At 44.5% G+C, this 60,948-nt stretch overlaps 3 protein-coding genes and 1 long non-coding RNA gene across 7 annotated transcripts; 2 read left to right on the forward strand and 2 right to left on the reverse strand.

The window, feature by feature from the left end:
- Window positions 1-1,542: 1,542 nt before the first annotated feature.
- DLX2 (distal-less homeobox 2) lies at window positions 1,543-3,765 on the forward strand. Of its 3 annotated transcripts, none has more exons than XM_030952394.1 (3): window positions 1,543-2,001; window positions 2,200-2,387; window positions 2,661-3,765. In XM_030952394.1, the coding sequence occupies exons 1-3, from the start codon at window positions 1,677-1,679 to the stop codon at window positions 2,973-2,975; spliced, it is 828 nt and encodes a 275-aa protein (XP_030808254.1). In that variant the 5' UTR covers window positions 1,543-1,676; the 3' UTR covers window positions 2,976-3,765. The 3 variants fall into 3 exon arrangements, with proteins under 3 accessions (XP_030808254.1, XP_030808255.1, XP_030808253.1); XM_030952395.1 differs by having other exon boundaries at window positions 2,203-2,387; XM_030952393.1 differs by having other exon boundaries at window positions 1,543-2,387.
- Window positions 3,766-7,027: 3,262 nt separating this feature from the next.
- Window positions 7,028-10,077, forward strand: LOC115905983. Its single transcript, XR_004060894.1, has 3 exons — window positions 7,028-7,085; window positions 7,453-7,529; window positions 8,148-10,077. It is a non-coding gene; the product is annotated as an uncharacterized LOC115905983 (long non-coding RNA).
- Window positions 10,057-13,381, reverse strand: DLX1 (distal-less homeobox 1). 2 transcript variants are annotated; one of them, XM_030952768.1, is made up of 4 exons: window positions 12,815-13,381; window positions 12,108-12,307; window positions 11,610-11,763; window positions 10,057-11,265 (listed from the first exon to the last, which is right to left on the reverse strand). In XM_030952768.1, the coding sequence occupies exons 1-4, from the start codon at window positions 13,125-13,127 to the stop codon at window positions 11,195-11,197; spliced, it is 738 nt and encodes a 245-aa protein (XP_030808628.1). In that variant the 5' UTR covers window positions 13,128-13,381; the 3' UTR covers window positions 10,057-11,194. The 2 variants fall into 2 exon arrangements, with proteins under 2 accessions (XP_030808628.1, XP_030808626.1); XM_030952766.1 differs by having other exon boundaries at window positions 10,057-11,763; window positions 12,815-13,378.
- A 3,521-nt stretch (window positions 13,382-16,902) lies between these two features.
- METAP1D (methionyl aminopeptidase type 1D, mitochondrial) lies at window positions 16,903-59,720 on the reverse strand. The gene is made up of 10 exons (XM_030952515.1): window positions 59,679-59,720; window positions 38,237-38,403; window positions 35,569-35,718; window positions 32,080-32,228; window positions 31,363-31,405; window positions 27,467-27,630; window positions 18,938-19,035; window positions 18,296-18,343; window positions 17,331-17,409; window positions 16,903-17,195 (listed from the first exon to the last, which is right to left on the reverse strand). The coding sequence occupies exons 1-10, from the start codon at window positions 59,716-59,718 to the stop codon at window positions 17,117-17,119; spliced, it is 1,017 nt and encodes a 338-aa protein (XP_030808375.1). The 5' UTR covers window positions 59,719-59,720; the 3' UTR covers window positions 16,903-17,116.
- Between the last annotated feature and the right edge of the window lie 1,228 nt (window positions 59,721-60,948).

Genomic DNA, 60,948 nt, shown 5'->3' on the forward strand with positions numbered 1-60,948 from the left:
GCCGCCAGGTCCCGACGTTACCACGGATAACGGGATAACGTTATCACGCCGGGTTCTGGGCACGTCGGTTCCCGCGAAGGCCGCGCCCGGGGCTCACCGTCGCCTCAGCCCCATCTCCCGCAGCCCCACTCACGGGCCCACCTGCCGCTGGCAGACGACCAGGGCCAGCCCCACGCACCTGCGTTGGCCGCAGCGCCGCCACCCTGCAGGCACAGATTCCATGATCAGACTCCAGCCACAGTCCTCCTCAAAGCGGCCGAGGCCGGGGCGAGGCCGGCCCGGGGCGGGAGCGGGATGCCCGGCACCGGCGCCGTGAGGGAGCGGCCCCCGCCGAGCGGAGCGGGGCGGGACGAGCGCGAGGAGGGGGCCTGAGGGGGCACGCGCGGGCTCGCGAGGCGGGGGGGCTCAGGGCGCGCGGGGATAGCCAGGCACGCCACGTACCCCGGCCCTTGCGAACAACACAACGGCGGCCGGCCACTATATTTTTTTTTATTATTACTTTTTTACCAGCTTTTTGTGGTAACATTTGCAGCCACTCGCACCAGTGCCGGCTCCCTCTCTGCCCGCGCTGAACACACGTGAGACTCCCGCAAGGACGCGGCCGCACCGCGCGTGGCACCCCCGCCAGCAGCGCGGGGTCCTTCTCCCAGCGAAAGGAACGCGCTCCCTGGCATGCGGCCGGGCTCCGCGGTGGTACAGTCGAGCGAGGAAAATAACATATAAGAGTCAAAATCAGTTCCGAAGCGCTACTCAGCGCACCTGAGACACCATTCCGGCTGCTGCCCCGCGGCGCTGCCCCCGGCAGAGGGCGGCCAAGGGCAGCGCCGCCGTGCCCGAGTGGCAACCGGCCCGACGGCCTTGGTGCGACCGCCAGCGGACAGGGCAGGGAGACAGGCGGCTGCTCGCGGGTGCCTGGCTCCTCCGGCTGCAACAGGCGCCGTTAGGGGCTGCCGCATGGAAGGACGTCCCGTGGGTGCCGTCAGCAACTGCTGTACAAAACACGTGTGCTAGGCGGAATGTCTCCCCTCCGTGTCTAATGTTACGGAGATTTCACTGGAAAGCTCTGCCACTCTGGCACAGAGAGCGGGTTACTGATCTCCCGCGATGTGCACACTCTCCCGGGGGCACAGTAACTGAGAAGGACCCCAAACGCGGCCGCCCAGCTCCACCCGCGTGGGGATGCCGCTTAGGGCGGACCGATGCGCGGATCTTTCCCTGGGGTTGCCGGCCGGACAACACACCAGAGAAGCGGCCGGGCTGAGCCGCGGCCCCGAGCCCTCGCTGGTGCTGATCGGACCGCCGCATCCAACCAAAGGCGCAGCAGCCTGAGGCATATGACGGGGAAAGTCCCGGTCTCCGGTGACCCCGCGGCCGCTCGTCCCCACGCCCGGCGCCGCTCCCGTCCCGCACTCCGCGAGCCCGCGGGGCGCCGGCGCGGGCGGGCTCCGCATTGGCTGTTGCTAGGTGACGTGCGCCGCGCCACGTGACCTGTGTTAAATGCCGTCCCGGCGGCGCGCGGCGCGCACAGTCCGTCCCGCTGGCGGCGGCGGGAGCGCGGCTGCACCGCCCCGGAGGAGCGCGGCGAGGCTCGCCATGGTGGCGCGGCTCTGACCGCCTGCCCCCGGTGGGGACGGCCGCAGGGCGGCGACCCGTGCCCCGGCGGGCGGGGGCGCGGGATGACGGGGGTGCTGGAGAGTCTGATGCCGGACATGCACACCAGCCAGATCTCCGCCAGCAGCTACCACCAGCACGGCGGCCTGCACAAGCCGCAGGAGTCCCCCACGCTGCCCGTCTCCACGGCCACCGACAGCAGCTACTACACCAACCAGCAGCACGGGGCAGCGGGCGGGCCGCCCTACGGCCCCGTGAGCTCCTACCCCTACGCGGGCGGCGGCACCGCCCCCTACTCTGCCAAGGCCGCCTACGACGTGGGTTACGGGGGCGCCTACGGCTCCTACGGGCCCTACGGCAGCAGGGCCTCCCCAGCCATCAATGACTCTGGTACGTCCGAGCCCCGCGTGGGGGACGGCTCGGTGAGCCTGGCGAGGAGGCGATCGGGCCTCTGGACACGGGGTGGGCCGGGAGAGCGCTCGTTCCCGGCGGGTCGCCCCGACGGGGAGGGCGGTGATGCCGAGCTGCGAGCAGGGCCCGAGGTGGCGGGGGCGCCTCGCCTCACTGCGGTTGCCGTTTCTGCCGCAGCAGAGAAGGAAGACTGCGAGCCGGAGATCAGGATCGTGAACGGGAAACCGAAGAAAGTGCGGAAGCCTCGGACCATCTACTCCAGCTTCCAGCTGGCGGCTCTGCAGCGGCGCTTCCAGAAAACCCAGTACCTCGCCCTGCCCGAGAGAGCGGAGCTGGCGGCCTCCCTCGGCCTCACCCAGACGCAGGTAAGGCTCTTCCGCCGCGGGGTCCCGGGCACGTCCCACCCCGCCGGGGCCTGTCGCCCTCGGCTGAGTCGGGTGCGAGCGTGGGAGGAAGGCCGGCCCATGGCGCCTCGACGGCCCGGGGTGGGGGTGCAGGCGCAGCGGCAGCGCCGCTGAGGTAGCGCCGGGAGTGCTCGGGGCTGCGAAAACTGCTCGTCCCTGCCCCGTCGCGGGCTGTCTGGGCGCCGGGAAGGCGCTGTAGAGGCAGCGGCCGCCTGACGCCCCTTTTCCCCGCAGGTCAAGATCTGGTTTCAGAACCGCCGCTCCAAGTTCAAGAAGATGTGGAAGAGCGGAGAGATCCCAGCGGAGCCGCCTCCCCGCCGCAGTTCTTCGCCACCGTCTCCCTCCTCGCCCCCCGCCTGGGACTTCGCTCCGCACCCACGTACCGCGGGCGGCGCCGGCACCGCCAGCCCCAGCCCCGCCGCCGCCTTCCTCGGTAGTTACTCGTGGTACCCGCCGGCCCCCGGCGGCCCGGCGCACCTGCCGGCGGCCGCTCCCCTCCCGCAGCCGGCGCAGCCCCCGCATCACCACGGCAGCGGCAACATCTTCTAGGTGCTGTAGTAGAGACTTGAGCCCGAGGGCCGCACCCGGCAGCCGCGGGGCACCGACGTGCAGCACTGGTGTTTTGGTGAAGCCTGGCTCCGGCCTCGGCCATCCCGGCGGAGAGGAACTGCTCCGCGCCCCGTCCCGCCCCATTGCCGCCGCCGGCGGGGCCCGTGTGCAGTCGGCCCCACGGGGTCCTCCCTCCCTCCCGCCGTGAAAACAACCATGCTGCGAAACAAGTACTCACCTCCCTCCCTCCTCTCCCTCTATCTTCATCCTCTTCCCCGGCATTTTCATCAAACCATCGGTGCAGAACTCTGGTTAACTTTACTTTTTATTTTTTTAAAGTTGACAGGTGCCTTTGCGGATAACCTCACTTTGATGCTGGGGATTAAAAAAATAAAACGATTAAAAAAAAAAGATAAATAATTTTTATATGTAGATTTAAAACAGAAGCCTCCCATGTTTAAGGTATCCGTTTTAGCCGTGAACGAAACGGGGGCGGGGGCCGGTCGCAGGCGGCAGTGCCGGTACGGCTCCCGCCCGTGCGCTGCCTCCGGGCTGGTTTCGTGCCCCGACGGGGCTTCCGCGCCTCGGGCGCCAGCCGCAGCGAGCTCTCCTCTCCACCCCCCCTCCGCTCTTCTCCCACTGGCAACCTAGCCACTGACATGCCCCTGATCTCTTTGGTGTCTAGCGTCGTGAAAAAAAAAAGTATTTTTGGTTATTTATTATGGAAAACTTATACACTCATTAATGTTTCTTTTACAATAAGCAGAGAGTATTTAAATAAATTATTGTTTCCATGGTGCCCACGCTGAGTTTTTGGGGGATGGGGAAATTTGAGGGTGTCGATTCGGACCCGGGCGTTCGCGGGGAGGGCCGCGTCCCCTCCACTCCCTCCCCATTGTAACAGTTGCTGCAAGCCCGCAACTTCCCTCCTCCTTCCCCTCTTTCCCGTCTACAATAAAATCTCGCCCCTGACAGTCTTCTTGGCGAGGCCATGAATCACTCAGCGCTGCCTGCAGCAGCCCAGAGCCGCCCCCCTTCCCCCTCTTCCGCCTGCTGGCGCCAGCGACATTTCACCCGGGACAGACTGCTGCCGTCTCACAGCTTCCCGTGGCTGTCCGGAGGGGTTTGGGGCAGGGCCGTGCTTGGGATTCGTCGTAGTTCTGGAGCTGCTCCTCGGGCGCAGCCCCGACCCAGAGGCATTTCGCCTTGCCCTTCGGGCAATGGCAACCAGGCCGGTAACCTGCATGGGATCTTTGCTTGGGCCAGAGCTGGTGGCTGCCCCAAGCCCCTCTGGGGTACTTCGAGGGCTGGAGGCGCCGACTGGTCTCTCTGTGAGATGTGCCCCTTGAGGACTGGACCCCTCAAGATGTTCCCCTTTGGGATGCAGCCCTTCAGCTTCATCCCGCCTAGCTGAAATCCTCTGGGATGTACGTCGTAAGGGCAGCACTCCTCCAGGCTGACCCTCTTTCCAGGCTACACCCCGTCCAAGTTGCAACTTCATGGGATGTATCCCTCGAGGGCTGGACCTCTCCAGGATGTAACCCTCTGGAATATTCCCTTGCACCCCTCTGAGCTGAACCTCACTTTGATGACCTTTGTTGCACCCTTTGGGGCCGCCCCACTCGGGATGCCCCCTCCCGACTGTGCCCCCCCAAGCTGTAACCCTGAGGGCATACCCCCGCGGGCTGCACCCCTGGAGGCACTGTTGCTGGAGACGCAAAAGTGGGTTAAAGAAGGGATTTCTGGCCTTCATCACCACGAGGACCCCGCCATTCTTGGAGAGGGCACGGAGAGAGAGAGCCGTGATGAAGATCCCATTGCAGACAAGAAGGCTCAGGCCAGCTTGCCCGGGGTCGGGAATGCCCAGCCTGGCCGAGGCTCTTCCTTGGCATGAGGAGCTCGGGCGGGGCCGGGGAAGGCGGAGGGGGGGCGGCCTCACAAGGAGACACGTCGGGAGGAGGGGGGAAAGAAGGGGGAAAAGAGGGAGGGGGAAAGAAGGGGGGAAAGCGGGAGGGCAGATTGCTTCTGAGAGCTTGGGGAAAGCTTCGGGGCGAGGGGAGGCGGGGGTCGAAGGAGGAGTGAAGAAAAACGAAGAATGACAGGGAGATGTTGGAAGACGAGAGTCGGGTGCAAAGAAAGCGAGACGAGGGAGTGGGAGAGACAAAGGGGAAAGCGGCAGCTGCCCTTCAGTGCTGGCGCTGACCCGGCGGCAAGGATGGGGACGAGAGCCCAGAGCCGTCCCAAGAAACAGCGAGGCCGACTCATCCCGTATCTCTCCCCTCCTTCACCCTTCTGCCGGCCGCGGGCCACTGGTGGCAGTGACCTCGGTCGCCCGCTCGGACCGGGGAGAAGAAACTTCCCCGCTGGCGGACGGCGAAGCGCTGGGGCGGCGAGCACGGAGCGGGGCGGCAGCGTGGCGAGCAGCACCGCGGAGCCCCACGCCCCCGTGGTCCAGCAGGAGCTGTGATCCCGGCAGCGCGGTGTTCCCGCGGGCTACGACGGGGGGGCGGAAGGGGGGGAAAAGTGGGATACACCCCTTTGGCAGGTGACAAGTTTTGCTAAAACAGTCGTTCGGGATGCACGAGGAAGCCGTGGGCGCGGGCCACGGTCGGGACGGAGACGATTCCGGTTCCCTACCCGTCCCTCTGCCCCACCGCTTTCACAGGCGCTTCTCGCAGTTAAATAAAGTTCCTTCCAAACATCTGCGCCCCGGTCTCTCCTGGCCCAGTGTCTCCAGTCCGATGTAGCATTGCGGCGCGGGTTGTTCGATTCCGTGGTGTCTGGCAGGATGCCGACAGCTTAGTAGGGTCCCTGGGACAGGGACCTGCCCAACGGGGGAACGCTACCAGCGGTCGGGGAGCAGAGCACACACCCAGTACGGGAGCTTCCTCGCTTTCTTTCTGTTATTTAGTAATTTTTTATTTATTTATTTATTACTATTTATTTGCTGTCAGCTGGTACAGTCCTCTCTGGGCTGTCCACACCTGGTGTATGCGGTGGGGTTTTTCGTCCTTCAGCATCCCCGTATCTCCCAGAGCCCTCCCAGGGTCCGTATCTCCCCCGCTGTTCGCATCCCAGATGCGGCTCACACTGTGCGGGGGTCGGCGACGGCAGCGGATGCAGAGGCGCGGTGCGGCCGCTCCCGCGCGCCCCGCAGATGCGCACGTATAGGGATATGCGTGCGTTTGTAACCTGTTTTCTCCTGCTCTTTTCCTGTTCGATGGGACGGGGCAGGCACCGCTGAGAACCGCGATCCCTCTCACAAGTTGCGCGGGAATCGGCCTCCCGGAGCCGGCCAAAGCCGCGGGGAGCAGGATAACCGGGGGGCGAGAGATGCCCCAGCCCCCGCAACCCTCCGGGAAGGGCCGCTGAGCGGGGGAGGGAGCCTGGTGGGGGGGCTGGGACGATTCCACCCCACATCCCAGCGCCGAGATTCTCCCTTCCGCCCCCCCGTCGGGCCTGGTCCCGGCTCCGTGCCGGGGGAGCGGCTGAGCAGGGCCGGTCCCCGGGGGGCGACCGGGGTAAGTGACGGTTCCGCGACCAGCCTGGTCCGGGAGGGCGGCACGGCAGCCGCCGGGCCGAGGGGGCACCCTCTGCCCCCCGGAGCACGGGCGGGGCCGGCCGGGCTTGTACCGTGGGGAGGCAATTTACTCATTTGCCCGGTGAAAAGAGAAAGCACGAGAAATTCAATTAAAGCGGCTCTGGCAAAAGGAGTTATTTGAGGCATGAATGTCTCCCCTAAAGCTGCAGCAATCATGTGGCATTAGACACTTCCGGAATCCTATAGCCAACTTGAAAAATCCCAGACCCCTTTTTTCCCTAATTTTTGCTCTGATCTGTAATTTTATCCACATTTGCACTAGTTTGAGCATTCTGGCTCTCCCATCTGAAAGCCTGCAATTACTATATAATTCTTCGCAATTTCACATGTCCTAATATGGACTGTAATTTTTGCGCAAGACAATTTCCTGCTATTTCAAGCATCAACATTGTCAAAGTTGTATGTACATAATAAATGGGAATATCAATGCATAGTTTTTAGCATAACATCTTGACTCCTCGATAATTATATCCGTTCGGAGCCTACGCAGAATTAGCCTGAATTGCATGGTAACTGCTGCTGCTTTAAAATTTTTAAAAATTACTCATAATTTTCCCAAAGATTACCAAGATCTCGAGTGCACAATGTCATCAGCGTAATGAAGAGTAAACATTTATGCTAATAATCTGCAATTTTTTTCATCAGCTATAAAGACAGAGGCTATATAGCAGAAAATTTCAGTCATATTCTGCAAGAGCAGAGCTGCAAAAAGGCTGCTGCGCTCAGAGGCATGTACATCTCTGGGGGATCTCAATCCACATTTGCACTCTCAGGATATTATTATTGTGCTCGGCTTCTTTTTTTTTTTTTCTTTCTTTCTCCCTCCCCGATCCTCTCCCTCTCTCTCACACTCTCTCGTTCTTCTAACTTTCGTAGCAAAATGCCGCGTTCGGTCCTTTGGTTTGTTGTAAAGCAAAGACTTGTGCCCAGAGCCTCAGGGACTGAGGCGGAAGGTAAGGGTGGCGACACAGGCTCCTTTCTCGCGGGGGTAGGTGAGTGTACGGGGCGCGGGCCGGGAGAGGGGGGGAATACCGCCGGCGGCTCCGCCGACCCGGTGTCCCCGCAAACTGCCCGCCGGCGGCACCGGGGCGAGGAAGGGAGCGGGCGGCGGGCCGGGCGACGGGGATGCCGCGCACAGCCAAGCCGAGCCGCGCCGTGCCGGGGCATCCCGCGGGCCGAGCCGCGCCGCAGCGCGGAGCCCAGCGCGGGCAGAGCGGCGCGGGGCACTCGCCGCCCGGGGCTGCCGCGCTGCCGGGGGCTGCCGGCGCTGGCGGGAGCTCGTTCTCGGCCGTGGTTTCGTGGTGCGCGTTTGTCGGTTCCTTGCGAAGGGGAGCGTTACTGCCCGGTCCTGAGCCGGGAGGCGGGGGGGAAAGGCGCCGGTGCGGAGGGGGACATGGCACTTTTTCACTGGCATGAGAGTGGTGGTGGTGGCAGGAGCAGGGTTAGGAGGGCGGCCGCGGGGAGAGCGGAGCGGGCGGCGGCGGGGATTTCTTATCCCCCTCTGTCAAACGAAGGGAGCAAATTCCGAATGCAAACGGGCTTGGGCTCTGATATTTGATTTTTTTTTCTAGTTTCAGGGGCCGCTCTGTGCTCTGCAATTAGATTGACACATGTACAACATCCCCAGCTATTCAAGGGGGTTCGCAGGGACACTCCAAGGGGATTTTTTTCCCCCTTTTTCTTTTTGGGTGGAAGATATTAAAGAGGTATCTGTTGTTTGGCAATTTTGCTAAGTCTGTCTTCATTACTTCAACATTGTGCATTTGCTAATTTGGAAGCCCCTTCCTATTGACAGCTCTGCTCCATACACCTGCAAGCAATTTGCAGAGCTCCAATATAGGAGAATTGCAGAGATGGCAGCTCGCACCTATTTTATTTTTTTTTTCTTCGCTTTTCTCAATGCACAGCAAATTTGGCTTTCAGTGCGTTATCTCTTTTGTTAATGCAAAAAGATTCCCTGGGCGAAAAAATTGCTCATAATTACCAGAGAGATGGGGAAACTGCATTAGAATAAATAAACCTGAAATTACTGTAATTATGTTGTGTTTGATGGGCTCGGCTTGTAATCAAGAAGAGAATACAGTGAAATGATGCTGACCCTCTTGGGTTTGCAGCTGTACGCGCACTTTGGGGTCTTTTTTTGCAGAAAAGAGTCATTTTGATCATCATTAAGCTGTGTGTAACCTATTTCAGAAGTGTTTGAAAATGAGGGGCACTTTTTTTTTTTCCCCCAACAAGGAAAAATATATCCCAAAATTACATTTTGCCATTTACGGGCACATCCATAAGGTTGTATTTGCCGGGTGACAATTGGTAAAGGTATAATATTCGAAATCATAGCTTAATCATTGTAATGAGGTATTGTTTCAATATAAGCACCTTTGGATTATTCATAGTTTAATTAATATCCTCATTATGAAAATCTTCGAATCAGATATTTGATGAACTACTTGTCAGCAACAAGGCAGAATTAATTAGGCCTGTATTGAGATTAACATTTTCAAATGTACAATTATAATAGCCTCTAACTCAAAACCGCCTCGCTGAGAGAAAACTGATAATTTCTCTATTTGAACTGTTAGCAAGACATTATTGAATTAGGAGAAGCTAATATATCTTTAAAGCCCCCGAGCTGCTTGACCACCCCTCTTTGGCCCGGTCAGAGGCGTTTGGTCACCGGCAGAGCCGCCGCGGGAGCTGTGTGGGTCCTGGGGCGCTGCGGGGCCGCGGAGCCCTCCGGCTCGCTGGGCACTTCGGGCCGCTCGGGACCAGACTCGGGCCGTGGCACTGCGGGAAACGCGGAGCGTTTGCCGTGTGGGATCCCGCACCCCGCGGGCCGCCGCGCCGCGTGTGCGCTAGGGCGGATGCTGCACCGCCGTGCACCGGCTGAGCACCGGGGAGTGGGTGCGTACCTCGGGCCGAGTGAGCGCGGCCCCCCCGGGGCTGCACAGCCGATCCCCCGCGCAGGAACGCGCACGGGCAGTTGGCCGAGCCCAGCCGCCGCCGGCTCCCACCGCTCTGCAGCGCTTTACCCACCCCAGCAATAGCCACGGGTTGTGCCGGCGCCGCGCCAGCCCGGGGAGCGGGCACGGCTCAGTCCGGGGCTGGATGACCGCGGCGGTACCGGCACAGTTTCGGCTCCCGCGGGATGCGTGGGTACGCAACCGGCTCGGCTGTTGGGACGAGGGCCGGGGCTCTCCCGGCTTGACCACATCCCCCTCCTGTCCCAGCAGCTGTGCCCAGTTCTCCCCGGCTCCGAGTGGCCCCTCCGCCGAGAGCCCCCCGATTAAACATCGGAGTTAGGCTGCCGCCGCCTAACTGGGCCCGGCTGGGCGCACGGGGACAGGCTGCCCTGTGCGGGCCGCGGCGCTCCTCCGTCTCGCCTCCCGGTCATGGCCACCGCCGTCCCGCCGCGGAGCGCGTAGCCCGGCCCGGACCCCGCTGCCGGCCGCGCTACGGAACAGGGAGCATGCGTGTCTCTTTTTCCAAACCATAATTTTACTGTCTCAAAGAAACTTTATAACTTATGTACAAAGATTTGTGTGGGTTTTTTCCATTCCCCCCAGATACAAAGCAATAAGTTAACATTCTCAATATAAAACTAAACTTTGACATATAGAACACTAAACACAGCCGAGCTCAGTTTATCACATTTTCCGAATTTCACAAGTAAAATGTCAAGATCTCAGTACACAAAGCATCATGTTTTACAGCCACACGAAACAGAACAGAAATAATAATTATAATTATAATTATAATAATAATTAAAAAAGGCTAAATTTGTGCAACATGTTTACAGAACAATAATAATAATAATTAAGAATAAAATATGTACAGCGAGTAGCTCCTGCACGTCGATTTGTGCATTTCAACTTCGGGCCGGCTTTGCGCGGGGAGGCCGCGCCGGGACTGCGCGGGTGTGCCCGCCCGCCCGCCCTCTCGGTGGGTCCCCCCCGCCGCCCTCCGGGCTGTCGTTCCGTCCTCTGCGCCTTGCTTCACCTCAGCAAAGCGCCGGCAGCTGCTGCAATTCCACTTCAGAGTACCAAACAATGTGCATTTATTTCCTTTGTTAAATACTCGAGAAATGCAAATCATTCGGACCAAAACTTTCCACAGCAGCGAAGTATAAAAGTTACTGTAAAAGTTAAAATCTCATCCTTCCCTCGCGGTGATTTATTCGGGGAGAAGGGGGGGGAACGGGACGACGGACCGTCTGTGGTTTTGTTTAAACTGTGCGTCCAAGCAGTACACTCAGCAAGCTGAGTTTGTTTCTAGCACTCTCATAGTGGTAATTTAAATCAATAAATAAACCCCCTGTCTTCCCCTTTTAACAACAACAGAAAATATACAGATGGATAGTGAAAGGTACAGAAAATGTCGCGGGAAAGAAGCTCTGGTAAATTGTACAGCTTCCTTCCTCCTTGCAATTTAAGAAACGGTCAGATCGGAGTAGTAAATAAATGACCTACATTTCAACAGACACAGACAGACAGACAGGACAGAGAAGAGGGCTTCCCCGCCCCCCAGACATTTTTTTCTGATTGTCCCACAAAGCCGCGGCCGGCGCTCGCTCTGCTCCCAGGCTGTTGTGCGGTGCTCAGGGCCGCTCCGTCAGCTGTCAGCGGTGGGAACCGGCCCGCATCACATCTGTGCTCTCCTGCACCGAGCTACCGTGAAGCGTCCTAATGGCTGGATGGGCAAGAGACCTCCTGTTTGTTTGTTTGCTTGGGTTTCTTTTTTTTTTTTTTAATTCTCTCTCTCTTCCCCCTCTTTTTTTCCTTTCTTTTTATTTGACTTAGTTTCTTTTTGTTTGTTTGGTTGGTTGGTTTGGTTTGGTTTGGTTTTTTGTTAGTTTTTTTTTTTTTTTCCTGTAATAATTTTAATAATTTTCGGGACCAATAGTGCTTGCATTAGGGGAAAACGTATATATAATCACATCAGTTGCGGCTGCTGCATAGCTTCTTGGTGGGCCGAAGGGTACCACGACGTGTAGCTGGGGATGTAGGTGCCCGGGGTCCCCGACGAGGCCTTACCGGAGGCGGAGGTGGTATTCCACACTGGAGGCACGGGTGGCGAGCTGCCCGAGAGCGCCCTGCCGTTGCTCAAGGCGCTGCTCTCCAGGGCGGCCCCTCCTTGCTTCATCAGCTTCTTGAATTTGGAGCGTTTGTTCTGAAACCAAATCTTCACCTGCAAAGGGGAACGGAGCAGGGTTCAGCATCCTTCGGTCCAGTCCAGCATCCCTCCATCCCTCCCAGGGCACGACGGACCCCCGCACCCGGCGGCCCCCCAGCTTCTCTCCCTCATTCCCCCCGTGACTGCTGTGTTATTTTGTGACGCCAAGGCACCCAGCAGGAGCCCCTGGGCCCTCTCCAGCGGGCTCTGCGGGGGCTTCCACAGCACCGGGAGCACCCCGCGGCGGGACGGGTGTCGCCCCGGGCCCCGCTACCCACGGCTGTGACCCGTGCGCCTTACGCAGACGGTGGGGACACGGAGGGGACACGGGAGAGGGGCCGACTCAGTCGGAGCTGTACCTGGGTCTGGGTGAGTCCCAGAGATGCTGCGAGCTCGGCTCTTTCGGGGAGAGCCAGGTACTGAGTCTGCTGGAACCTCCTGTTCAAAGCCTGTAGCTGCAAACTGGAGTAAATAGTCCTGGGTTTGCGGATTTTTTTCCCTTTCCCATTAAAGCGAACTTCCCCTCCTTCTACCACAGTGCTTTTCTCCGATTCGGCCCCTACAAACAACAAACGACGCAGAATAAATAAAATAATAGCAGCAATAGCAATAATAGCAGTAACAGTAATAGCAGCAGCAGCAGCAGTAACAATAACAACAGCAACATCGACAATAACAATAATGAGAAGGAAGAAAAGTGAAGCTCGAGTAACGCTAACAAAGGCTCCGGGCGATTATGGCAGCCCAGGCTTCTTCCCAGTGAAAGTTTGCTATTTTTACAGGCTGCAGTTTAGGTTTAATTACCCTTAATTGCATACATTGTTTATAGCGCTACGCAATAAATAATTACGAAGACTAATACGTGCACATCTGGGTTGGTTTCTTTTCCAGCCAAGCATTGTGTGCTCTGTGTATTGGTCCCCTGTGATTCTCAGCCTCTCTTGACTAATATTTTGTAATTTAATTTAATTTTTTCCCCCGATAGATTTTTTTTAATACAACACCCTCCCTCCCGCCTTGCCTTCCCTCCTCCCTCCCCCCCCTCCCCAAAGCCGAGTGCACCTACCTGTCTCCTCTAACCGGGTCTGAGTCAGGCTGGAGCTGTTGGGGTAGGACTGCACTGAACTGATGTAGGGGTTGGTCGAGTGGCTGCTGACCGAGTTCACATAGGGGTAGCCCAGCGGTCGGGAGAAGGACGAAGCTGTGCTGTACGAGCTGTCAGGCTGAGAGTGGCCCGCGGAGTGTAAACAGTGCATGGAATAGTGTCCGTGGGACATGGGAGAAGGAGACATTTGCTGGCTGGGCGGCCCAAACTCCATAAAGACAGCCTTCCCTGAGACGGGGCTATTTAGACTCTCTGGCATGGTAGTCATGGTCATTTCTTGTCGCTTGGTCTGTGTGTGTGTTCTCTCTTCAGCTTGCCTTTTTGGGGTCTGTTGTGTTTCTCAGGACAGGAAAGAACCCAATTTAAGCGAAACAGGGTTTTTCACTTTCCATTCATAAGAAAATGGAGTTTGTCTCTTTGAAAAGTCTAAGCATGATGCTGTAGATCTACACAAACTCGCCTAAAAGCTTTGACTCAGCCAAGTCTATGAATATTCATGAGATGGCGGAGCTGATTGGTCCGCCGTCTTGCATAATCGCTTTGGATTGGTCCGAGGCGCTCGGGGCTCGCCCGGACCCCGGTGAGCGCGGAGAGCCGGGCTGGCAGCGCCGCGCTTGTCCGAGCGCCGGCGGCGGCCGCACGCCCGCCCCGCTCCCGGCCGGCCCCGGCACGGAGCCGCCCGGGAACCCTCTCCCATCGCAGGCCGCCCGCTCCCGCCGCCGGCGGCCGAGGGCGCCGATCCGGACTTCGGCGGAAGGCACCGCAACCCCCTCCCGCCCTCCGCCCTTGTCCGCCCCGTGCCGGGAAGGCGGCGCGGAGGGGGCAGCAGCCGTGCTCCGCCGGGCTCGGCGGGCCGCGGGGGTTCTTGCAGCTGCCCGCCCCGCTCCGGCAGCCGCGGCGGGACCCGCGGACAAAGCGAGCGGCCCCCGCCCGCCAGGCCCCGCTGGCGCGCAGGGGCTCTCGGCCCCGGCCCGCAGGTCCCAGCGCCGTCCGCACCTCCGGATCGCGCCGCCCGGCTCTTGCCGCTACTGCTGTAAAGGGAAAAAAGCGATCCAACCAAACAAAGTCCCCCTGAAAGGGCCCAACGGCGCATTTGAGCTTAAAATGAAAACTTCCGCGTGCGTGAGCGGTAAATGAGGTGGGACTTAGGAGATCCTCCCCAGAAAGCCCACGATGAATCCCAAATTACTTTGCTAGATAATTAGAAAGTGTTGATAATTATTTCTTTCATAATTCTGCGGTGTGACTGTAACAGGAAAATGATCTTGTGAAAGTTCACACGTGCAGATGTATTAGTTACTGATTCATTTGATTAAATGCTAGTCTCAAGTGCTCTGATCCACAGCTGAAGGCGGCCCCATTAGCATAACACTGATGTTTAATTTTCATACGCATAATTAGCCATATATTTAACACTAATAGCAACATGCAGCCTTCCAGCATTAAACAGCCTGGGATTTGATCTGGCCTGGGCTGAACTTTCCGGGTTACACCTAGGCTGTCTAGGGTGCGCAGTTATCACTGCACTACATCTATGTAATCAAGCACATTTTGGCAAAGGGAGAACACCAATAAAAATGAACATTCAAAACAAATCGCAGCGTTGATGTCGTTAGAGGTACTAGCGCCGGCAGCGGGGCTTGGGCACCCCGCATAATGTTCAGGATCCTTCGGGCAGCGACGGCCCTTGAAGCAGCCGGCCCCTAACTGTGCAAAGCTGGCACAACCGAGCCCCTCTGCTCCCTTTTTTTTTTCCCCTTTCATTAGTGGCTCTGTCGGTTTTAATTGCCCGTTTCCTAACGACGCTTTACCTCCTTCCCCCCCCCCCCCTTTTTTTTTTTCTCAGTGTTTTGGTTTGTTTTTTTTTTTCCTTTGCTCGCAATGCGCGAAGTTCATTCTCACTAACTCTCCGCGGCTTGGCGCAGAAGGGGCAGTGACGGTGTTTCCGCACGCACACGGTGCCCCCGCCAGCCAGCTCTGCCCCCCTGGCCATGGAAGTGACCACCCGAGGCGGGTCAGCGAGCCTGACCGGGCAGGGAACAGGGCGCCCAGGCAGCTCCGGCATCTTCGCCGACCCCAGCCCGACAACTGCAGAGAGGAGAGGCCGCTCCGCGTCCGCCGGGACGGCCGTCTTCCGCTCCGATCGACCGGACACAGGCAGTCCCGGGGTGAACCACAGTCCCTCCAACCCCGCCAAAGCCCCGCGGAGCGGTCGGTGAGGCTCTGCTCGCCCCCGTCCTGCAGAGCAGGGCCCCCGCCCCTCCGCGGTCCCGGTCAGCGCGGCTTCGGCGGGCGCGGAGGGGCCGCGGCCACGGGACGTCCCGAACCCGCGGGAGCGACTGCCACGTCGGGACTCTCATCGTGCTGGCCCGGCAACACCTTCTGCATGATGGGCTTGTGCGAGGCGCTGGCTGTCCGCGAACAGCCGAGACATCTCTTCAGTCTCGTTCGTAATTAGGATTACAAAGGTGCGCTATCGATGCCTCCGCCTGGCCGCCAGCGCTCCGCAGCGGGGTAAAACTCGGCAGTCCCACCAGAGTTACCGGCGGGACTTCAGGGCGCAGTGGTTACCAGGAGCTGCCGGCAGTGCCCCAACGACGGGCTGTGGGGGGTTCCTCGCTCCCGGTTGCCCCGTTCCCGCCTCATCCCACGCCGCGGTAAGAGCAGGACAAGAGGCAAAGGGCAGACGATGGTGAGAAACATGGCACCTGCGGTGCTATCCAGGGGCTCCCGGCGTGGCCAAAATCCACGGGAGGCACCTCTGGTGAGCCTCTGGGATGCGCCGGACACCCTGCTGCCCGCAGTGCCCCTCAGAAGGGGCAGCGCGGCTGGGCGATGGAACATAAGGGAACAAAATACATGCCCCTCCAGGCAATGCCGACTGTCCTTCGCACTGTTTAATCTCTGCGTATTTGTAAACTTGGCTGCATCGTTTGTTTTGCAGGTTTTATGGCCTTCCAAGCTCCTCTCGGGAGGATGAAGCTGAGTGGCTGCCCCGCGGTGTTAGGCGTATTCAGGGAGGGGGGTCCTTGCTTTTTGAAAAGCTGCTGTTAGAAACTATTAGAGCTGAGAGCTCACTGTACTTGAATGAAAGTAAACAGCAGAGTAAAGCTGTAAGAAAGCAGCTTACTTCGGCCCAGGACCACTGAGGGAGCCAGTGCTGAGCCACTCTGGTTGCCTAAATGTGCAACTGGCCAGCCCTCAGCATGCGACCCCATCTGCCTGCAATGAGGGCCAAGTTGTTTGTACCAAACAGCACCACTGTTGCCGTGGGCCTGGGGAACTTCTGGAAGTCCTTTAATTATCTCCAAGGCTACTCCATGTTTCACAGGCCCAGGTCCTGCTCTGGTAGCCTCCAAATACCAATGCCAGACTTGTTTGGTCCCACAGGGCGGTCAGCAACTGGCTAAATTGCAAATCAAGCCCTGCACACCTGGCAGGCCCAGGACAGGACTGCAGAGAGCACAGGGCTGTGACACCGCAGCTCATGAGGTCCATCGGTTCCAAACTCTGGGCAGGAGTCAGGACTCATCTTCCAGACTGCAAATTCCTCTGCCTCCATAAAATGCTTAAACTGTAGAGTGCCTCTCCCTTAACTAACATGGGCACCACAGAGCAGTGATTACCCCAAACTGGCTAATTTTTCAAGCAGGGCAATTATTGATCCCCAGAGTGGTGTGCTTTGCATCTCATTTTTAATCACTTTTTGTGCTGTGTAAAAAGAGGCAAGAAGCAGAGGATTGCTGCTGGGGATGATGCTGGGAAGAGTCTGCTCCCTCTGCCTGACACTCTCAGGAAACTTTTTTCCATCCTAGTAGAAGTCAGAGCATGGGAAACAGCACTGTGTTAATCGCAATGAAGACAAATTGACTCCACACCTCAGCCATAAAGGGAAAATGCTATGTTTTTCTGTCCTCTCAACTGTCTAAAGACTGTATCATCTGATATCTATTTGTGCCACATAGGATTTGGAAGAGAGGGGCACCACTTTCTGCACCTAACCCCAAATAACCCAAACCCTTTGCCACTTGCAGACTGTGCTTGGCTGCTCCAAGGGTCACAAAAATCCTAGACTTTTATTAAATACTCACCAGGTAATACACAGAAATGTCCAGAGCCAACCCCTCAAATTGCTTTTTCTGTCCCCTGGAGTGAATTATGCAACAGCCATTCCCCTCAGAAATTACAGAAACCTCTTCTCTGTCCCAAGTGAAACTTGAAATTCCAGAAGTACAGCAAGTCTCTCCACTCCTTGCTCCATCTTTAGGCTTCTTCCACCAGTTTAGTGAGGATTTCTGCTCCCTCTGAGGTAATCACCAGGGTATGTTCAAATTGTGCCGATCTGAAATTCACATTTAGCAGTTATGAGGGGGAAAACACATTCACCGTGCCTGGAAACTCATCTGTTTGGGTTTTTTGGGTTTTGTCAGTGATGAGTTCCATGTCTTAGGAAATACCAAAAAATAAAATCAGGCACCTTTTATTGTCTACAGAAATCGCAGTCCATTTGTCCTCCAGAATCTTAAATTCAGGGGATCCTTCCATTATTATTGGCTCTGCATCAAGAAAAACAAAATGTATTCTAAAGTTAGTTGCACTCCTGTGTGGATTGTGAAACAATCAAGAACAGGGGGGTATCTCAGCAGGTAGCTCCCCATCCACACAGGTCCCATCTCCCTGGGCTGGCATTCTCTTGACACACTAAAATGTGAACTAAAAAGGAAGACAAAATAGCAAGGTAGGAAGTTGCCCATTCCTCTTTTGTAAAAGCATGGAATTTTAATAAAGCTTTAATTAAGACCGTGTGGATAATAACCAAAGCACCAACCACATTTATAAACAACAGATAGTTTTAAATATTTGAATTTTTAAAACAGGCTTAAAATGTTCATTAAATCAGCAAAACAACAATTTTCTTATTTCCTTCTAATTGCCGTGCCAGTTAGCCACACAGTGAGAACGAAGGCTTTTCCCCCAGCAGTTCTCCACGACTGGAAGTGAGCACGATCAGGCTGCGGAGCGAAGCTCCGGCTGGTTGTTACCGCCGCCGCAGTCCCCAAACCCAACAGCAGCTCGGGAAGGCAGCGAATGACAAAGTGCCACCGGGCTGCTCGGCTTCGGGGACACAATCGCCTCCTTCTCACCCTCCTCAAATTAAGTGTGTTGGCAGAGTCTCTGCCTTGCCAAAAATAGGAGTCAAGTATTAGCAAAATTTATAATTACCATTTCATTATTTAGATCTTGTATTTTGAAAATGATTTAATCCAAATAGTTTCTAATGCATTTTTAAAAATGATATTTTAATCTGTTTCCTAAGAGGTCAATCTCACCGACGTCCCCCTGTCTGCACGGTTATTTCTATATCCCAATAAAGAAATGCTACAGATCTGGGCTGCTCCGTGTGTGCTTTTTAACAGAAAACCATGGCAGAGAGTTACTAACCTATTGTGAACGCCATTCCCTCTTCCATTAACAAATCACTGTCATTGGCTACAAAAGAAAAAAAAACCACCGCGTTTAGGCATCTTGGGTCTTTTTTTTTTTTTTTTAAGAGAACGAAACCAAGCCCTTTGTTTAAACCCCTTTTTAGCTCGCAGGTACCGTGCACCCGAGCCCCGTTATGAGCCAGAGCTCCCGCCGAAAGCGATCCCACCCCGGCCGCAGCGAGACCACCCCGACGGCGGCTCCGTCCAGGCCGGGAGCTTTAACGTTTTAGCAGGAATTTTTCCTTGCCCCGTGACAAACTTCGCCGGCGTGGCTCGGGCGGGATGCGGAGGCGCGGGACAGGGCGGCTGCCGCCCGGAGCGGGCGGGGCAGGCGGTGCGCGGCGCTCCGCGAACCAGCGACTCGTCCTCATAAATACCCACGCGACCCTCAGAAAACGAGGCCGGGGATGCCTCCAGCTTCCCAGAGATTTAATCTGCCCACCGGCAATCCCCCGCCCCGCCGGACCGGCAGCGTGCGTGGGGGTGGGTGGGTGGGTGTGTGTGGGGCTCTGCTCGCTTTACCGCCCGCCCTCTCCCCCTCCCCGGAGCCCTCTCATTGCTCGGGGGAAGACGGGCCCGGCGGGCGGGGGCCGCTTACCGTGGTGCCACACCTCGGGGTGCCCGTGAAAGTACGACCCGATGCCGTGGCCGACGAAGAAGGGGCAGACTTGGAAGCCACCTTGCCATGCCAGGGAGCTGCGGGGGCAAAGAGGACCTGTCAGGGTGCGTGCCTCCACCACCAGCTCCGCTAGACGGCCCCAGCCCCTGCTACCGTGTTGCTACCGACCCTGGGTCACCACTGTTGCGAAAGACAGGCATTGAAGGGAGCATGGCTGAGCCATCGTTAGGTTTCAGAGTTAACATGCCTGCCAACAGAGGCTGGTAGCTCCTGTGCCAGCCCTGCTAAGTAAAACAGCAGTGTGCTGTCTCCCTGCTCAATGGAGGGGTAACCTTTTCCACAAGCACACTGAGAACTCATTTTAAGATGGCACAGCTGAAGTTGGCAAGTTGGGCAGCCGAGGCCTCAGCACTGTACCAAACCACAGCCTCTGCTGAGTTCTCTGGAAGTGCAGAGTCTGTGCTGGGCTGCATACCCAGGGGCCTGCACTGGGTTTCCTGCAGAGGAGGCTCCTGCTGCCAACAGGGAGAGTTAGGAGCCCTACTACTTCACTTCCATAATACTTCAAAGATTTAGTATAAAAACCTATTGAAAGTTCAGCAAATAGATGTATGCTAAATAACAACGTATTTCTAATGAATCTATTGCCACAGAGGCAAAACCAAATCATAACAATTAGAGTATTTCAGTTCTGCCTGAGAGATCTGGCCTGCCTTTCATGGCCTGACTCAGGGAGAAGCATCTCTGAGAACTGCCTGCAGGACCACGGTTGAGCATTGATCCCTACCCATGGTAAGAAAGCAAATTCCTATCCAGTTCCCCAAAACTGGAGGACTTGGAGATACATAGGGTATGCTCTGGCTGCTGGCCCACCCCATGTCTGCAGGCTTCACTTTCAGGGTCACCCTGTACTCAAGCAGTGGTGGACACAGTGATTTAAGGCAGCTCAGCCAAGAGGCCTGTTTCCAAACCAGAAAAATGCAGAGATTCACCAAGATCTGGAGATGGAGTAGAAGTGACAAGAAAGTTACCCTTGTCCCTGCATGTCACCCCCATCCTATTTCTAAAATCAAACAGGAGCAAGACAGGAACACACTTAGCCTGAAGAGATTTCGCCTATAACATTAAAAGCTTCATTTGCTTCTTTGAACGAAGGTAGGCACTGAAGAACTTCAGGTTTGTCTGTATTTATGTCTTAGGAAATGCTCTCTCACAGGTTCACTACTGGTGGAAAGCTGGAAAAGTTAGAAAACTCAACTAAAGGTAAAGCTGTTGCAGAAATTAAAGCCTGTTAATCCCCATGGGGTAGCTTTTATTCAGGTGCAAAGTGGCCTCAGCTTGCTGTACAAAGTAATCACCTTTGCACACCAGGCTCCACAGACTCTGCAGTGCTGGCTCCAGTGCCCATGGGTCATCGTCCCAGAATTTAATGCCACTCAATTGAGGGACATGCTGCTCCACCACAGTTAAATGGCAATGAGAGAGTAGAGTTGGTTAATGCTGCAGTGTTCAGACTTCAGAACATGTTTTAACAGGATTTGTATATTACTTTCTACCCTTTTATTGCTCTGATAAAAAGACTCATCATATTTCTTCATTAGCTCTGGAGAAGAATAGAAATTTCGGGTTTAGGTACCCCCAAACTCCAAAGTACTGGCAAAGAGGATTACTGATAAAGCTAGAAATTGGGGCTTAATTTGTTTGCACTCAAAGTCCAGGCTTTATAAATAATTTATATATACATAAACTTTATAAATTAATTATTTTGAAAAAAAAAAAGAAGGATTATGCAATGGGAAGTCCTACTAGAGATGGAAAATACTTTCTCCCCTGCCTTTCTATCATGTTCCCATATCTGGGTGAGAAACTTGGCGTGCTGGCTGTAATGACGCTGAAGGTCAAGCAAGAAGTACAGGGAATGGTGATGTGTTAGAAAGCTAGATTCCTCAGAAACATACACAAAATCCAAGATCTCCAGTGACCAAGCCCAGAGCAATGCAGATCATGATTCTCATATGAGTGAAGTGATTCTCCAAGGAGAGATGGGAGAAGCCATTCATGCAACATGTGATAAGGATTTCTTTCATCTTCTTCTGCCAGTCTTTTAGCAAAATCATAAACAATCACACTAACTGTTCAGCTTTGCTGGTGTCCTTACATGGCATCCCTGACCACTAACAGAGCATGGACATTTTTTGTATTACTACTGGATTTTTTCTTCCAGAAAAATCCATGTTCTGTAGCAAACCAGAAATGGTTTCTCTCTGTGCATGTATTCTTCTGAGCACCATGGCTACATACTTTGCAGTGAGCAGGGGAAGCTCCAGCCTGAGCATTCAGCTGCTGCCAAGGAGGGTGGCAGTAGCAGCAGGACCTGTGTGTTGGGCACCAAGCACACAAGCACTGGGGCACACAGAAGGCAGTGTTACAATAGTATCCTGTCCTCGTGCAGTCAAAGTAATGATTCATATGCATCTCAGTGGTGAATTCTACCACTTTCTTGCCAAACAGCTTGAAAACAACTCTGTTAGCGTCAGTACTTCAGTGGTTACTGTCTGTGATCAAAGAGGGGATGCCAGAGCTCACAGGGCTTTGACATCTACACTGACAGACACTGTGCCCCTCCTTCTTCCCACTTGTTTACAGACAGAGCCTTGGTATTCTCTGCTTAAAATGTAACACGGTCAACAGATCTGTAGTAACACACAGAAAATAAGCTGCAGGTAGGAAATTCAGCCATTTTCAATCTGGATTTAGTATTTGCATGCACTTCAGGCATTTCTCTCCACAACTACTAGCTTTACTTTGGAGTATTTAATAAATCCTGGTGAAGTCTTACATCCTTGTGGAGTTACAGTAAAACATCCAGCTTTCATAACAAAACAAGGCTGCTAATCCTAGCTACAACTTGCAAAGGTAATCCTGTAAATGTACATGTTGGCTGTAACTTTGAGACAGCTCTGCGAAGAGTGAATTGAACTACTGGTCTTGGTTAGCCTCTCCAGTCTCCAGGATTCCCAGGCTGTGGAATCTGATTAAAAAATCAAGATGCCAGAGAGTGGAGCATTTTTGCACACATTTACCATTTGCTGACAGCAGCTCAACATTTTGTCTCACTGCCCAGCTCAGGACCTGTCAGTGGTGGCCTTTCTTTGCAGCTTTCCCGTGAGACAATCTTAGAAGATTGCAGCCTCAGCTTCATCAGACGCTTCTTGCAGACAGACAGTGTAAGCTTAGACAGCTGGAGGAGCCCTGACTGCAAGTGGGAAAGCAGTGAAGGCAGCAGGCAGAGGTTGGCATGGCTGAGCTGGGCTGCCTGGCATCTGCTGTGGGAAAGGATGTGCCAGTTCCCCTTGGCTGGGGTACATCCCAGCAAATCATCTCCAGAGCAAATGCTTGGGCAGCAGAGGTACACCTCACAAGACGGCATCAAGAGAAAAAAAAAGTTTCTTCAGAATAATCACTGTTAAAAATACCCATTGACAACATTTATTATCACACATATTGATCTTTGTTTCATATTTGGGCAGAGGTGAATTGGGCAGGATTAAAAGCATAATTATTTAGTGAGTCCAGTACTTGATTTTATGTTTCGCTGCCATGTGTTCTAGCCCAGTGGCTGAGGACTCAAGAGAGCTGCAGTGCTGCTTTTCTTTTGCTGATGGCAAAGGCAGGCCCAGTGTCTGGCACTGGCATGGATCAGCAGTGACCCAGCTGGTAAAGGAACATCACTGAGGGCCAAGCTATCCTCCCGAAGCCATTGTCAGAGCCTGTCATAGGGTGGTGTCGTGCTTCAGAGAGTGGAGACAGTAGAGATAGGTGTCAGTTGCCATCTGAGCATCCTCTTCCCATGTTGCCAGACAACAGCTAATTGTCTGAAAGGAGGGATAAGTGTGGAGACATGCATTGCTGTCCTGACAGCAGCCTAACAGGGAAATTCCTACAAAGGAGGAACAGGCAGGACTGACTCTCTAGAAAGCTTTCCCCTACACTCAAGCTTCCCCTCAAAGGAGCTCTTGGGTGATAAATCCCTTCTGTTAAAAGGGAAAATCAGGTTGAAAGAATTTCCTTAGGAAGCTGTCCTGTCCAGATACCTTCTAGGTGCACCTAGAGGAGCATTTTCCTTTTTTTATCAAATTTTGTCACTTTTTCCTCAGGGTAGGTCTGGTATAGTATTCTTAGCATTCACTGAAATAAAAAAAAAGTGAAACAATCCCATTTTCAGCATTGATAGATACTGCTTCTCTGGGCTCTGTGGTGGCACAAGGGAAGAAAGAATTTGACTGATTGGACAAGATGGCACAGACTGCTTTGCTGCCAAGGATAAGCATCCTGGTGAACTGATCCTCAGCTAGGGATGCTTCTCCCACAGTGCCAGCTTCTCTTACCAGGGATGAAACCTTATCCAAAACAGTCCTGCAGAGCAGCATGACATGAATGGCTGAAGTTGTTAAACAAATTTGTCTTACACTTCTTGGCAGAGAATATACTTGAGAAACACTGAAACTGGTAACAGCCCCATGATAATTGTGCTCTTATGTAGGGATCTGATTTTTTTTTAATTAGAAGTAATCATGTTTGCCTTAGCTATATTTGTAGCAAAATGCTCACTGAATGGCATACTTGTTATTTTTTTAAAAAGTATTGAAACCAGTTTCATCCTAAACTATATTTATTTGTGATAAAAGCCCTTATTTTGAATAGTACCATAGTACTTAATTTGAGAAATTACAAAATTCTACAGGGAAAATATTCGAGTGGGGTTTTTTTCTGAAATAGTAATCCTAGACTGAGGGAATGCACAGGTTCAGGGATTCCCTATAATGACAATAAATGTTGAGGTATAATTAGTAATATTTTTGAAAGCCAACAATTGTTTTTTGAAAGAAAGGTACATTTTAGTTTCAAACTGGAACACAAATTACTGTATTTTTCTTACAATAGTGTTGAACTTTTATTTGAGGTTCTCTGTTTCTGAAAGCAGACATGATGGATTGAAATAAAAGATAATTTATTGCAATGCTTACTTTCAAGTGCAGAGAGAAGCAGTGTAATTGTAATTTACAGTAGCTGTCAAGGAAAATCTATCACAGATGACATTAAAATGACTTATTTTGCCTGAGCCACTTATTGTTTAAATGTGCATAATCTGATAGAAACAGTTTTTTTAAAAATCTGCTTTATATTGTTCTAAATTAAGATCAAAACATATACTTACTAGTTAAACATTTTAAACCATTTATTAATACTTTCATCACTACTATTTTTTGTAGGAGTTGAAATTTGGTTTATTTAATGACATCACTTTTAAGTTCTTTAGCTCTCTACACTCATAACACTTTCATGCACTTAGCCTCACTGCCTAAAAAGCAAATTTCAAACTAGATAAATTTTTGTCTGAAAATGTCAGAAATGGTAGAAGAAAATGGACCATAGGGACCAATTCCATTTACACTGGAACTGACCAATAGTTTTGATATGCCTTCCAGTAGAAAGAGGTTAGCAATGACCCAATTTTTTCTAAGCAAAGTAACTCAGGAATCCATGCAATCTTTTATTTGCAACTTGAAGCCAATGGAAGAACGAACTGCTATCAATGAAACACTCAGTGTCAGCTATTGAGCTCCCATGACAAAGACTATGTTAGAATATTGACTGCAAACTTACTCCTAGATATAATTCTTCTGAAACCTACTGTAGAAAGGAAATATTCTCATTATTTGTGCATAAGATGATTTCTGGATATGACTGGAGCACCTTTACAGAAAAACTGATGAAAGAAATCTAGACACATTTCCATTATGATGGACCTAAATGTTTTCAGCTTCTAGGTACTTGTTCTCAGGCATTTATAATATCTAACTCTTGTGAAATTTGAGATTTATATATATATATATTTTTTAATATATATATATGTATTATGTGTCTGTCTGTAAGCAAATGTCAAATGACAAATAATCTGAAACACACAGCTTCACCAAGCCAAGGTGAGCTTTCAGCAGAGGGAGTGTTAAAGTAGTTCTAAACAAATCAGCACATTTAAATCGCCAACACGATAAAATCTTGAGAAATAAAGTTAATGACCTGCTATTTCATATGCAGTTTTGCATGCTACTAGCTTCAATTAATCTGCTTTGTAAAGGGGACACTGACTATATATTTATATTTTGCAAGGAAACTGACCTCTGCAACAACACAGCAAAAATCCAATGTCACATTCAAATCTGTTATTTTTCTTCTTCTTCCTTTTTTTTTTTTTAAAAACAGCTAGAATTAATGTAGTGAATCTGTAATGAAATGCATTATCCTGCATGGAGATTTATCAGATTTTCCAACTGAATGCCGTGCTTTGCTAGCACTAGCTGGAGTTCACCTGCGTGTTGGTGTGGCGTGTGGCTCTTTTTTGTAAAGAGTTAAGTTGAACACAAAAAAAGGGAACAAAGGTCAGCACCCAGCCGCCACTTGAATGTGAGATTTTTCTTTTTATTCCCCTTGATGTATACTAGGCTCTGTGTTATTAGTCTTAATGATGGAAAATTGTAGTGTTGATACAAATCTTTTTTTCAAAGTAGTAGGCGGGAGCTCCATTTGTTAGTAAGTTTTTTTGTGACTAAAAGCCATGGACAGTACATTTATGTAGCAGTAAAAGGCCTAGATGCTCTTTCCATAGCAGAGCTAATTATTCCTACTGTGACCTTACTGATCTACCCTGTTCCTAGTACATCTCATCTGCACGCCTGTTCCTCTGTGTAGATGGTGTCAGAGAATATGAAAAACCCTATAATGAAACCATTTTCATGATGGAGAAAGGCTACTGGAGTTGCACTTGCTACAAAGAGGCTCAATTATATGAGTAATTGTGATAATTTTCTACATTCATAGCCTTCAATGGGGAAAAAAGAATGAGAGCCACAAAAGAAAATTACTTTAACAAGAAAGTACAGAGAGTAAAAATGGAAGAAGAGACAAAAAAGGGGGAAAAAATAACCAGAAAAAAAAGTTTAAAAAATAGATCTGGAGGGAGGAATAGCAAGACAGGGAGAACAACAGAAATGCTCAAAAAGCCTATGTGCAGCTGTGTTGCACAATTAAATTGAATTTTTTTTCTGCAGTTGATGAATGTGACTACTGCAAATGTGCCTCTGTAGTTAGCTATCATTTGTTGTTCCGTGACAGGAAAAGGATAATTACCTCTCAGAGAGAATCAAAGGCTGACATGCCCTTTAGACACAGCCATGAATGCAGAGCTCGATAGAATGCTTGAATAAGAATCCAGTGTTCTGTGCCCCCTTCTACTCAAGAATAAATTTTGTTAAAATGCAAGAGCACCACCAGTAAATTTGTTGAACCCTAGGTGTTCAAAAATATGAGGTGCATCTATCGACTCATCCCATTTGCAAAAATAAAACTACATTTTGAATTCACTTCTATTATATTCATGGACAGTAAGATAGTGAGATATGCATTAAATTTCTTTTCCCAGTAGGGGTCTGATTCAACATTTCCTATGAAAGAACAGAAAGACACTATCCTTTTTCTCCAGGCTAGTTAGCCTATAATTTAAAACTGTCAAAAACACAATTTTATACAAAGTCTTCAATAAAAGCTTCTCAGATATAACCCAAAGAGGTTTTACTAAAGTTTGATTCAGACTCTGTTACAATATTTTTAAAGCTATAAATACATCTAACTGATATTTTGCCGTTCTCTTTTTTTCTTAAAGTATTTGAAGATTTACAAAGGAAAAAAAAAGCAGCATCCTTTCAAGGTGACTAAGCCTTGCAGCTTTTAAGTAATCAGAATGAATTCAATAGCTTGTTGGGACCATTAGCAGTCCGAAGAAGTATTGCTTAACGAAATGTATATGATATATGTCTATTTCTTTCTTTTGGCAAACATTTTAAAATAATCCATAGGTACCTTTAAAAAACGAAGACGCATTTTTATTTAAAGCCATCAGCAAAAGAGTCATGACTGCATTTATGTGAAGGCTAGAAGAGATGCAAAATAGGGAAAAATCTCTGAATGTCAGCTCTTTTTTCCCTATGACGTTAGCAGGCACTGCTCTTTGTAAGATCAGAAGCTCTCGAGTTAAATATTTTCGTAGTTTTTAAACAAAGAGCTTATTTATGTTGACTAATTCCTTTGTAACAGTCAATGAAAACAATGGTTTCTAACTGTCTTACACCGTTAGACAGATGTGGTGTAGTGTTACACACAAATCAAAAATAAACAAAAGCCCACTGCAAATTACATCTGTTAATTTAAATTTACTTTATGAATATCTTTGTCTTTTTCTACAGTTATCTTTGCTGACCCTAGTGTAATTCACTTTAAAAAAATACCTCTTATCCAAGGAACAACATTATAGCTTGGCAGTTCACATACTGATATCAGACTGAAATGATGGTTTTGAATCATAAAACATGTCATCAGCTTTATACCAAACCACCAATAACCTTTGTCCCATTTGCCAGCCCTCCTTTTACTTGTCAATATAAGGCTTACCTGATTGTGTTTCCAATTACAGAGAAGGGAGCCCCTGGTCTGCAAGCTGCAATTGCTTCATCTCTACATTTCCTGGCAACCTCCACTAACTTTTCACCAGATTTATCCACATTGCCCACCAAAAAGGTTTCAGAAGTGTCACCATGGTAGCCATTGTAATACACCTAAACATATACAGAAATGCAAAGACATTTTCCCATTCTGCATCCTGAAACAAATAATTGTCTTAATTAAATCCATTCTTTCTAGGAACAAGCTATAAATTGCAACAGATAGACAGGTAAGTCATATTTGCAAGACTGGAAAAGCAAAATATTGCAGAAGAAAAAAAAAAGCTTGAAAGACTGCAAGGTGTCTAGGGGTTGCCATTGCTGCCAATTAAAAATTCAAGAAAAGCAGAAGCTGTGCATCAGTGCCCGGCAGTGCAGCAGGCATTGACACTGCTCAGCCACAGGACATGAGGATAACTGGGAGAAGATGGGTGGGGGCCGTGGATGGGCTGAGGTGGGCCCTGGGGGCTGTTGGGTCCCACTCATGGTGGCCCCTGCAGCCAGGGACCTGCTTGTACCCCGAGGGGCAGGGCCTGAGCCACAGCGCTGGGGGAACCTGCTGGTGGCTGGCAGGGAGGTGAATGTCTGCAGGCAGCAGCCCCCCTTGGAGCTCTGAGTGAGAGCCATGCCCTGCTACCAACAGCCACAGTGACCCCCAGGACCAAATCCACTGTCAGCTGTTGCAGGTTTTCTTTAATCTCATTTTTAAACTACAATGTGGCATTAACACTGGATTTTACTTCTGATTTCCAGAGGTGAATTTTGAGAGAATAAATGTACTGCTGTGGCACCGAAAAATTTCATGTTCTGAAAATGGAACATGCTGTTGAATTAATTACAAATTGGTTTTTTTTCTTTTTGTTTTTTTTGAAATTTCATAGGTTTTAAATGTTAGCCTTCTTGAAATTCTCTGTTGAGCACAAGAAATCCTGACTACGCACTGTGGAGCTCTGCAACATACCATTAAAATGGGGTTTGCAGCTCTGCACATGGCAGGCAGGCCCATAATTGTAAGACCAAGCCATATTTCCCTACAAAAAGACAAATTATAATGGTGCACAGTTTTGATCTTCTAAAACATTTTTTCTCCCCCAAACAGTGGGCAACTATCCTTCTACAACTAATTACTCACCGAGCTTGAACCACTGAACTTTTGCCACTGGCAAGCTACTTGTGAAAGACAGACTCACATTCTTTTTGGTTGATTCCAAACTAAAAAAAAAAACCATAACCCCAAAAACCCCACAATACAGACAGTTTATCTCAAGGCCAGGTTTGTCTTCAAGCTGAGATATAAAGAAAATGCAGGCCATTAGAAGCAAGGGGTATTTTAAAGAAAGGTGAGTGCCAGCAAGGGCCCAACCGTGTTGCCACTGTTCTGGCAAAAAGCAGCTGCAATTGTCTTCTCTACCCCTTCCTCTGCCAGTTCAGACTACCACAAAATAATTTTTATTTTTTATTTAATGCCTATTGGGCAGGTTTTAAAGTAGATAGTTCATATTTAGACTAAACTAGTTTGTTCTTAGTTCTAGAAAAGAAAATACAAAAACCCCCAACATTAAGCATCATCATCCTGGAAAAGCAAACACAGATTTAAAACACAGGAGAGTTAAACAAACAACAACAAAAAAAACCCAACAACAAACCAAATAATAATATTTACTGCAGCCCATCAGCTGCAATTACATATTTCTGATGTTAATAAACTACAACCACAGCAAATATAACATACTATTTCCTTAAATTCAGTGAAAGAACCAAGTTGTAGGAAACATTAACCTGTAACAATGGGCTGAAAATTGCACTATGCTGAGGATCCAGTAATGGAAAACACTATTGTCTCTATACTAAAACACATTTTCAAGTCCACATGTTTCAAGCCTATAAAATTTGTATTTCATCTATGAAATGCTACCATCTTAATTGTGCTAAAATGGATTTTTTTGTTCAGATAATCTGTACACAGTGCTAGGTATTTACACTTAACAACCTGAGTATTATTTAATTACTTTATAGAACCTATACACAATTATAAACAATTTGTTGTGCAATATTTACTTTGATTTTTATTCTGTCCAGCAGTGAAATGTCCCAGTTTTGCTCATTAAAAATAAGCTAAAAGATCAGTTAATAATGCTGTAAAGTAATATTTTTTCCTCAGCTGTTTTGGACTAAGCAATTATCACACACAGCACAGTTTAGTTTTAAATTATTAAAAAAAATCTTACAAAGATAGTCAGCAATTCCCATCCTTGCAGGAATCTTTATATTCACAGAAATGTCAAGATTTATTTTCTGAGATTAAATTAAAAACAAATAAATATATGTCTGCAAAAAGGCCAGTAACATTTAGTCAGGCATTTGTAAAGCAGAATGGACAAGATATACACCCTATTTTAATATAAAAAATATTTCATTTAGTTTATCATGGAAAGTATCTGTGATATGAGTCTATACTTCTTTTAAATCTAAGGTATCATTATTACCCCAACAGACTGAACAAAAAGTAAAATGAACCTTAAGGAGATACAAATAAATATGATTTAAATCCTTAGTTGTTGCAAGCTGATTTAGTATAATAAACTGAGCAAAGTGACACCAGTTCATCAAAGTTAAAATGAAGGCCAAAAATAAAGTTTAAAAATGCTAGATTGCACTGTGTAAATCTGATAGTCTGAATTCTACGATTAGAAAATATGGAGATGGGAAAGAATCTAAAAAGATCAAAACCCCAAGCCAAACCAAATCCAGTTCAGGATCACGTGTGAGTATAGAATGGGAAAAAGGTCGTTGACCCTAATTTTAATAGAAAAAATATTTTAGAAAGTTTGAATCTCATGCTCAGAGGTAGGTCTGCTGAAGATTTCTTCACTCTGCCAGTATGAACATAGTATCAAGTTACCAATAGGTTCTTTAACGATTTAAAAACCTTGTTTTTATGAGATTCTACTCCCTTGTATGTGACATATTATTGCAAAATAATGGAGGGATTAAAAAAATCTCTTTTCACACTAGCAATAAACAGCACTTCAGAAAAATAAAAACATGCGCAGCAAAAATAAAAAAAACTTCTGCAAGACACAAATATTTTTTTTTTCATAAAGGAAATGAGAATTAGGTTTCCAGGTCCTGTGCTTTCTTGCTCCTAGGAAAACCCAGCCTGTGTTTATTTAAATAGCTATAATTGATGATTCGCTGGAAATATTAAGTCACAGTTATATCACACTATTTCTGTTTCTGCTCAAAAGGTTCAGGGCTTCTATACAGAAATGGAACACAACACTACCTTCGGGGATTTTAATAAATGTAGGGAACACTGCTAGCAAAAGAGTTGCTGTCCAAATAGACTGACATACCCAGGCCAATGCAGCCTCTAATGACAGAGTAAGATAATGTCAGGCCCCACTCAAAATCAGCAGGAAGAGGAAGATCAATCTTGGCAGAGTGAAGGAAAAATGCTGGCTTTCTTCATGTTAGCTCATCTCATACATATCTATCTTCAGCTGCTGCCCAGTACTGTGGTGCTCTGCATTAACTACACAGTGGATCAATAACAATTACACCTTCTCAAAAACATGACACATAGCAGGATTGGGTTGACATTTCACTTAGGCCAACATTGATCTCAGTGCATCTGATTCCAGTCCTAAATTCAAGTCAGGCCTGAGTCTAGCTGGAATAAACACACAGTTAAAAACAAAAAAGGAAACCAGCTGCTTGTGCCTTGGCTCAGAAGTAAACAGCACATCCATCTGTGCATCCCCCATCTCCAATCCAGTATTCTTCCTGTTGCTACTAGTGATTCTAAAGTTGATCAAAGACTATTTTTTTATATGAATTACTCACCGTGACATCAATGTTGATAATATCTCCATCCTGAAGAGGTCGACTGAAACATAAACAGAAAAAAAAAATAATGGTGACAGACAGTTCCCAACAAAGGGAATATAAGAATAAACACCTAATGACACATACATAAAAAATCAAGGGGTAGATATTTTGTGATGGAGGAAGGCAGAAGCAAACAGAATAACCATTTTTAATGTTCAGCTCTGACTATTTAGAGAACAAGTGTAGCTGAATATAAAATAATGAGAAACAACTACCAGAAAAACATATCAACACCTGAAAAAGCTAACATTATATTTATTCTTTTTCTCTCACTAGGGTTCATATTTTACTTTGTGAGTAGCTGAATGTATTGAGAATATAAAAAATCCTACATAAATTCAAATATATTTATTCCTTAGACTATACTTATTTTGCTGGATGAACAAAAAATCAGACAATACTGGTTTTTTTTCCCTCATACACACAAAATTCAAAATGCAATATGCTATTTTTCTTTAAGTGTCTGGAAAACCAGAATAATATATTTTTTCCCATTTCACATATATTTCTGCAACAGCTATAAGCATCACAGGGTAACATGTTCTGCATCTACAATGCATTTAAGTACGATATTTAGTTATGCTGAAGTATATTCAATATTAAATACAATTTATTAATTCCAGTATAACATTTTAATTTCTAGTTGTAAAATGTACATTATTGAGGAAATACCTGTCAGGAATACCATGACATACCACGTTGTTTACAGAAGTACAAACAGATTTTGGAAAACCTCCATAGCCCAGAGGTGATGGATAGGCATTCTGTCTGATTATTTCATGATGAACAATGGAATCTACTTCTTCAGTTGTCATGCCAACCTAAAATATCAAACATAACATCCTGTTAAAAAAGCAAAGAGAGTTTCTCATATTTACTGAATGTGATTGCAGCCAAGCTTCAATGAAACATTGGGTGTTTCAAATATGCTGCTTTGATACAAGACTATATTGTCGGATACACTTTATTGATACATGGACTTTTTTTTCCTGAAAAACCCCTCGAAAAAGAGATTTTAAATAAAGCATGCAGTAGAAATAAGCACTCAAAGGTTCCTAGAAAACCTAAAATCCTGCCTACTTCCTTTCTGTTATTTTTTCCATATCTACTTTCTCAAAGACACCAATTTCCCATGTCATCGTTTCAGCAGCTGCTCTAGAAATGTCTTGTTTCAATGCTTTCAGTCCCTTAAAACACAACATTACTTTCCTCTTTTATTTGTAAAAGAAAGGATATTAAGTCTTGTAATTGCCCAGTACATTAATCAAAATGTATTTAAGCATTTCTAAGAAATTGTTTTCCAGGTATTGTTAAATTTTACAAAACATCGAAATATTTAGACGCAAATTTTAAGGATATTTTACTTAAAGCTGCCACATCCTGGATGATCATAATGAACCTACAAGTACTGACCCATCACTTTTAGAAATCTTCATTTTTATGCTTGATGTTTTCTAGATTCATCTTTTCCACAAGATTTTACATATTAAAAAACCCCTCTCATAAATCAGTCAGCCATTTTCTGGGTATCCATGGAGTGCAAAGTGCATATGCTTAAAATAATATTATTCTTGCTTTTCTTTTGGATCAGCTCTGCCTCTGGAATTATTAGAGCTGAAATTTGGTAGGGAAACCTTTCTAATTGAGAAGTACTTTTGGGGGTTCCTCTGTAAACTGATTTTGCTTTGAATGAGTTCCGAGCCTTTGAAAATCATACTTTGTACAGATACAGTATCATTCTTAGCACACTGAAGGAAACGTCACAGTGGCTGTGATTTTGAAGGAACATGTGGAATACAGGTAGGCTGTGGTGCAGGACACAGCTACATATTGAAATTCTGCGTGGCCATGCACAGCCAATACAAGAGTGCGCTTGTGTGGTGTGCTGAGGATAAAACCAGCTCTGTTTACTCAGCTGAATTTTGCTCAGCACAGAAATATTGTTGGGCAAGTGAGGAGCAATGAATGTGGGTTCAAGACCAGGATTTGGGGCTAGTGCACATGCCCCCTGTTTTGCAGCCACAGCCTTGGCAGGCTCTCTGGATTGGACAGGACAGCCATTGGCTTTGGATAAATACAGGTTTGTTGCTCCTGCCTCTGCTCAAACATCTTCATCTTTAGCCCACAGACAAACTGAACTGCTATGTACCTGACTGGCTGCTGTCTACTGCTTCTCTGCTGAAGCAATTTCATGTGGATACTCAGCAGACAGATCTCTGGTCTCTGCATGGCTTACACTCTGTGCAAAGTCCTGCTTTTAACAGCATGTGCTTTACTTTTAAAGATACTTTTGCTAGCTGGGCAAGTTAGGGGTGGCACCTGCTGTGCCCCTAATCCCTTACTCAGAACAGGGCAATTCACTGGTATAGAATAAAATATTTTCATGTCATAGAATCTGTGGTTTTATTCCCAAACTCAGGAAAGCTATAATATATAATACTGTATCATAATTTGAAATGCCACAGGTGGTAATGGCAACATCAAAACCACGTTCAAACTCTATCTCTCTGTATCCATGGATTATAATGCACCTTTGTTATATCGAGGGATCTTAACTGCCACCAGCTAAAGCACAGGCAAATACCAGTTTGGAGGACTGTGAGCAAGGTGGGTTCAGCAAGATAACAGGAACAGGTGGAGGGATGGAACTCTTCAAGTAAAATAGGAATGTAGAATTTAGCTTATGAGACTAGGCTAAAAGAGCTTGATTTGTTCAGTCTGGTGCACAGCTCCATTCTTGAATGAAGGGGAAGATTCACAGAAAGGCAGTAAGCTGTTTAAATTAAAGACCAGTGTTGGCACAAGAACAGATGGGCATAAACTGACCACAGGCAGTGGTCAGGCTGGAAAGCAGAAGATGCTCACTGTCAATAAGGGAGGGTTTTGGAGCATCCTCCCAGTCAGTGGTGTCTCGAACAAACACTTAATTGTGTAAAACAGAGCTCATCACCAGTCTGTGACTGACCTGAGCCATGGTTTTAGCACTGCAACTCCAAATACCAGCTCTCCCCTAGTACACAGGTCCTGGTTGTGTAATTATTACCTTATACACCTTTTGGCTCCAAAGCATTCATTATGCATGGGTAGTATTTTGCTATTATGTATGATTTAGCACATATTATGAACTGCATCATAAACTACACCATACTGCATACATGTGTATTTACACATGAATACAACCAAAGAGTATGTGTGAAAAACTACTCTCATTCAAAACCCACATTGCACCCTGATCCTTTGGAAAAATGTATATGCCTTTAACTTTAAATGAGTAAGTTTTATTGTGCTGAAAAACAATTGAACATTAAAAAGTTAAACATGCACAAAGCTATGTAAGATTAAAGCTTCAGGCAATTTTGTTATTTGCTATTCCAGCTCCAGAACTATACCTTTGTGAAAGAGTGATGATAGCTGAAAGAAAAATCCCCTTTTAAGTCAATGGCATTGACCTACAGTCCCCATCTATCTCTGCATCTCATAGCTACTCAACCCATTTCACCTTATCCAATATGCTATTACATGAAATACCAAGGCAAGGCTAAAAAAGCATTTCTTCATCTGCAAAACCTGGTAGTAGACTCCTCCCTCTACATTTTTTCTTGGGAGGTATCCTAAAAAGCATACTGTAGGAACATTTCTGGAAATCATGAGGCTTTACTATCAATGCACTCTGGAAAATTGTGTAGAATTTGGCAGCTGTTTTTCCCCGTGGCAGCTATATGAGGGGCACTGGATCCCACAGCACAGAGAGGGCTGAAGGACGGACGGGAATGGAGAAGGCAGACCAAGTGTGGGCTTGTACACATGCAGAGCTGGAAAACATGACATATGAGGTAGATGGGCCATGAAATGAAAGGAAAAAATGTAGCATGTGCCTTAGGAGAAACTCACATGATTTTTCACAATCAGAAGAGATGACAAACACAGATATTACACCTGAGCCAGTAACTATGCGCTACATAGGTCCAAAGTATAGAAATAATTAAACAGGCATATCATGAACTGAATAAAAAGTTAATAAATCCTTATTTTTTCATGATCAAACTTAAAGCTGGATGCACATAATAGGAAAGTTAAAAGAACAAAAAGGTAGGAACAAAACCCAAAGAAGTGAAAGTATAAAAAACACCCAAGCTGTTATGGGACCTCTGTAATTGTTACCTTTAAGCCCTTTCCAGCCAGAAGCAGGACATGACGGGCCAACTGACAAGCTTGACGAAGCCCTTGAATCTGATCTTCATTCTTAATTTCTATGTCGTCTCCCCAGTCTGGTACAACGCCTGTCGTCACATAGTCTGGCTTCTTTATGTGCTTGGAGAAAAAGGATTGAAAATGAAGATCAGAAAACTGAGCATGACAATGGGATCATTTTCTCAGATATTGCCTCCTGCTTCATGGCAGCTTGCCCTTTCTGTCGTGGTATCGACCTTCCTAAGCCATCAGGGCAAACCCTCAAGGCTGCCTCAGTATTTCTTCCACTGCCCTTTTGAACTTAACATTGCCTGTTACTACTGACTTACACAGTCTGTTAGCCTTCCAGTGCTGAAACCCCAGATACTGCAGCTGACTTCCAGCACAGACCGTCTCAAGTTAAGAAACTGGGGGAAAGACTTTAAAACTCTTCATTTTCTTTTGCAAAGAGGGGTATTTTCTACAAAAGGCATCTAAACACTGGAAGTGATGGGACAAACATACAGAATTAGTATCAAAATTAAACCCGATCAAATCCTGTGCTTCTCATTCAAACAAAACTCCTATTGAAAAATCCATGAGACTGCTTTTTGATAAGAACCTTAGGATTTAACTGAATTTAATTTAGAGGCTTTTACACATTAATCTAGTTCATATGCTGAGCCTAAATTTGTCCATCTACAACATTACACAAAGGTATTCCAATTTGCGGTCAAGGGAAGTGTAATAAACCTCATTTTTCCACACAAGAACTTCTTAGCCCTTGTAAGAGGTGAAATTTAATATCTGATTTTTTTTTAAATCTGCATAAATTTAACAACATTTATAAACATGAAAGCTAATAAGAACAGTAATGTCTTCCACCGAGTTGGAAATGCACTTTCTGTCAGAGGGTCCTGGGCTCTTTCACTGGCTGTGGAAGAATCCCTTTGCCCATGACTGATTTTCTGCCATGCTGGCCACAAGGTGAGTTTTGCACTGACTTCACAAAGGACACAGTCAAGCTGGCAGGCAGAAAACAATGTAGGTATTTTGGCTGTGCACAAAACAACCATATAACAACAGAGTGTAGGAGTAACAAAGAGTGAGGCAACTGATGAACTCTATTGGGATTTTAAATAGGAAGGCTACTGTTACTGTTACAGGTATTTTATGTCCAATCTGATAAAAATGATGAAATTATCTTCAGCAAACTACGCGTCAACAGAATTGCAGATCCCATTTCTTTAAAATTAATGCCATAACAACTGTAACAACATCCTATTGCAGTAGTTTGGGCCTTAGTCCAAAAAAAGCCAACCAAAACAATGCCATTTGTTAGATTAGCAACTCCACACACAGCATCACCCTCGCTGTCCCCTTGGAGGGCACTCACCTATTAACTGAGACATGATCCTACTGACCTCTAAAACTGTGAAGGGAGAAGACCAAAGCAGAGTACATACAAATGTCCATGTGGACAGTTTCACACCAACATCTTTAAAAACACTGTTATTTCAATGTGATTTCTGCCATACTCTGAATAAAAGTAAAAACTTTGCCCTCAACTTTTCAGAGTTCATGGATGTGGCCTGATTTTTAGATGTGTGAAAACTCTGATCTGGGAAGACAACTTTTCATTATGACAATATATTTCTTCCTCTTTATCCTAAAAGAAGCATCTAAATACAGAAAATAAAGTTTTAAAATTCTATGATTTTAAGCTTTTGAAAATATATAGCACATGTAACCCTATGTTCTCCCTGCACACAGAGCTTCCACAGGCTCTTAGGGCTAAGAGCCCTGCTTTCATCATTCTTATCTCTTTTCCTATCTAACAACTTTTTAGTACATCTGGCCCATGGAAATGTCCTATATTTGGCATAAGAAATATATATTAAAATACAAAACAAAATTGTATAATGTACTAATGCACATCCTGTGAAGCACTGTTTAGAAAGGGTATTTTGGTTTCTTTTGGCAAAAGGAAAGATACTAAACAGTTAATCTCTATGCTGTAATTAAAGAGGGGAAAAAAGAAATAGAAAAAAAGGAAACAAGAAGTGGAGCACATGTTAAATTTGCATTTGCACCAAAAAGTCTCTTTTGGCTTTTAAGTAAATAAAACCAAAAATATACGTTGCAAGGAATAAGAACACTCAGGCACAAAAAAGACAAGTTTAAAACATGCAGCAGGGTTGTGGGACAGCTACCAGCAGGTATTGTATGTTCTTTTTCTGACATAACCAAATAATAAAACCATCAGCAAAATATAAGCATTTTATAATTAGCTTGCTAGAGATTTATACAGAAGGGGACTTAGATGATCATGAATGATTCCTACTGACTTGTGGTAAGACAGTCTACCGTTGTTTGAAACAAGAATCTGGACCCAGAATTGTTGACAGATGATTATAATACTCACATTTATTCTACTATAACTAAACAAGCCCCAGGTCTGAACTCCCTCATAACTAAATACATCACTGTGTTTAACATGGAAGACAGCTGGACATCAGCTCTCCTATTTCAAATACCAGACCAAGCAACAGGACAGTGATCCAACCCCCAGCTGTTGGACAACAAATACACTTGATCATGACTGCAATCAAACTCTACACTGGCTGAAGAACAGATTAGGTAACAGAAATTGCAGTACCTTAGGAACTTGGTGAGCTGGAGAAACCATGGCTGGCCAAACTACACTATAAGCAGCATTTCTTTGTCCCTGAAAGAAGAAGCATCTTTGCTGATGATTGCTTGAGTGCCTGTGCAAGTACTTATGATTGCACAAAGAAAAGATTATGTGGCAGCCAGTCACAGAACCTGTTAACAGATAAATTAAAAAATATTAACATTTTTACAAAATGGAAAGTATGCAAAAAGAAGGGCATAATGTAAAACAGAGCACAGAAGTCATGTAGTTGCTGAGGGTAATCAAATCTTGTACTGTTTAAGAAAGAGCAGAAAGAATGAGAAGAAATGAAAAAACCCAAAACTTTCCGAAACAATACTTTGAAGCTTAATAAAATATCAAATCTGTTTTGGCTTGATGCATTAAAAAGCAGTGTGGGTAAATTCCCCACAGTTTACAGCCAGGAGTGATGCTCTAACTGGCCTCTGCTTGGAGCAATTTGCAGGCTGCACTGTCCAAAGCTTGGCAAAGTGGTTGATAAGACACAATAGCAGGAAAAGACAAAAAGGGAAGATTTAATGTTACTTCATACAATATTTTCAGCCATATTCTTGCAGAATTGGTCACACATTTGAGCATAACAGAGATAATGTTGCCCTTTGTCTTGTTGTTCAAGACACAAAGAATAGTTCATTTTGGTCAGGGGGTAACAGAAGAAACTTCAGAAGATATTTTTATCTTGGCCAGAAGTAATTGAAGGGATTAAAAGTGCAATTTATTTGGACTATTTGAATCAGATTTCCATTTAATTCACATGGGAATTTGGAAAGTTTCATAGCTCAAACTTAGCTGCTGGGCAATGACAAATTTTGCCCCCACAAAAAAAAAAAAAAAAAAAAAAAAAGAAAAAAAAACAGAAAAAAGGAAAAAAGTTAAAAGAAAGAGCAATTGAGGCCCAAAGGCTCTCAGAGACATCAAAACCAAAATAATACACCACAAAAGACAATGCTAGCATCAAAACCAGGAAATTCAAAAGGATTATTGACACTGCCCAATTACATTACAATTACACACAGTGTGTATTTCCACTACTCAAATGTTCTACAATATAAACAGGGTTTTTTTCCTGAAACACAAGTTTAACATAACAGTTGATCTGCTTCTCAAAAATGTCACTATGTATACAAATACAAGAGCAATCTTGTGGCAAGTAATCCAGATGAACAATTATTCTTCAGTAAAAAGTTTTTGTTTAAACAGAAGCAACTAAACATTTTTATATCACAGAAATTAAGAAATTAATCCACTGCATATTTTGTAACTATGTAAAAATGTTTATTTCCAGAAGACTTTCTTTCACTTCTTGCATGTTTTTTATTCTATTGTACCTTCCTTCCGTTCCTTTAGATGCATTTATCATGTTCAGATGCAGAAATTATCCTTCCACATGTGCAATTTTTCAAAGACAGCCCTTTTACTCCATGACATACAGAAGATTTGAGTTATGCACTGTTTTGGAGCCCCAAACCCAGACTGAAAGAGTTTCATCGGGTTTGCATTAGAAATGTTTCCGACTGTCTCTTTGCACTGGTCAGGGTTACATTTAGGTACCAATATCTGAAAAGTTAAAACCTAGGTGTAGAAACTTTTACTCAAGCCAATTTTTACTGGGTTGTTTTTGTTTGTTTGTTTGTTTTGTTTTGCTGTTGGGGGTTTTTTGGTGGTGGTGGTGGGTTTTTTGTTTGTGTTGTTTGGGTTTTTAGCTTGGTGGGTTTGTTGGTTTGTTTGTTTGATTTGTTGACAAATAACAAAGTGAAGCTGAAGGGTGAGGTTCACCTCAAGCTCTCAGTATAGCCTAAATATCCAATGGAAGCTGCCTGCTTCAAAAGAGAAGAAAGTGTCTCCAAGGAAGTGGAGCTGCTCAGTTAACAGAGGGCTGGATTGATGCAGCAGCCTATTAACTGTAACTAGGATTTAAACAGCAGACTCTTAATCTGCTTTCCTAGAGTCTCCTTCACAAGAAAAAAAAAATCATTGTCCAATTAACAAAAACCACCCAAATATACAAAAAAAAAACCCCAGAAAGGGTCACCTAAACTGCAACTGTAAGCACGTCCTAAAAGCCCAAAGCATCATCCAAACTCCCTGTCTGGTTTGTACTCATTTCTGGAATTTGGAAGCACAGAATCTGCTGAGGCAGCAACTTTTGGGCCATCAGAAATAGCAATCACTCTGACAGTGTAAGCCAAGGTGTCTCTTTTACAAAGTGCAGTTGAAGTACCTTGCTTTTGGCACAGCTAAAGGTACTACAAATATATTGAAATCCCACACTCACTGATGTGGTTAGCTAAAGTCCACATGGACATCAATATGTGAACATGTATTTTAAATGCTCTCCTTGATGCCCAGAATGCTCCCTGGGCACTCTGTCGATTGTATCACCATTTAATTGGGGAAGAAAAGGTGCAAGTGCGCTTGTCAATTATTCCTACTAAGCTCCCCCAAATACACACTTAAATTCATTAAACCGTATTTCATGGGTGCATGTCTATCCACTAGCTCACATTCAGAAGGGATACCTTTTTATTCCGAATAAAATTTTTACCTCTACTCTCCCGAAGATACACTGCAAGTGTTGTCACAAAATAACAGGATAATAAGGTACTGTAGCCTGTTGTTATTCTACTAACTACTCATTATAAACCAGATGCATACAAAACTATCTACTACTTGAACAGATAAAATGAGACAAGCAAATAAGTATCACCATTCTAAAATACAATTCCTAAATTATATTACAAGAATTATAAACACAGGGCAACTAAACCTTTATTTGAAATATAAAAAATTATAAGAGAAAACATTCTCCTACAAAGTAAAAATAAAATTAAATAAAATGGCATTAAAATACAATGAAGTTACTGGTCTATAATGAAAATCTGGACTCCATCCACACACTTCCTTCCTTAAGAAGGCCTTCTAATGCCTCCACAGTGCCTTTTATTTTTCAAGCTCCATATTCCCAGCTAATTCGATATAGCAACATCATCAATCACCTGAGACAGGAACAACCATCTGTATTCTCCAAGTCTGGCTCAGAGATTCCCTCCTCCCCACCCCTTACACCCATCAAAGCTTTTCTCAGTGCCTTTATTTACTTCTGCAACACTGGTGCTCAAGCACATCCTTTTGTTAAGCTTTCTGTGTGTACTCATTACTGTAAGACAGTTCATACACGTGGCATTTATGCATCTTCCAGCAGAAACTGCGGCCACAGAAGAGCATGGTGTGTGAAGCTGGGTAGGCTGGTAACAGACCAGCACAGCCAGGGTACAAAGTTGACTCTTTAGGTGTTTATTCTGTACCCCAACAGCAAGGCTGCCAAGAGCAATAGAATATTGACTATCAGCTGCACTAAGAGGATGATCAGCAGCATTACTGAATCCCATGAGCAGCTCGGATGCACAGAAAATCCCTGCCAACCGCTCCGTGAGTGAATCCCACTGTGCAATCCCGGCCGCCGGAGCTGCTGGATTCCTCAGCACACCTTCCAGACCTGCCTCTGCATTAACAGTGTAAATATGCACTGTGAGCTCTTCTGAATTACCAGATGAATTTATCATGTGTGGAAATTACATTTCTTTTCCTTTTAAAAGAGTCAGTCAGAGCAGCTGAATATGGCATTCAAGAATTATGATGGGTGGGAGCATTTTTAAGTGACTGATTTTGCAGCACAGTGTGCCCTATATTTATTAGCCTTTTACTCTAGGGCTATTTTAATTGTTATCTGTTCATGCATGTTACACTATATAATGAAATGCTCTCATTTCACTCCTAGAGTGGAGAGTTTTTTATGTGTATCTCTATTAATGACCCTTAATTAAGTTGATTTTAGTAATTTAAATGTGATTTTCCTCTGGTCAAGAAGTATTTTTAACGGGAGATGTTAAAATGAACTCTCACATAAGCCCTTTTCTAATGCTTCCTGTTTAACAGTTACAGCAATTTATCAAGCTATGTTTCCAATGAATGAAGTGTGGGGTAGCTGGGCAAAAACCTGCTCATTTACATGATTCATCAAATGTAATTGTTAGCAACCTTTTTTTTTTGTTATTTATTCATGAAATATTTCAATTTTCCAAGTAATTAACAAAAATATTACCAATGGATAAACTTCATGACAGTTCTGAGCTACAATAAATACAAGGGTGCCTCTTAGAAAAGACAAGAAATAAATTAACATATTTTAAAATAATTTAGTCATGGTATCAACAGAACCAGAGTAGCAAAATTATTTAAGATTACAAGAATTAACATTCTAAATTATTTAGGAAATAAAATCATCTTGCTCTTGATAAAGTTAACAACATCAAAAGAATTGTTCTGACAACTCTTCTCAAATTATGTGATTTAATCTTCCTTTTTAAACTGAAAAAAAGAATGACTGTGGAGATTTTCTTAATATATATTCATTTGGAGGTAAAACACTAGAGATCTTTCATTTGGCTTGTCAGGTAATTTTAATACTCTAGCATAATTTAGGTTCTTGTGCAAATACTCATTTTGCTGAAACTTCTGAGGATTAAAGCTTAAAATGGGGTATTAAAAATCACTAAGGAGAACAATATGTGGAATCCAGCCAAGGCAACTAGGTAAGAATATATAGCTTCTTACTGCTAATTACCAAATGTTCCCATTTTTCAATCCAAAATAATGGCTGTGGTTTGAAAGACCTTTACTTGTAATTGTAACTCTAACTGTCTAATAAAACACCGACTTTGTAACCCCCCTGTTGCAAAGGTATGTCCAAGCTTCAAAAATAGGATGGGAAAGATTAAAGGTTCTTTCCAGCTCCGTGTAACCTGTGTAGCAGAAGACCAGCTCACATTTCACATGCAATAACCTGCGCATTTGCTAAAAAAAAAGAAAAAGAAAGAAAAAAAGGAAAAAGCCTCCAAGAACAACATAGGGAAATGCCTGAGGCAGAAGTTGAAACTGATTGGGCAAAGTAGAAGGACAAGAGCCCTTGAAATTAAACAAAAGCAAATTCATTCTGTTGACAGATGTTGATTACATCAAAGCCATGAAAGAACTTTTTTTTTTGTTTCTCTTTTTTTTTTTCCTTTTTTGCAGGAATACCTCCACATTTCTGTACATTATGGATATAACATATCTTAATCAACATAATCCAACACATGATAATTCTCAAATTTGGTAAAATTATATTATAAGAAGGTCTTAATGATAGGCTTCTCCAAACAAGAGTGTATTCACATGGTCATGTCTGCATACCCGTGCTGGTCACGCCATCATCAGCCCCTTACTTCCAGGGGTTAACTGCTCTGGCAGCCAAATAAAATACAGAGAGCGCTGTGTAATTATGGAGACAGTCAAAGGGCAGACTCTATTTTGAAATCTATTTGCACAGACAAGGTCTTCCAATTTCGCTTACAGGAAACAAGCTGGTAAAGGGGGTCTCCTCCTCTCCAGATGCTTTCCACACGTTTTTCCCACATCAGGAAATCATGGACATGGACACCATGCAGGACTGTTTCCTGGATTGCAGAACTATGTCATTACAAGGAGAAGAGCAAGTCCCTGCTTGTGAGAAATATTTCCTCCTAATTTGATGTATTAGGGGAGAGCAAAACCCATAAGGACTACTGAAAATGTGACTAGCAGCAATTTGTAAACAGGACGCAGCCACAGCTGTCACGATGGTACTGGAAAAGAGAAAGCAGAAATGAAAGGGTAAAAACACTCTGTTTTAACAGCATGATTGGGGAAATGAAATATTCATCAGGATAGATGTGACTTCAGTTACAACAGCAATACACTGGTGAAAACTTCAACAACAGCATGCTTATGACCCTACCCTGATAAACTGAAACACAGGCCAGTATCTCGCAAACATTATATTCTAATTGGTATTGTTTTATTTAATTTTTCTGGAAATTAGCAACAGAATTTGTTTAGTTAATAGAGGCATTAACAGAACCGTTCCTGTTACCCTCCTAAGAGGCAACGAAGCATAGCAATGGTCGAACAGTGACCGACTCTGGGGGAGAAGAGTCAGCCCCTCTGCCAGCATCACTGCGACTCCCCCCATGCCACTGAAAAAAGTCTGGTTTGGCCCTCAGTTATGCTCCCTGCTAATTACAATTCTGCTCTTACTTCATGCAGAGTAGAACTGGGCAATTTGTTGGCTACATGCCAATATAAATGAGTCTGTAAGTTTATAAACTATATGGAAACACATTTTGTTTTGCTTTACTTACTATGATTTAGTCTAGACTAACAGACTAAAATGATGAATCAGTGCCTTCTGGAATAGTGCTGTGCTTCTAATTCATTATTCAGTCAAACTTAGGGCCAACAAAATAGCTGTTCTGCAAGTTGGTAAACTGGGAAACCACAGAGACTCAGAACCCCTTGTATTTACAGGAAGGATGACAGCCTAAGGGTACTTCATCCCAATAATAACAACATTCAAGTACTGGTGCCCAGGTCATGACAAGCCATGACCCTCCCCATAGCTCCTTCAGGAAGCTGGCTTGATGCCACCTTTTATCAGCAGCAACTGACAGTGCAACTTCAACAAACAAGAAGAAAAAATAAGTATTATATCCTTAAAATCTCCTTTGACCAGTTGAGCAGTTACAGAACTGCTCAGCTGTATATACACACACACACACAGAGTTACACCAAGGCAGTGTAAGAAATAAATTAACTGACTGAGTAAAATTCTGGTATCATTTAACAGTACTTCCCCCTTTTATTATAGGACTTAAAAAATATGGAGTACAATCTAACTCTAGCTGAGTGATACTCATTACTATACCAAAGGAAATGAATTGTCTATTACAGAACAGGGATCAAACTGTACAGACACTGGGAACAGAGCATCGCAGTCCTCCAGCACAGCCTTCCATCCCACTGTTATTTCTACTACATTTTCCCTCTCTGACAGAAAAACGCAAGAAGAAAATAAAAAGACAGTGTTGTCTAAAGCAATATCACTGCAAAATGAGGTAAGTCCAGTACAAAAGCTGCACAAAGCAATATTAAGGGTTTCAATCACAGTTACTATCAAGGGAATTTAGGCTCCAGATCACAGCATCTGGCAAGTTTCAACTTCTTTGACTAGCAGGAGAAACATTCCTCTTATGTTACTGCATTCCTTTATTGAGTAAATTAATTTATCATAAAATTAATAAATTAGAATGAGAAACATATCTGTTCAGGCTTCCATATTTAAATACATTTTCCAAGTACTTTCTATCTATCTTTAGATTTTTTAAAAGATCAGAGAAATTACTTTTGCTTGAAAGACTGGTTATTGCATTCATGATTTTGATTTTGTAGGGAAGAAACAACTATTGGAACAAGTTAGTTTAAAAAATAGCACTTGTTTCAGATTAAAAAAATAAGCTATTCAAATAGTCCTTATATACATCACAATACCAAATCTAATTGTTTATATGCACCCACCCACAGCTCTAACATTTACTGAATCCTACAGGGTTAAAATCTTTTCAGGTGCTCTGTGAAACAACTGTTTTTCAACTGGCCTGTTTCTGTCCTATACACATGCCTGACACAATATTAAATGTGAAAAATAAATCCTACTTTAACCTCTAAAATTTCCACCTGGAATGGAAAAAAGATGTCTGGATCACCATAAAATCCTTAAAAGGTTTTCCACCCTTTCAGTAGGCAAGCAACATTCTGAAGTAAGAGTAATCTTTGCATAGGAAATTTAGGAATGCTCCTGTACATTGTATCAGCATGTTCTGTGTACCCTGACACATGGGAAGAGAACAGGCAGTCAGTCCTTTTTCTGCAGTAAGTATTTTCCATACATCTACAGCCAAATCTGTAAGGACACAAGATGATTTCTGAATCATAGGTCAGTCTTATCTCAAAATAAAGGAAAAAAGTGCACATGGCCAACAACTTTGGGATGAATACCTTAATAAAATAAGATTACATTACTACTCATTTGTTAAAATTGACAACTAGTAGTATTTCTTGCCTTGTGTTAAAAGTTGTTAATTATGTGTATTATCCTGTTTTCATCTGAAAACACAAGTTCTGTTAGGACAGTAAGTGTTTACTGAGAAAACAAGTATGCATCCTTTGCTAGAGTGATGAGTCTAAGGCTGGGGAATTACATCCTATAATCCAGATTTCAAAATACAGGAGCACAGAGGTCTAGGAGCTTACAGCTTTTTCTGCTAAACTGCTGTGGCGGTGGTAGAAATAAGCTCTTATTTTTATTTCAAGAAAATGCTCTGCACAAGAAGATGTCTAATCAAGAGCTTGCTGCAGATAACTTGTAGCATCCTGATTAAAACATTTATTTTTAAACCCGTCAGTCATTACCATGTGCTATTTATGCGTAACTTGGAAGCTTATTCATAAATATGTGACATTTGGGTCACTGAGTGAATTATAATGATAGAATTATGGATCAAATTTGGAAGAGTAGAGTATAATGTTTGGGAGATGTTTTAAATGTTTTTTAAACACCTTTCACTTATCTCCTTGTTTAACATTTACAAAGACCTCTTTTTAGCATAAAAATCTCTGTTTCTCAAACAGTGATACAGGAAGAAGTTGTTTACATTTTCAGAAGGACCAACATACATCACTTATGACAAAAAAACCAAGCACTCCGTAAGAAATGCTCAATCACTGTCAATCATACACACTAAAATATACATAAACCAAAGCATGTGGTATGAACTGTATTAGATTCAAACTGAACACAGAATTACAACTATAACAAACAAAACCCAAATAATTACTAGTGACTCACAGGCCTATTTACACATCTCACCAAACTATTGGAAAGGTAGGTAACCATAGAAACCTGTCCGCCTAAATTCAGCACTTCAAAATTTGTATTTAGTTTAAAATGCTGACAATTCTGTTTCTATTTGACAAAATTCATATTTTAAAGGCTTTAGCTTTTGCTTTGGTACTTAAATAAATGCCTAAAATTATTTCATCTGTTGGTTACTAATAATTTGCCTTTTATATTTGATTTTACCCGAGCAAAAATTGCAGTTTACTCTCAGTAATGTGTAATATATTTTAATATCACAAATTAATTTATAACACTTCTTTAATGAATGAAATTAAATAACAATATAAAACAAACACTTCTGCACTTACTATGAAATGTTTTGCGTATGGACTTTTTTAAGCTGCACACCAGCAGAAAAAAGAAATTACTGAAATTAACTGTTAAAGCTGAAATGCTAATAGCCTTTTCAACTTATACTTCTTTTTCACTGACAATTGCAATTTACATGGCTTAAAATTTAATACTATCATTAGTACTAATGTCCTATATTTTACTTCATAATCTAAATGAGTAAAATATTATTTTTGTAGTTCACTGGCTCTTATACTTAGGCTGTAATGTTCAGTGTGTATTTCATTATGTAGATGAGCAATGGAAGTTGTCTAACATGATTTAAATGGGTCAACAGTATTTTCCTATTCACATTAATCATCCAGACAGCCACACACACAAAAAAATAGCCTTGAAAACTAACCTAGGAAATCCCTTTTTATCAGTGACTCTTCCCACCACTCCAACAGCAGCAAGCACATGCTCCAGGAGAAGGGAGCCCCGGGAAGGGGGAGCCCAAGGCCGGGCCCTGCTCCCCTCGGCGCGCACGGCTCCCAACGCAGCTGGTCCCGCTGCCCGCGGCCCCGTGCCAAGAATGATTCTCGTCCTGCCATGTTCAATGGGAGCTGTGTGTTGACAAACTGAGCAAATCTGAATCGGCAAAATTCATTCTTGGCACGGGGACACACAACTGTGCTGAAAGCGAAGGCGCGCTGCCTGCTCCGCTGCACTGGCAGCCGGCTCCTCCTGGCGTAAACACACTTGTCAGGGCTCCCGCTGAAGTCAAAGGACACAGGATGAAGCCATTTATTGCCAATTGTTTATAAAACACATCAAAATTAAGGGTTCTATTCTCAAGCCATGTAACTACCATCTATGGCCCACTTCATATATGGCATATGGCAAATAAAATGGCAATTTATAAATAACATGGCCCTTGTGTAGAAAGGGAAGTTGTTCTAATAGACGATAAAGGGGAAGAACATAAGTATAAAACAGGCAGAAAGTAACAGAATTATTGTGTACCAAACATTCAGACTAATTTATTTTAAAAATATATTATGAAGCTAAAAAAAACCAAAAACCCCAAAATGCAAAACAAACAAACAAAACCCCAAAACAAACAAAAAGAAAAACAAACACAAACCCCTCATTTCTGAGCTATCTTCACCGTCACCAGGTTATTCACTCACTTTGTATGGTTTATTGGACTATTCTACTGTCTGATTTTCTAAGCTAGACAGAGTAAGCAAGGAGTCTTTGCAAGAATTTAGGTCTCAAACTCCTTTTTCTAGACTGCAAAGGGTTTACACAGTCCTTTCTGCACAGACAGTAAATCCATAATAAGAAATAAGTGTTTTGCTCTCCACAAGATGAAGATAATCTAACTTGCCAGCAAAATATGACAGGCAATTCTCCTGAGCATGTTCAGCTACCTTGTGTGCAAAACTGAGCAGTAATCTATGAAATTCTCTATAGGGACATCCACTTAATCAATTACTAATCTGTAAACTCAACTCAGAACTTCTGGATTCAGTCAATTACATGCTAAGAATCCTGCTGCATACCTTTTTTCACATGGATAATATGAAGTCTATCTCAGTCTATACTCATGGCCTATTGAAAAGTGATGTGACTGTGAATTTGAGTCTTACAGCCCTGGCCACAATTTCATAAATGTCAAGGCTCCTGATCTGTATTCAGTAAGCAAAGAGCTACAATGAAGTTGATTCTGCTGTGGCTGTTCCCTACAAGGAAGGTAATTCTGCTGCGGCTGTTCCCCTGGCAATGGCACAGTCATTGGAAGCACTGTGCCCATGCCTGGGCCATGCTTGCTCATCCTGCAGTGGCTGGTAGTCCATGGTCACCGCCTGTCACACCGGAGGAGACATGAGAGAACTGCTGCCTTTCCCCAGACACTCCAGCAGATCATTTTCATCTGGTTGAATTTTAGCTGCCAACACCCCCACAACCTGTCTGCAACACCCATCTGGTTTCCACAGCTGGGGATACTGTTGCAGCAAGCTCTGCCAAAGTCTTTCCATCAGCTACCTCACTCTATACCTGATTTTGTGAAGCAGCTTTTAGAGAAGAGTTATTTGGACAAAACAACCTCCAAATGAACAAAAACAAGACTGCCTTTATCAAGGAGATTTTAGAAACAGCCACTTCAGAGCAATCTTTGGTTTGCTCTGCAATTACATTCTTGCCAGAAAACATGTATTAGTTAAGGAGAGTACTCTACAACTCAAAACTCTTAGACAACATAATGGTACTACTCAGAAAGCTGCTGGGACAGTTATATCAGCAAAATAATTCTTGCTGGTACAACCTGATCTTTTGGAGCAAGCTTTGATTTAAGCTTTCCCAGAAGAGAACTATTCTCATGAGATGAGCCTCTGCTGATTTAGCAGGGTGTGTTAGAGCATGAATAAATTTTTATAAATCCAGACAAGACCTGCTACTGTATTTACTTCTTTAAAGAATACTAATTTCTACCACGACTCACAGAATTATGTTAATAATAATAATAATCAGTGCAGAACAACCAGAAATGGCTTGGAGAGGTCACACCTGCCTAGTCACCTCAGAGGAGTTAGTTCAGAAAGGACATGGCAATGACATTAAGCCTTGTCATCACCTACTATTTCATCCACAAGGCACGAGTGATTTGATGCTCAGATCTGCGCAAATGACTACAGGCAACACCTCCTCTCAGTGTCAGTCCAGCATATCTTTGTGAGATGTCTATCCACTTTGTCCAGTGGAAAAGGACCTCAACTCAACAGCACTAGATGAGTTTACAAACACACTCAGGAGCTGAGAAGTCAAGCAGAATACAAGCAGGTCTGCAGTTACTGCACCATTTCTTACATAAAGCATCTCCATTTTACAGGGAGGGAAGCTAGGAGTTTACTGTTGCTTCTGCCCAACTCCATCTTCACCTGTGTCTATCAGTAAATCTGAGACTGAACAGCTGGAATTTATATGAGAATTTGCCATTTTCTTTCAATGTTATGCCACATCTGTTGACTTTCTTTTTAAAAAAATACATAAAGTAGGACGTAATTTAAATTCATGTACAAGAAAGGATGAAACAGATAATCTGAGAAGTGCACAAATTTCTACACAGAACATCTGATCTGCTGTAAGTAATAATGTATAAATTCAGATTGTGTTATTACTGCAATAGTTCTTTATGGTTCAAAATAAGCTTGATCTAAAATGAAACATAACTTTAAACAGGTTTTAACAATGAATACCATATTTAAAATGTGAAAGCTGGAGACTTTATAGAGCTGGTTAGAGTGGCTGGTTATTTATAATCTAAACTCAAAAGAACAGTGTGACTTCCAAAAACACCCATGGAAGTTTTCCCAGGCTGTACACTAGAGAGCATGTCTGCCAAAAGACCTCCAAGGAGCTCTGAAGAGCCCTTTATTCTCCCTTCTAAGGCTTCCATGCAGCAGAGCAGCCTGTTGAACACTTGGTTTTTAGCATTCGCCTTTTTCTTCAGAAATTATGGAGGTAAAGATATTATGATTTGGAAAGGACATAATCTCTAAAAGAACAACGAATAAACTTCCCATACCTGGTTTCAAGTCATACAAAGAGGGTAAAAAATGACCAGCTAAGAAGAAACCCTTATTATACAACAACACAATTTTAATGTTTTGAAACAGTTCCTCTTAAAAACTCTTCTAGAGTCTGTTTTCACCCTAGACAACACCAAAGGCCAGTGGTGTGATCTGAACTCGTGAACACAAAATATTACTTTTCTTAAATGGAAACTAGAACTTGACTTCATACAGTGCCTTCATACTTAGTATGTTATAAATTGCTTTAAATACTGGCAGGCAAACAGCCATTATGCACTCAAGAGCTCATACGTAATAATACTCAGCATTTTGATAGAGCTTTTCATCTTCAAAGTGCTTTACAAACAACTCATTAATCTCAACCAATGCATCTGCAAGGTAGATAAATATCTGTATTGTAGGTGGAGAAAGACACAGAAAGTTCAGTGACTCATCCAAAGCCAGGCTCACTACCAGCCCCAAATATCCCTAGCTCCTGGCTCCTAGTGCCACGAAGGACCTGAGCCCCAGTGTATGTTGAGCTCATACCTTCTCTTGAGCCACAGAGCTGCAGGAGAGCTTATTTTACTGCGAGGCAGTGGCAGAGTGCCAGCCTAGCTGGAGACCCTCCCTTTCCCAAAGCTGGTAAGTTCCCAAGGACTGCAAGCTCCCACCAGGATCACCAATCCCAGGAAGTGGGAAGTCCCTGAGACACCAAAGTGAGACTCACAACATAGATTCTCAAGCTGATTCACCATCAACCAGTGAGCTGGAAAAGTCTCTGCCTTTGCCTCTCTCCCTATTTATTTCTAGCTGCTGCACAGACTACAGGGCAGCAGATTCCTACAGTCAGACAACAGAACCCTGAAGTCTCTGGCCTCTGAGTACTGCCAGGATTCAAGAAAACAGCTTTACTCCTCTGGTGTTCTCTAACTATTAAAAACTTGTAATGAAATTTTGCCTTCAGGAATGGCAATTCTCTTCCCTGTTGGTGACTGGGAAAAAAATCTTAATGTGATTATGCTGCATGATTGTACTTTTAACCCTCTGAGTTTTAAAAGTATCAGATATGATTTTTCCTAAACCTCAGAAATACCAGGAATGTCAAACCTGGAGCAGATGAGAAACGTGGAAGGTGTGAACAATACAATACACATACTGTGCTACAGCAGACTTTATATGCCCTTACACAGAGAAAATAAATAATGAACTTCTAGTAATAACGTATTTATTTCAGATGTTTATTAGTCACTAGATTTAAATATATAAATCTGACAATCCTTATCTGTTCATTCTTCACATTTGTGGGCCCAGGGCTTAGCAAGTTCTCCAGCCACTGTAGTTCCTCCCTGGGTACTCCAGAAATATGTAACTGAAAACTCCCTGGGGAAACCACTCATTTAAAAAAATATAGGTTAGTCAGACAAACTGTTACAATAACAGAAAAACAAATCCCACTTTTTCTTAAGATATCGAAAAAAAAGTGTCTCTACAAGTAAAGGTATAAGCAAACACAAGCAGCAAAAGATAAATGAATGGCAAAAATGTATGTAGCTAAAAGAGCTCTGCCAGCCTGCCCAGCTGACCTGGGTATAAAAGGCAAAATAAGAAGAAAGAAGCAGCCTTTAATTACTCTTCCCCATCTTAGTGTTTTAAACTTATAAAGAAAAAAAAACCAACAAGCCCACATAACCCAAAACAACATGAAGAAACAACTCCTGATCATTAAACAGAAACAAGTTCCGCACGTTTAGAAGACTTTTAAGCTTACTATTTCATTGATTTAAAGTGAACCTGTGTCTGACTGCCAACACCATGCTTTTAAAAAAAGAAGTCAAATCTACAATTCCCAATGAAAACAAGGGCATATAAGAGCAAACTAAAAATATAACATACAGGAAATAAAATTAGATTTAATTACATTGAACATTAACATCCATTCTGCAAGCACAAAAAATTCTAAAAACATTTTCTAAATTAAAAACTCCACTATAATATTCTACAGCTAAAATAATATGCAATCTTTATATAATGCAGTTTTTCCAAAAGAAGGAAACAGATTAAAGAGCAGCATGCAAGAACAAAATTTAAATCTGCAATTGTATCCACTGAACTCTGGAAGCCTAACAATGATGATGCAGTAAAAAACCACGCAACATCACAACAGTAATGCCACAACATTTTTTGCTATTTTGTTTAATAACTCTTCACTTTGTACACAGTAATGAAGAGATGTCACAGCAACTCGTGTCTGTCTCTGTGTGCTCTATTCTTTCCTGCTCCTGTTTTCAGGGTAGGTTAAAAAGAATCTTTTCTCCTAATCATCAGCAAACCAGTACCATATTTCACTTGTGGTAAAGTATGCTACCCATCAGTACAAGGCAATACTCCATAAAAACAACAAAGAAAATAAAAAAAAGCAAGAGGCAAGGTCTGAACACATTTTTCTTTCAATTCCCTTGGGAATCGTGGTTCTATAGGTCTTGAATTCCCAGGCAGAGGGGATCATGTTCATCAGTTATGGCAGCTCCTCTGGGCCTAAGTCCAGGTAGACTGCTTGTCTAAACTTGATGAAATATAGGCGCCATCAGGTAACAGCAGTGCTTGGGGAGACTCCAGAAATGTGTAACTGAAAACTAAAAAATGAAATTAAAACAAGGCTGTAGCCAAACAGCCTCTTTCTACAGGATGCAATATCTGCAAGGCAAAGAGTTTACAACATACAGACTGCTCCTTATATATGCTCTTTTGCCTCTTCACATAGATAATATGAAAGCTGGATTGGGCAGACAAGCATATTTTAACAAACACTGATTTTGAATAGAAATGCTTAGGAAAGAAACCACTGTGACAAATACAAATAGCTTGAATAGACAAAACATTAAAAAGAAGTCATTGCCCTGTAACCCACTCTCTCTCCCACTACATTACTTCAAAATATTTTCAAATTAAATTTTCATGCTAATAAGTATTGCTAGATCAACAGCACTGGGATGTGGTGTCTAGAAGCACTGCAAGCTACCCATCATGGCACATCATCATGTCAAACTGTCAAAAGAGAAGAAGAGGCAGCAAGACTCCCACTAGATGTGCATTTTGAAGTGCTATAGGAATATGCTTGTTTGGGAGTGGGGAAGGAAGGAGGAACCAAAAAAAGGAAAATTACCAATCCGCAGTTGATAAGATCATTGTAACTGGGTGTCCTAAAGGTAGTCCTAGTATACAAATGGCCTTTTCAGACTGCATACATGATCAAGTACTCCAAAAAGCTTTGAAATCACAAATTGCAGTGGACCAGCAGGACTGTCACTGAAGAATGCTCAAAAGCTCCTAAGCTTTTGTTTAAATTTCCTCTTGATTTACAGCTGTCATAATCAGAACATCATGTCTATTATATCCAAATATCATGGAAAGGAAAACCAGCTTAGATTTCATGACACAGATATCCACTGCAGCTTTAGCATCAAAACAGGTTCAACACCAGAAATAGCTTGTCTTCAGGGTGACTTCAGCCAAAATCCCCAAAATCCCCAATTCTTCAGAATAAAAAAAAAAAGAAAATACCATAACACCACAGAAATATTTTTTGGTATCCTCAGCCTTACACTCCAACTACAGCTATACATGGAAAGCCACATAAGAAATGAGGTTACGTGTGCCAAAGTGGCTCAGCAGGGTTTCCCCTGCAGAGCTATAGAACACCCACAACACACAAATCCCAAACTTTACAGACTATGTGGTATGTTGTTTTTATGTGCACCTAAAATTCAGCTTCTGGTCTAGGTAGGGTAATTCGGTGCAAAAACTTGAGTAAAAGGAATTCTGTATCTAAATCTAGAAAGCACTTTCCCTATGTCCACTGCTAAACTGCAAGTTAGCCTGGTAACTTAGGAGCAGCAGGCACCAGGGCAGGCTCAGGCCCTGTTTCATCCTGCTGATGCTGTGCTGCCACAAAACCCTCCAGAAATTACTCCCTCAGTGCTAGAGTTTCTCCATCCATCAGCTAGTGCTCATGATTTCAGCCCCTTTTGTCTGCTTAGCTATCTGCACTGTGAGCTTTCGGAGGCAAAATCAAATGTTTTATTATATGTTCACAGCACATTTGATCCTGTGATTTTAGGGAGTGAAGCTATCTGCTCTAAAATAAAAGGCAGTTCACTATTTGAGGTCCAGAATTTCTATAGGAATGATTCAATCCTTCATTCTTTTCCCTCAAACACTATATATTACTCTAAACAAGCTCAGAGCTCTGCCATAGGAATAGAAAGAGGAAGTAGCTCTTTTCTGCTTAGAGAAAGCTCCAGGTGAGCTTTAAGGAGAAATGTGCAAAATTAAAAGTGATACATACAAAATACACTTCCAAACAATTTTGTCCGAAGGATTATGGCTAGGCTTACTTTCCTTAACTTCTGGCATATGAAAATGTACCCGTGTAATACATTTATCACAGACTAAACATAGGCAGATACAGGACACTACCTGGGACCTGGGCACCCAAGACACAAGGCATGCAGAGCAGAGAAAGCATTCACAAAAAGCTGAACCTAAGTACTCCTCAGGAACTCGTCATTTACTTTGTGTCCATGTGAGTTTTAGCTGCAACCACAATGGTGACACTGGTGCCAGGGCAATAGGCACCTTCCTACAAAGGAGAAAAGACTTCTTAGTCTGAAATGAATGGCTACAAGAGTAGGTGTGGGTCACTAAAGCTGTTGATGTGGCAGAAAATGTTGGTTTTCAGCAGCTGTCCAGGACATCTGCTAATGACTTTCCTTCATTTAAAGGCAACCTTAGCTAATGCTGAGAAACCTAAGCTCACAGAGAAACCACACCCTCCACATCCACCCACAGCCAGAAGTGATAGATCTCGTCAGAAAAAAAGACACAGTGTGCTGCCAACAATACATTACCTCTCAACTGAGAGAAGAGAACGATTAAACACTTTATTGAAAGGGGAATATTTTTCTCTCATGCCTCAAACCATGAAAGTGCATATCTTCCCCAGAGCTGCTGCACAGTTGAAATGGGAATAATTCCTCGCCTGCCTGATTAGTTTCGAGACAGGGATGAAACTACCTTAGGATCATTTAAAAAATGTTGAAAGTGTACTACAATCAAATGGTTTGAACTTCCACCATGCATCACTTGCAGCTCATAATGCTAATGTTAAATTCTGGAGACATGAGTCTGTCTACAAATTAATGGAAAATGTGAATTAATATTTTCTTCCAGCTAATTGCCCAACTCATATATTGCACAGTGCAGCCAAGCACATTAGATCTTGAAAATTCTCTTGCACAAGTTTAAACCACTTTTTCTCATTAAAAAAAAAAATAAATCAAAAATCAGAACTACAGGATGTATTTAATTGTAAGTCTGGAATACCAGGAAACAGTCAAGTCTCCCCAAAACTGTTATCTGTATATTCTATGGTTAATTTTTTAAAAAACATTGGGTTAAAAGTACTGGAAGTTACTATAGGTGAGTATTAATTGCTTGAATTGTACATTTCTGAACTTCTTTTTAACAGTGAGAAAAATACAAAGTGATAGTTCTACCATTTGAATATTAATAGTGCTAAGAAGATTTTTACGATTAATTCTTAACATGAGAATGGTATCTAATATGCTGAAATTTGTGATTAAATATGCTTATTAAAGAGCAAGCTAGAACAATTTTTAAAAAATAAATATAACTCCTGTTTCAAAATGCCCCATCAGAAAGATGGAAACAGACTGATTCAGTAGCATATGGCAGCAAAAAAAGTCTGAAATTAATACTTTGATTTCAGGAAAAAAAAAGGAAATAATTTAATTTTGGGTCCTTTTACTTCCTCTTAGAAATACTGAAAAGTTTGAATTTTGTAAAACCATGAGCATCACCAAGGTCTGCAGATTAAAAATAGGTGAGAAATTAACTGTATCAGAAGCACTGCTCAGTAAAAGAGTCAGTAAAGCAGGTTCTGTATTTATTTAATCACTTCCCAGATGGAGACCCCATAGCACACTTCTGTCCAGTAACATGCACAGTCCAACATAAAATGGCAATTTAAAAGTTCATTACCTGTTTTGCCATCCTAAATGTCAAAGCCATGTCTGACCAGAAAGAAAAACTATGTAAAATTACTTGTCTGAACTCTATCTAGAGCATATAAACCAGATCACTTCACATTGCCTCAGTTCCTTGCTACATCTTCTGTATTAGTCCAGCTAATGTTTGTAACTTCTGTAGTGCTTCAGGACAGTTTGATGATTTTCATATAAACACCCTTCTGGAGAAGAGTTTATTATTCCTTTAATATACACAGTGTTGGCTAACCTAACTATGAAATATAGAAAATATTCGACCATGCCTTACTGACAACGCTTGTAAACTAAACTTGTGATCTATACAGCCCAAAAAAGAAAAAAAAAAAAGAAACCAAAAAACACAAAGCAAACCCCAACTAATTTCTAATGAGACTTGGCACTTCTGGGTAAACTTGAAAGTGTGAGGCTTTGAAGCTGTACTGCAACAGAATCAACTCCAGCTATGTCCCTCTGTTTCTATAAAAAATAAAAAAGGTTTAAGGCATTTCCTCCTCATTTTACTAACAGAGGGGAAGGAGTAACATTCTCAGAAAAAATTTGAAAACAAACATCTCTGAAAGGCTCTGTAGTCACAGAAGAAGGATCCCACAACATCTCATATTCTGTGGTGCTGTAGACAGCTATAGTTCCAGTCAGGGGCAGTTTTCAGGTTCCCCACTGAGGAGCCTGTGGGGAAATTCCCAGTTCCACAAGGGGCTGAACAAGGCAGCTGAGCCCCTTACCAAGCAAACAGCCAGCCTGGGAACACAAACTACACATGCAAGGGTTGTATCACACCCCACCAGTGTATACTGAATTGACTTTAAAAACCTGGCCCACAGTAAGTGACACAGCTTAGCACAGGATTCTCATTCATTGTTAGGGAAGCAGGATCAGGAATCGGTTATACCAGTATGGAACACAAAAGTAACTCAATTTACATGGGATGTCTTCTCATCAATTATTTCCCTGTGGCTCTAAACCCTGAAATTTCATTATAAGAAATTAGGGGCTTCTACTCTACAATAATTCACCTGTATAAAATAAATAGATCTGTAAAAGATTACTATGCTTTAAACCATCTAAGATACAATTGTAAATATAAACGCAGTTCTTTCATGTGTCCTACTTTATTACCAATAAAGTAGCACAGATTCAATTACGGTAATACCTGAAACTGTGATAATATCTAATCAGACCATTTACAAGCCAGTGAATCAGCACACAATCCATACTATTTCTAACTACAAACTGTGACAGTGACTTGATGTGTCTGTGCTCTGGGTGCTTCCTAGTTTTCTTTTACAAAATAATAAATTAAATTCACACTCCTATGCACCACCTGTAATTTTTTTTGAACACTCTTCAAGAAAAGGTGCCAGCTAAAATGCAGTTCAACCCACTGCTAGTCCACTCTGAAATGCAGCATTTGAGCATACAGAATTTCATAAAGGTTGGTGGAAACCACTCACACCCTAAAGAGTTGTGTGCCTTCTCCTTGGGTTGAATTCTGACATTAGCAAGGCAGAGATTATTCAAATAAGTTCCCTATATGATTACTGAAAAGTACTTTTTAATTTCCTAGTATTTTCCAGTCAATTTTCTTTTTTAATAAAGGTTTTTTTTAGGCTAGCCTAAGTCCTTCTGATATATGGATAAAGCATTTAATCAGTATACAACTTCCAAGATCCTTGCTGCTCAAATGCACTTATGCAGAAACAATTCCATAATAAAGAAAACTTTCATCATTTATAAAAATGTAACATCAGATATATTAAAAAGAATAAGAGGCTATAAAAAAGTAATTTTTGTTCAATTAAGGTAGAACAGATACCCTTAGGTGAACAGAAACCTAATTTAAATTACTTTTGTCTTTCAGTATTCGCAAATTAAATTATACTGAACTGTCCGATGCGGGGAAAATTGGATTTTGTTTAATCAGTCTTGTTTTAACTATGACAGTTTCACTTTCTGCAGTCTCTGTAAAAGCGTATCCCCTAGGGAAGCTGAACAAGGTTTGATGCCTGAACGGAAGGTAGGAAGTGTTAGCAAATGTAATTTGCTAAGTCCTTTTAACTGGATGACGGTCATCGGGCTTTGGAGGATGCATGGGGCTGAAGACGGGTGTAGGACACGGGCACAGGACTTTAGCTTGTGAAGGGTTATGCGGTAGAAAAAGCGCTCAGAGAACCTCAGGGCATGGGGAACAAGGGGCCCTGACAAGCCATTACACAGACGGGCGTGCCAGCAGGTAAGGAATCTGCACTTGAGCGGGTTGGTAGAAAAAACGCGTATACTTATGTCACATTACTTCAGCAGCAAAAATCACCACAGCAGAAGCAGAGCACAACATTCCCACAGCCTTCCTGCACCGCGGGATCCCTGGGAGGTGCCGTGTACGGGCCCCACGCCGAGCACAGCGCCGGGGGAACACGCCTGAACAGGAGCCGAGCCTTGACAGCTGCGGCCGCTGCTGCGAGGCCCCGCCGCCTCACGCCGCCCCCCGCCCGCCCGCCCGGCGGAGCGCTCTCTCGCAGCCCTCGGCAGGCACGGCGGGACCTTTCGCTCCTCGTTTTCAAAGTGAGCCCCGACTGAGCGGCGGCGCGGCGGCGTCCGGCGGGAAGGTCAGAGCGGTGGCCGGGCCCCGCCTGACCCCGGTGGCGGCGGCGCGCACTCACCTCCGCTGCGCAGAGCGCGGGCGGCTCTGGGCGCCGCCATGCTGCCCATGTGAGGCGGTCACGTGGCCGCGTGTGGCGGCGGCCGGGAGCGCCCCCCGCCCGCCCTCGGCCGGCGCGAGCGCGGTGTGAGGGCGGCGGGCGGGACCCGCCATGCCGGGGCGGCCCTGTGCTCCTCTCCGTGCGGTCCGGTCCGTCTGTCCGCGGCTCTCTGTGCCCCGGGGTGCTGCTCGCTGCCCTTCCGTACGGCCCCATCGTGCTCAGCTCACCATCCCTAGCGGCAGTGGTGACTGCTCCTTCCGCAGCGAGACAGAACTGCCGAAAGCGGGACTCGGTCCCGCATGAGTGCAGCCATACTATTCCATGAGGGCTGGAGCTGCCTCATAATTTCTTGCCATTAAAAAATAAACAAACACCAACCAACTAAGTAAGCAAACGCCACCACCCTCCCCTCAACTTGTACTTTTGTGACTGAAATAGGAACTACTCTTTATGAACTAATTAATGCAAAGGAAAACCTGGAAGGCAGGTGCCAAGAGGATGGTGCCAGACCTTTCCCTGTGGTGCCAAGTGACAGAATGAGGAGCAATGACCGTAACTAAAACACAAGTTTCATCTCAGCAGGAGGAAGAGCTTTATGTTGAGGGTGGCAGAGCACTGGAGCAGGCTGCCCAGGGAAGGGCTGCAGTCTTCTTCTCTGGAGACATTCAAAACCCAACTGAATGCATTCCAAAATACGGAAGTAATCCAAGTAATCCTTTCTTACATCCTCACACAAATGTAATGATCTTTGTGTCCTTACATACATTCATGTGTACACACGCAGTGGTAAACTGTGGGATGAGTAAGTAAATTGTCAAATGAGAACTCAAAATGTTTATCTCCAGATTTATTTACCTCCTGGTACAGCCATTAGTAGTTTTTAACTTCCTATGTACAAGTTTTATGACTTAGTTAAGAAGAGACTCAAAGTCCCAGGTGGATGGGAATGCTGAGCATATTTACCTATATGTACTTTAGAAAAAACTCCTAAAAAGTATGAACTTAAAAATTACACTTCAAGCATTTCTGATTTTAAGGAGCAAATTCCAAGCATGCTCTGATTAAAAAAAAAAAAAAAAGGCAGCCTATCATATAGCTTATATCCAGACTACACAGTAGTTTAAAGATCAATACAATACCTTACACTGCCTCCAAAAAATAAAATATTCCACTTCTTATGGCCACATTCTGCATGAACTGACATGTTTCATCATCATGATTCAGTAAGGGG

The sequence above is a fragment of the Camarhynchus parvulus genome, chromosome 7 (assembly GCF_901933205.1).
Source record: "Camarhynchus parvulus chromosome 7, STF_HiC, whole genome shotgun sequence".
Lineage (NCBI taxonomy): Eukaryota > Metazoa > Chordata > Aves > Passeriformes > Thraupidae > Camarhynchus > Camarhynchus parvulus.

Bases quoted from the DNA above. Each gene is read 5' to 3' on its own strand.
- DLX2 (XM_030952393.1), top strand. From the start codon at position 1,677: ATGACGGGGGTGCTGGAGAGTCTGATGCCGGACATGCACACCAGCCAG. The intron at 2,388-2,660 runs GTAAGGCTCTTC...TTTTCCCCGCAG, and splicing joins TCGGCCTCACCCAGACGCAG to GTCAAGATCTGGTTTCAGAA.
- DLX1 (XM_030952766.1), bottom strand. From the start codon at position 13,127: ATGACCATGACTACCATGCCAGAGAGTCTAAATAGCCCCGTCTCAGGG. The intron at 12,308-12,814 runs GTAGGTGCACTC...TGTTGTTTGTAG, and splicing joins GACCCGGTTAGAGGAGACAG to GGGCCGAATCGGAGAAAAGC. The intron at 11,764-12,107 runs GTACAGCTCCGA...TCCCCTTTGCAG, and splicing joins TGGGACTCACCCAGACCCAG to GTGAAGATTTGGTTTCAGAA.
- METAP1D (XM_030952515.1), bottom strand. From the start codon at position 59,718: ATGGCGGCGCCCAGAGCCGCCCGCGCTCTGCGCAGCGGAG. The intron at 27,631-31,362 runs GTGAGTAATTCA...GTATATGTTTAG, and splicing joins TTATCAACATTGATGTCACG to GTGTATTACAATGGCTACCA. The intron at 19,036-27,466 runs GTAAGCCTTATA...TTGCCCCCGCAG, and splicing joins GTAATTGGAAACACAATCAG to CTCCCTGGCATGGCAAGGTG.